This window comes from Danio aesculapii, chromosome 22 (assembly GCF_903798145.1).
Source record: "Danio aesculapii chromosome 22, fDanAes4.1, whole genome shotgun sequence".
Taxonomy (NCBI): domain Eukaryota; kingdom Metazoa; phylum Chordata; class Actinopteri; order Cypriniformes; family Danionidae; genus Danio; species Danio aesculapii.
The window spans coordinates 36,647,418-36,711,865 of NC_079456.1; the positions used below are offsets into that span (position 1 = coordinate 36,647,418).

Consider the following 64,448-nt stretch of genomic DNA (forward strand, 5'->3'; position numbering starts at 1 on the left):
ATATATACACACACACACACACACACACACACACAGTTGAAGTCAGAATTATTAGCTCCCCTTTGAATTTTTTCCCAAATGATGTTTAACAGAGCAGGGAAATGTTCACAGTATGTCTGATAATATTTTTTCTTCTGGAGAAAGTCTTATTTGTTTTATTTCGGCTACAATAAAAGCAGTTTTTATTTTTTTGAAGCCATTTTAAGATCCATATTATTAGCCCCTTAAGCAATATTCGTTTTAGATTGTCTACAGAACAAACCACTGTTATACAATGACTTGCCTAATTACCCTAACTTTACCCTGATTACCCTAGTTAAGCCTGTAAATGTCACTTTAAGCTGTATAGAAGTGTCTTGAAGAATATCTAGTCTAATATTATTTACTGTCATCATGACAAAGAGAAAATAAATCAGTTATTAGAGATGAGTTATTAAAACTATTATGATTAGAAATGTGCTGAAGAAATCTTCTCTCCGCTAAGCAGAAATTGGGGGGGCTATTAATTCTGACTTCAACTGTAATTGTTCAATAACTTCAATTGCAATATGTTTTTTTTAAAGTGATCTGTGTTTTTCTGCAGGTGCTGGAGGTGGTACGGTCCAACTACGATACACTAACCTTAAAGCTGCAGGACGGTCTGGATCAGTTCGAGCGTTACTCTGAGCAGCCCAGAGAGGCCGGCTTTTTCAAAGAGCTGGTAAGATCTTCAGGAACGCTTTACTTCAAGGGACTGTTCATAAGACATTAAACCTTTACAATCATGACATATGAAGTTGAATTAGATTTGAATTCTTGTTGCCTTGCATGTTGTTGTGAAATCTACATTTTTTTCGTCATCTCAACTTACATTAATCAAACTGACAAAAAATATTGAGTTAAACTTTGTACACTGTTAAAAAAATCCATAATTTTACGGTTTATTTCCAGCTTCTGGGGTGCCGCAAAAAACGTAAAATAACGGCTGTTAAATTACAGACATTTACCGTAAAATAATGGACATTAAATTACAGAAATTTCCTTAAATTTAAATTTCTGGTAAATTTCTGTATTTTAATGTCCATTATTTTACAGTAAATGTCTGTAATTTAACAGCCGTTATTTTACGTTTTTTCTCCGGCACCGCAGCAGCTGGAAATAAACCGCAAAATTATTGATTTTTTAACAGTGTACTTTGTACAACTTTAAAAATTGTTGACACCTGACTAACTTATTAAAGTAAGTCAAAGTAACATAGAAATATTTGTTATCTTAACTTTTTGTCATTAATTTTTTTACAGTGCATCATTCGCTCAGTTGAGTCATTTTAATTGCACAAATGACATTGAGATAAACAACTTGACATAAGGACAAAGACAGGTCATAATGTATTTGTTATGACAACTTGACGTTACAGAGACAACATAACTTAATCTGTCATAAACATGATTGTCACAAGGCCATTATAATTTATTTTTTAAACAGCATCATTATTATTTTTCTTGACCTCAACTACAGTGGTCCAGACTGAACTTTAATGTCATTAACTGTCCTTAAATATTAATGACACTGTTATAAAGTTATTTCACAAAGTAATCTGAGACAGGGTAAACTCTTACTGAGAAATTTTAATTATGAAAGAAAAAAAGATCAGGAAAATATTGATTGACGCAATTATAATGGCCTCATTATAGTCATGTTTATTACAGATTTATGACAAGCTATGTTGTCTTAGTAATGTCATATAGTCATGACAAATACATGTTATGATGTATTTGTATATGTCAAGTGGTCATGGCAAAGACCTTTGCATTTAAAGTGACATAACTAAGCAAATGACACTTAAAGACAGTTGTCATAAGAACAAAATCTCCATGACGTGTTCTGTCGTGATTATAAAGGTATCATGGCAAGTAAATTGTTACCTCAAGGACATTTGTTTGACTTTTGTAAAGATCTATTATGACAAGATTTTGTGAATATTTACACGTTATAATTAGGTTTTAACAGGTTTTTATGAGAGTAATATTAAAAGTATAGACCTTTTTCTTGGAACGCAAAATTACCCATAATGCTTTGCGTGTATGCGCAAGGAGAATGCTAAGAACTTCCGGTCGGTAGCTGATGCATGTAAACAGTCATATTTGGACGGCTTTAAAACGATAGTTTCACACACACACACACACGCACGCACACACACACACACTGTATTTCTGAAGGCAGATATGTGAACTAGGAGAACGTTTTTCTTGCGCGCTTGACCCACATCTGACAGATTAAAATGGCTTTAACACACACCTTTTAAAGTTGTGTGTCACAAAAACACTCCGTAATCCACTCAAAACGCTATTGAAACCCATTTTCGAAGCGCAAATTACCGGTTGTATACGCTGTAAACGGAAGTTCTTAGCATTCTACCGGAAGACGCTGGTCACTGTGGCGCCCTCCATGCAGCAGCCAAGAAAAAAGTCTATAGTTTACCCCAAACTGTAAATCCTGTCATCATTTACTTACCCTTTACTTACTTTATCCCATTCGTCGCTGCTTGCAGCTTTACTTTCAAATACATTTAATCTAATTATACAAACTGTGTTCAATGTCAATTTTCAGATATATTCCTGAAATGTACTTCTAAATATCCTGAACATGTGCTCTTGTGCAACACCCACATCTAAAACACAGACACTCCTACCTCAGTAATAAACACGGAAACGTTAATCCCGTCCTAACCCATACATTGCCTGACAAAAGTCTTGTGCGCTATCCACGTTTTAGGAGCAGCAACTTAATAATCATTTGGTATCAGAAGTGTCTTATATGAAAGGTAAAGGCCTCTAGATGACGCTTATTTGAGCACAATATAATCTGATCATGTCTTGATTGTGAATGATTTGATTAGGACAGTAAGGTCTGACTCTGTTTAGACTAAAGTCTGCTCACTGAACCTTCAATAATGTCCAGTATAGAATATGTGCTCATACTGCAGTGGAAACAGAATGAATATTGTGTCTGACTCCATCATGAGCTTGGAGGACTGCATCCATACATCTCTGCAATGACTCAAATCACTGATTAATAAAGTCATCTGGAATGGCAAAGAAAGCGTTCCTGCAGGACTCCCAGAGTTCATCAAGAGTCTTTGTGTTCATCTTCAACGCCTCCTCCTTCATCTTACCCCAGACGTGCTCAATAATGTTCATGTCTGGTGACTGGGCTGGCCAATCCTGGAGCACCTTGACCTTCTTTGCTTTCAGGAGCTTTGATGTGGAGGCTGAAGTATGAGGAGCGCTATCCTGCTGGAGAATTGTCCCTCTCCTGTGGTTTGTAATGTAATGGGCAGCACAGATGTCTTGATACCTCAGGCTGTTGATGCTGATCATCCACTCTGCAGATCTCTCGCACGCCCCCATACTGAATATAACCCCAAACCATGATGTTTCCTTCACCAAACTTGACTGATTTCTGTGAGAATCTTGGTTCATGCTGGTTCCAGTAGGTCTTCAGCAGTATTGGTGATGATTGGGATGCAGATCAACAGATGATTCGTCTGAAAAATCCACCTTCTGACACTTTTACAAATGATCGATGAGAAGTCGAGTTATTATTTGTTGCTCGTGGGATAAACGACAAGACTTTTGTCAGGTAGTGTACATTAAATGACATACATCAACTGAAAAGAGTTGTCCCGTCTGATTAGTGTTTAAGTGACAAACATTTTTATACAAGAAATGTAACTATATCAGAGTCTACAAAATGTCTGTTTTCCTTGATCATTTCAGAGCTGACGTTGTTTTTAGCTCTCCAGCTCTTCTTTCCTTACTTAACTGAGCACAAATCGCTCTGCCCTTAGGAGTTCGTTGTGGCGTAAAAATTTAATGTGAAGCAAATTTATGACCGTGCACACACACCTGCCTCTCCTGTAAATGGAGTTGTTTTGATGCTGGTTTTCTCTGCGGTTTAGGTGCGCTCCATCAGTCTGAACGTGAGGAAGAACGTGTCTCTAACCACCATGAGTCAGGACGTCCTGCTGAAGGAGTTCTCCTCCATTTCCTGAAACCACAGCACACCCTCGGCCTGATTTTAGGACCCTCCATACTGATACATCTATCGCTCCACACATCTCAATGTTACAGCAGACTTTTCCAGAGGACACAGCTGGATTACTGATGCGGTGTGTGAGGTTGGTTGCACTCAGAACAGACTCAGAAAAAACGAACACAAAAAAAACAGCAATCAGCCAGACTTTGCACAATGTGAATTTTGATTCTGGTATTTTTATTTCTTCTCTCTCTGGTGCAGTTTCTGTCGTGTATTCTTCATTGCCTTAGTACCAAACTGACGAAACCAATGTCTTCTGTTCTTTATATGCCGCTTTCATGTCCAGATGTGTGAACGGAAACGAAATAACGAAAAAAAAACTGAAAAAGAAATGTCTAGGTCATGCGTTCGTTACTATGCATGAGCGAAATAAAGCTGTTACATTTTAGGATTTGATTTCTGACCAGTTCTGATTACTATAATGCCAAATATAAGAATTCCCATTACAACAGTGTATGAAAAAATCTCTTGCTCATTACCGTAATGTGTAGTCATTTTTATTTTGCTGACCTTTAATAATACATTTTTAATTTAATAAATTCAGAATAGCATGTTCTACTATAATGCTTACATAGTGTAATAATTAATATTAAGTTTTTATGCATGTTGTGGTAATTATAATTTGGTGTGAAATTGTCGTATTTCACCATTCGTCATTACCGTAATTCACCAAAAAATCTCATTATCATCATTCAGCAATGACTAATTTCTTCCCTTTTAGTTTATTAAAAGCATAATATATGTATACTTCTTTGAATATCACATATTTGTTTGTATATTTGGTGTAATAAATGCCTAATTGTCCTCTCATTACCGTAACGCACCAAAATCTCGTTCTTATTTCCATAATAAAGTAATAATCAAACAAAACTCACTCAATATAACACTTTTTTTCTGTAATGCAGACCTACAATTTGAATTTGTTTTGTATATCACGGTAGTGAGCATTTGATGCGAAATTTACTGAATTTGAGAGAAATGCCAATGATTTAGCTATGCAAAGAATCTAAATGTTTCTTAAATGGGGTTTATTTTCATTACACATCATGTGAAATTAGTAAAATTGAAGTAAAACAAAGTAAAATTCTGATTACTAAAATAAAAGAATTCTCATTACAACAATGTACGAAAAAACTGTCATTACCGTAATATATAGTCATTTTTATTTGACCTTTCTTTTAAATAATATAAATAACAATAAATTCAGAATAGCATGTTCTACCATAATGCTCACATGATATTATAATTACTATAAAAGTTTTTATGTATGTTGTGGTAATTATAATTTGGTGTGAAATTGTCGTATTTCACCATTCGTCATTACCGTAATTCACCAAAATTCTCATTATCGTTATTCAGCAATGACTAATTTCTTCCCTTTTAGTTTATTAAAAGCATAATATATGTATACTTCTTTGAATATCACATATTTGTTTGTATATTTGGTGTAATAAATGCCTAATTGTCCTCTCATTACCGTAACGCACCAAAATCTCGTTCTTATTTCCATAATAAAGTAATAATAATCAAACAAAACTCACTCAATACAACACTTTTCTGTAATGCAGACCTACAATTTGAATTGAATTTGTTTTGTATATCACGGTAGTGAGCATCTGATGCGAAATGTACTGAATTTGAGAGAAATGTCAATGATTTAGCTATGCAAAGAATCGAAATGTTTCTTAAATGGGGTTTATTTTCATTACACATCATGTGAAATTAGTAAAATTGAAGTAAAACAAAGTAAAATTCTGATTACTAAAATAAAAGAATTCTCATTACAACAATGTACGAAAAAACTGTCATTACCGTAATACAGTGTTTCCCAACCCTGATCCTGAAGGCACACCAACAGTACACATTTTCAACCTCTCCCTAATCAAACACACCTGAATCAACTCATCAGAACATTAGAAAAGACCCCAAAACCTGACACGAATGGGTCAGATAAGGGAGACATACAAAATATGTACTGTTGGTGTGCCTCCAGGAACAGGGTTGGGAAACACTGCCGTAATATATAGTCATTTTTATTTGACCTTTCTTTTAAATAATATAAATAACAATATATTCAGAATAGCATGTTCTACCATAATGCTCACATGATATTATAATTACTATAAAAGTTTTTATGTATATTGTGGTAATTATAACTTGGTGTGAAGTTGTCGTATTTCACCATTCGTCATTACCGTAATTCACCAAAATTCTCATTATCATCATTCAGCAATGACTAATTTCTTCCCTTTTAGTTTATTAAAAACGTAAAAGAGGTATACTACTATGAATATTACATATTTGTATATTTGGTGTAATAATTGCTTCATTGTCCTCTCATTACCGTAATGCACCAAAATGTCATTCGTATTATATATATAATTTATTTATTTATTATTGTATATCACGGTAGTGAGCATTTAGTGCGAAGTTGACTGAATTTGGAAAAACGTTAATGATATAACTAAGCAAAGAATCTAAATGTTTCTAAAATGGGGTTTATTTTCATCACACATCCTGTGGATTTAGTCAAATTGAGTAAAATTTGCTAAATGCTTAATAACATAGTAATATCACAATGTAATAAAATAATAGTTGTCCAAAAATGGGTTTATTTTCACTTATTTGTAGTTTGTATAATAGTTTCATGTTTAAAAATGCACATCTTTATCAGTTAAGTACCCGGTGTTGATCATTTTTCTGCAGTAAATTCAGCACAACATACTAAATTAACACAAAGCTGTTTTATTTCTTATGTTTTTGGAAGGTTGTGGTAATGATGATTTGACCTTATCTGCCTTCGCATTACACTAATGCACCACAGTCTCTAATAATGGAAATCTTTCTGCTCCTTTCTATTAAAATGCATGCTTAATGTAAAATATGGTCATTGTTGTATATTATAGTAATGGGAATTTCATTAATAACTTACCTAAAATTGTCATCTTTCAAAAAATGATTGTGCTTAATTTTTTAAAAGTGAAATCTAAATGCTTTATAAAATGTGACCTGGACATTTCACGACAGTTTTCAAGAGATTCACCATCAAGAATGAATGCATACATTTTTATTATTATTTTAAAATCTGACAGTCTCTGAATCTTCAGTATTTCTCAGTATTGAAAGAGCTTCCAGTGTGCTATCATGACGAGAAATGAAGCTGCAGTGTAAATACGGCAGCATGTGGGCTCGTGTAACACTGGGTAGAGAAAGAAACCACTGTATTAACAAGCCAATGAAAGCTAGTTTGTATGAGACCAGTTTTGATTTTCGACCGTTATACCCAAACCAGTTCTGCCACTAATTCATCTCAAACCAACTTATATCTGAATAAAACGAACACATTTCAAGGAAGATCTCTGTTAATTCTTCTTGGCTGTGCTTCTAGATGAGTGTTTGACTTCTCTCGCCTTAGTATTCTTATTTATTTGTTTCCTAATTAAATCTTTGTACAACACACACGACGATGGCCAGTGTCTTGGTTTGTGTTGATTGACTTGACAATCTTAGGCAGGGGTGCCCAAACTCGGTCCTAATCAAGCAGCTAATCAAGCTCTTTCCAGGTATACTAGAAACCTCCTGGCAGGTGTGTTGAAGGAAGTTGAAGCTAAACTATGCAGGACACCAACCCTCCAGGGTTTGGACACCCCTGGTCTTAGGTTTTGCCAAATAGCATGATTTCTCTCGCAAAAAACAATGGATGAAGTTTGCTCATGTGAATTAGGTGCGTTTCCATCACGTTGTTAGAGTGGCTGACTGTAGTATTGGTAGCCTAGCAACCAACAGTAAACAAAGCAATCAAAATGGAGCTGATTGGTCACGTGTAATGTTTGCAATGTCAGAGTTCACTCAGCAAATGTGTTTCTATCTCCCATTATTCGCAGTAAACCTGTTCGCCACCACCTCAAGCGAATGTAACCATTTTTTTCGCAAATGAAGGGATATTTATTTACATTTATTTCAAATAACTAAGCGCACAGAAGTGGATATAAATATTGAAAAAGCTCTAAATATTGATCACAGACTGATCTCTTAATTCTCGATGTATGAGTCTGAAGAGATGAATGGGTGTGCTTCGGTTTCCCTGCGAGTGTGTGTTTGGATGGATTTTCTGAAAAGCAGCTTACAGATCTCCATTGTCAAAAAGAGTGCTCTGTAAATAAAGCAGAGGCTTATCATATTTGTCTTCAATATCTTTCCCAAACATGTTTCCACTTTCCTATCCTCCTGTCTTAATCTTTGTTTGGTTTATTATTCCTCCAACTTTATAACTTCCAAAACCTTTCAGCAGTTTTTATTTTTCCTTCGTCATCGTTTTTTTACTTTCATTTTCTCCAAACTCGACAGTAAGGTCAAGTGTGCACCACACTACTCAGGAAACACACATCTGTCCAACAATAGGACTAGGTGGACTAGAAAAGGACTAAAACCTCTTCGAAATCCTGAAACTCTACAGATCTCTTTGATTTTATTTTTGTCGAAGACATTTCCCACCATTAAATAATAATAATAATAATTCCTTACATTTATATAGCGCATTTTTGGACACTCAAAGCGCTTTACACATTTTTGGGGGGAATCTCCTAATCCACCAGCAGTGTGCAGCATCCATATGGATGGCGTAACGGCAGCCATATTGCACGAGACCACACACCAGCTGATTGGTGCAGAGGAGACAGAGCGATAAAGCCATTTTTATATGGGGATGGTTAGGAGGCCATGATGGACAGAGGCCATGGAGTCGGGACCTTGGTTTAACGTCTCATCCGAAAGACGGCGCTCACTGAGCAGTATAGAGTCTCCATCAATATACTGGGGCATTAGGACCCACACAGACCACAGGTTGAGAGCGCCCCCTGCTGGTCTCACTAACACCACTTCCAGCAGCAATATAGCTTTCCCATGTGGTCTCCCATCCAGATACTGACTATGCGCAGCACTGCTCAGCTTTAGTGGGCGATCATGTGAGATTTGCACAGAGCTAGCTGCCGGCATTTATCAGATTTTAACTACTGCTGGAGTATTTCTAGCGTAAACTTGAAACGGGCAAACAAATTTCAACGTAATATATGAAAAGGCTAACATTATGAAGCAGTCGATTTCGACAATATAAAAAATCGACAATAAAAATTTGTGCGTTCTGTGAAAATTTGGGTAATGTTTGCATGAAGTACTAAAAATGGACATTTTTCTTTGCACTTTTAAAAGGGTTTTACATATAAACGACAACATGATCCCAAATAACGCCTATCCACGAAAATTAATTCAATTGTTTTAATATGCATGCTGGGCTAGTAATTTGCGTGCATTAGTTTGTGTTGCTCACTATGTAATTTGCATGTGTATGATGTCAATAATGGTAACGTTTTCAAAAACGTGCATATTTTCACTTATCATTTCCAAAACTCTAAATGTTTTTACTGTTGTGTAAATAGTGCCTGAATATGTGTACAAATCCACCATAAGGTGGTGCTAAAATAAGCAACAGAACATTTTAGCTAACAACTCTCAGTCAGCCACAAGGTGCCGTTATGCTAATCAAGTCAACTGGTTTGCTAATAAGTGTGTATTCATATATGAAAACCACTTAGCGATTATGTTTTAGCTAATAAGTCTGCAGTTTGCTCTGGAAATCAACAAGTTATCACCATAAAACTTCACATTTTAGCTAACAATTATGCAATTATCTGTAAATACCATTTAGCGATTGCATTTTAGCTAATAAGTTTATAATTTGTTGAGAAAAAAAATCGACTACAAGTTAGTGCTATCATAAACGATGTTATTTTTTTAAGAACTCCATAACTGTGTGTGAAAATGGACTCAGTCAAGGTGTGAAAATCGTCAATAAAGTGGTGCTGTTACTCAATTCTACATTTTAGCTAATCACTTCTCAAGACGTTGTGAAAATCGACAATAAGGTGGTGCTGTATTACTCAATTCTACATTTTAGCTAATCACTTCTCAAGACGTTGTGAAAATCGACAATAACAATCCAGGCTCATTCTGAAAATGTAGTCCCGTGGACGTTTCTGGAGGCCGCGAAATACGTCCCGGGAGGTACGTATTTTTGCAGTTTTTGTTTTCGCGAGTCCACGAGAGGGTGCTGTGTGCGCTTTTTCCTGCGCCGTTCTCGCGTAAACCTGCTAGAGGCCGCTGTCGAACGACCTTCCGCCTGTCTGCCTGGATGACAGGATGATTGACCGTGCGACCGGCCAATCGGCTGACCCACCCTCCTCCGTCCCTAAACCCAACCAACGATGATTCAAAAAAAGCCGCCCAGAAAAAGAAAAGCCCTCGTCTAATTTTTACCACGTTTTCAGATTTTGACCACATTCTCACCCTGTGATGAACTTGTTCGCTTCATTTTTTGGATTTTGTTTTTGTTTTCTTACCTGATTTCAGGAACCGCTCTTCCCCAGTCTCGAACCCGGTTGTCGTCGTCAGCCCCTCTCTGCGCCTCGAGTCGGCCAAAGTACACGAAGAGCTAACCGGACAAACTGGTTGCAGCGGGAAAGCCCTCCACACGGAGGCGACCGGCCGGCTAGCGCCAAAAGGAACGGCGTCACACCGCCCCGTAGCGTTCACTTAAAAAAATGAAATGCAGCCGTACGTACCCCCGGCTACGCATTTCGCAGTCTCCAGAAACGTCCACGGGACTACGCTTTCAGAATGAGCCTGGGTTGAACAATAAAGTGGTGGTATAATACTCAATTCTACGTTTTAGCTAATCACTTTGCTAGATGTTGTGAAAATTGACAATAAGGTGGTGCTATAGTACTCAATTTTACGCTTTAGCTAATCACTTCGCAAGGCGTTGTGAAAATCGACAATAAGGTGGTGCTGTATTAATCAATTCTAGACTTTAGATAGTAACTTCAAATAAAATTGCGAAAATCAACCAGAAGATGGTGCTGTAATCCTCAATTCTACTTTTTAGCTAACAACTTTGCAAGAATGTATGACAATTGACCATAAGGGGGTGCTATAACACTTCAATTTGACCTTTTAACTAATAACTCGAGGTGTGAAAAACGCCCTTAATGTTGTGCTATAATACTAAGTTTAACATTATAGCTAATAACTTCGCAAGAAGGAGTGAGATTTGATCAGGAATTATTTATTTATGTGGTGGATTGATCTTATTATTAGAGCGATGTCAAATGCTCAGAGCTGGAATCTGCAGTGTTTTCATGTGGTTTCCTTTGCTCTCGTGTTTTCAGATCCTGGATAAATATAAACCCAATATTGTGCTTACAGATTCCTACAGTTGTCCTAATGGTTATATATACATCCACACTTGTGTTATGTCATTAGTACAGCTTTCAGAGGAGGAGAAGAGCTTTCTTTTTTTAGGAGGAGAGTGGTTTAAAAATAGTCAAAGACAAAAACTAAATATAAGTCTTTCATCCCTGCACTAGTGGCTCGGGTCTATAAAATATTAAATGTGTGCAAAAATTTTGAACCAAAGCAAGTGAATGTTTTATTCATGTTATTTAGACGTTTGACTCATTTAAGGGGAAAGGAGATTTGGGAGATTCAGAAAGCAGTGCTTTGTGTTGCTGACTACGGTCGAATGTCAATTATTAATCATTAATAATGCTGATTCATAAATCATCGTGTTACTTATTACTGACCGAAAAGTGGTCATGTTAGAAAAAAAGTAAACTCTGATGTCCCTAGTGTGTGTGTGTGTGTGTGTGTGTGTGTGTGTGTAGATAATGTTTTACAGCTCTTTGAAACGGCTCCTATTAGGTGTTGATTCATATTGTGCTGTTTTAGTGACTGCCGCTTTAAATTCAAATGAGATTGCACTCTTTTCAGAAGAGGGCGGAGCTATAAATACCTAAGTGGCAGCAATAAACTGAAACTGAAAGATAAAATGCAGACTACAGAGACTCCGGTGTTCATTGGTGCATCCTAAAACTCCACATTTATCATCCTCTCAGTCGCTGACATTATCTTCAGCAGGCACGGGGTGAAAACTGATGGCGCACGGCCGCTTCTCACTCAGGGCTGTCTATGCTAATGAGGGAGAGATGGTCACTGGTGGGCGGGGCTTTCCCACTCTGATGACACGTACAAAGAGAGAATGTCAATCAAAGTGTTTCTGCAGACTGTTTACATCAAGTCTGATTATAAATAAAATAAAATGAATTCATTTAACCGTTAGAGGCTGCTCATATACACACAACTGTGTTTAAACCACTTATAAACGTGATTTCTGCAAAATAGGTCAACTTTAAGGCAAATTAGCACTAATTTTCCAGTGAGATCAGGTTAGACAATAAAAATATTACAGCGAAAAATGTAAATTATAGAATTTCTATAAAATAAACATGCACTTTTGAGCCAGAATATATGAAATGGCAACGCTATCCCACAGCAATTTGTAACTTTTTGATTTAGTGGCTAATTCGTATGAATTTGTACTAATTCGTACAATTTAGTAGTCACCCAATAAAGGTTTGGTTTAGGGGGTGGGGTTTGGTGCCACACCTCCTTTTTAAAATCGTACATTTTCGTACGTCTGAACGTCTCTACAAATTAGCCACTAAACTGACCAAACATAAAATACTTGCGTTTTGCCGTGAGATCAGGCTGGAAATGCTTATCAAAACGATCTCATTGGTGTTTGTAACTATTTGACATTTAGGGAAGTATTGGCTATTTACTCTGGATTCCAATGACCTTGTTCATCTGTTTACTTTTTTATTGTGTATTTTTAAACAAATAAGATTGTAGGAATTCCTAATTATTATATATTTCCTCATTAAATGGGGCTGGGCTAAACAAATGATGCCAAATCTGCTAAAGATTCATTATAATTTTGACACCTGTTGGACTCTACAGGCTCACACACACACACACATACACAGCTACAGATAGACAATCACTACCTATCCCCTTATTCCAACGCCTTCATGTGCTTTCACCCACTGGAGGGTGTATTCGGGTCTGCGACCAGCGCGCCATGGCTGCAGGACCAGATGGCTGCCCACCCTCATCGGACTATATCCACACCCCCTGTTCCCATCCCCTGTGACTATGTTATGTCTTGTCTGTGTGTTTTTATGCTGATTGTTTATATGCACTTTGCCCTAATTCAAGAGCAAGGTGAGAGGGAGTTTTTTTTTCACCTCCCTCTCCTGAAATGTATCGTACTTCCTTTTTCTAAATGCTACCTCCTGTGACCTGTCTTCCCCTGAAAATTGTGATGTCTGTGTATGGTTCAATTTCACTATACGAAAGTGTATGTGACAAAAAAAAGGCCTGATTTGATTAAAACAAACAAACAACCAATGTTTGACCTGGAATGCATAGGAATGATTTTCTTTCTTACTGTGAGGTGACAGTGCTAACCATTGAGCGACCGTGTCACCTATAGTTTTAAGTGTTACAAATTACTATTGTAGAACGTTGTACAGCAAATTACTATTGCATAGTAATACCATGATTAATGTTTTGTAAGGAATAAGCTAGCTTATTTCCCGAAATTGGAATTATGTCATACTATTAGCTGGCTAATGTCCGTCTAATCTGCCTTACCGAATAGTTTTGCAAGGGTTAAGCGAGCTAGTTTACCGAAATTAGCATGTCATACTTTAATTTCTGTCTAATCTGCTTTTCCAAATACTAATAAACGATTCTAAAACTTGACTCTTAATAAACAAAGCATGACCACGACTGTGTATATATTTGGCCTGGTGCCTGGTGAAAGGGGTGCTTCTTTTTTCTTAAAATATAGACCTTTTTGCATCCATTCGCCTAATTTTTTATTTTCTTATGATGTTTAAATACTTTTGTTTTTTGCTGGATTATTGTCAGATGGTCATCAACCACACTTTTTTGATGTACCAAAAACATTTCCTCAAGATTTAGAAGAAAAAAAATATCCCTACTGAAAAAAACAGCTTAAACCCACCCGCCTAGGCTGGTTGGCTAATTTTAGCTGGTTGACCAGGCTGGTTTTAGAGGGGTTTTGGCCATTTCCAGGCTGGTTTCCAGCCATTTCCACCCTGGTCTTAGCTGGTCAGACTGGGAGATGACCAGCTAAAACCAGCTTGACCGGCCTAACCAGGCTGGGAGCCCAGCCAAAACCAGCTATGTCCAGCTTAAACCAAGACAAGGCAGGAAATGCCTGGAAGTGGCCAAAACCCCTCTAAAACCAGGCTGGTCAACCAGCTAAAACCAGCCAACCAGCCTAGGCGGGTTTAAGCTAGATTTTTCAGCAGGGATGAGAATACTTATTTTTCAAATACAAATGTATTACATCCTATATCATTAGAAAAGGGATGCTGTTCAAGTTTTACATTAAAAACTGCCCTGTTGTCATTTATTAGGCAAACACAAACTGGCCAGCACATTCAACTTTCCTTAGTCACGCTGAAGCAACAGCCAAAAGAGGATTCTTGGTCCTTAAGCCTTCTTTGATGGATATTTTCACAATGTATTATGACATAGCAGTCCAAATAAGACAAATAAGCTCGTGTATGGTATAAATTCTGAACTTTGTCAGTGAGAGGTGGGTCTTTCTAACCACCCGAACTCCCCCTGGCTATGGGCCTGAAGTTAGGTGATTACTATATTATTTCTGAGTGCTATTATTGTTTTGCCCGCTACACTCGACGTCTGGCTGACATAGTTTTGTTGTTGTTGTTGTTTACATTTCTAAATGTAAATGTAAACAATCCAAAAGAGTCACACGTTCCTTTGGAATGTTCTAAAAATGACGACATGATTACGAAATAACGTTTAAGTTGATTCGGAACGCCCTACAGCCTACAAAACGGTTGCGATTTGGGACGTTCCAATGATGATGCCACAGTGAGTGACTGAGGAGACTCACACTGCCCTGTTCCACCGTGCAGCTTCATTCACATTGCAGCAGGGCAGAGCAGATGGCAGTAAGGCGATTATATAGATATATAGGATGTATATTTAGGCTCTTATAATAGCAATCATTGGGGTTTGATAGTACACTCTAAACAGTGTACACACGCACCGCATCAATGAACCGGACACCGGAGCGAACTCATAACTCCTGCACGCAGATCGACGGGAACTTTCTAATGGAAGTGTAACAACATTATTCGCACTCCAAAGCCTCACACTTAACATTCGCTGGCTTTATAGACGGATAACTCAATATTATTTAACACTATAAAGGGATTAAATGTAGGCTGTTGTATCTGACTGGGGTTTTTTTTGTTTTGCGCGAAGACAAAATGAAGGTGAAATCCAGAGATGAGAGTTTCAATACTTCTGGAGAATGTGACGGATCCAATGACCTGCTCACTGGTAAGTGCACTTAATACGACGTACATTATAGTGACAACGTGTTATGTATTTTCATACGTTTGTGTGTAAAGTTAAGTGATCTTTTGGTGTAATTATTAATATTTTTTGATACCAAACGTGTCTGAATGGCGTTTCAGTGTGTTTTTTGTTGTATGCTGGTTAGGTTTTTACTTAAATTACCTGAACATGACACAATTTAGGCTATATGTAGAATATATTAGCAATAACCTATGGTAATATTCAAATATAGGCTGTTCTCGGTATCTAGTTTTGCACACGCCTAACATGTATGTTTACATTTGTATATTTAAACAATGTATATTTATTTCCTTTCTTCATCGATTATTGTCCGACTTGTGATTTTATTCACTGAATTATGATTATAACATTGTATTTTACTTGTTAATGAGGGAAATTATATTATATAGTATATTATATTTGAGTAAAATTGAATAAATAGCTGATTTGGGATCAGCTTATTCTTTTATATTTGCTTTGTATACTGTACATTGTATAAATGTACATAGTATACTGTTTTAAGCTTATTATATCGAGATTAAAGTTATTGGTTTGTAAATTTGAGGTGAAATCACAAGTAAACAGGGGCGACACGGTCACCTCAAGGCAAGAAGGTCGCTGGTTTGAGTCCCAGCTGGTTCAGTTGGCATTTCTGCATGTTCTCCTCGTGTTAGCGTGGGTTTCCTCCTGGTCCAAACAGTCCCCACAGTCCAAAGGACACGCGCTATAGGGGAATTGATTAAGCTAAATTGGCCGTACTGTGTGTGTGTGTGTGTGTGTGCGTGTGTGTGTGTGTGTGTGTGTGTGAATGAGTGTGTATGGATGTTTCCCAGTACTGGGTTGCAGCTGGAATGGCATCCGCTGTGTATGAATGAATGAATGAATGAATCACAAGTAAACACCTAAAGTAACTAGTTAACCAACCATTTAACTAATCAAACTTTGAGCAGATGAGCTAAACACAAGTCTAAATAAACCACTCGACCCTTTTCATGCTTTACCTCATATCTTGTCATAACAAAGCTTTATAACGTTGCTTGAATAATTTATAACGTTTCATTTTATAGTCAGACTTTGTCTTTGTCAGTGTCGCAGCTGTGCCACAGCCAGCTAAAACATGTCAATGCAGCCATTACTGAGAAGTGGAACAACTGCCTTTTCCACTGTTGATAATAAAGTGCAATATAGTTAATCTAGTGCTTTAATTAAGTCTATATCTGATTATACTCTTTCTTTTAAAGGAATGCTTCACTTTATTTGAAAATAGCCTCATTTTACAACTCCCCTTGAGTTCAGTTTTACCACATTTGAGTCTATTCTGTTGATTTTCTTGTCTGGTGGGAGCACTTTAAGCTTAGCTTAGCATCAATCATTGAATCAGATTAGATATGGAGCTAATAATATGCCAAAACAATCTGAATTTTGAATTGTATTCGTTTAAATGACAGTTGTAATTTAATAAATCAGAATTTTTGTATTTTTTAAATTAGAATTTCTTATTTTGAATTTGAATTTCATAACTTGAATGTTGAACATCTGAAATGTAAGACTGCAGAAATTGGGTTTATAAAAATAGTTTCAGGTTTTCAAGATGAAGAAATTCAGAACATCAAATTCGATATTCTAAAACTCAAAACCAGAAATTCAGATCGGGAAATTCAGATTCAGCAGAAAGTAGGTCAGGGGTCATCAACAGGGAAGCGTAAATGATCACCGAAAAGTCAAACTAAACATTTTGGCCAATCACTGAGCTGCGTGAGTTTACTGGTGTATGTGAAGACACAATAGGGTATATGCCGAAGCATGCTAATAGGACTTGCCAGTAGCCTGGGTTAATCGTTTCCGGTGAACTGTATGCCAATGCAAAAATCGGCGCATTTAAGGTCTGTTTTCTTTAAAAATGAGCGATCTCCACTGTCTGAGTGATATCTGATATAAAGTGGGTCTCAGATTGTACAAGAAGCTCTGCATTCAATAACATTTCCCCCGTCATGTCTTTATAATATGAGCATTTATTTTACCCCAGTATATTCAATGGAGCTTCTGCGCTAGCCTGCTGATTCTGACGGGTGCGTGCGAGTAAACGGCTTTTTGTCTCGTTTTACGCTTGAACAGCTAAATGAATGCCAAAGTTTATTTAACTGATTGTATTTTAATTACATTACAACATCGATGCTGTAAAAGGAACCGTATAACATGGGAAAAAATACACAATAACAGGTCACCGGAAGTTTATCAGTATGTCAACAACACTAGCTAGGCATATACCCTATTCTTCAGCAAACTGACTATCGGGGTCAGCTATTTTCAGTAGTTTGTGTAATACATGCTCCAGTGATCCAGATTCATATATTTACATATGTTTACTCTTCCCTGTTGATGACCCCTGACCTACTTTCTGCTGAATCTGAATTTCTGGTTTTGAGTTTTAGAATATTGAATTTGATGTTCTGAATTTCTTCATCTTGAAAACCTGAAACTATTTTTATAAACCCAATATCTGCAGTCTAGGAGTTCAGAACAAGTTCAGAAGTTTGAAAATACGTTTATAAAAAAATCAACCTTGAAAAATTCAGTTGTCCTACATTTCAGATGTTCAATATTCAAGTTATGAAAGTTAATAAGAACTTCAAATTAAAAACTATTTTGACGGCATGTATGAATTCACATTTATTAAATTACAATTGTCAATAATTCAAATTAACACACTTCATATTCAGATTGTTTTGGCATATTATTAGCTCCATAATTAGACTATTAGCATCTCACTCAAAAATTGACCAAAGAGTTTCGAGAGTAAGGTGCTAGTGGTCTAATCTAATTCAATGATTGATGCTAAGCTACGCTAAAAATGCCCCCACCAGGAGAAGTGTCTGTCTGCAGACTGCAAGACAGGACGCAACATAAAGGGAGCGTAACTTGTAGTAGAGGCATAATTTGCACCTACCGCAACCCTAAACCCAACCATCATAGTTATTTACGTCTACACTCACTCCAAACCTTAACCATCAGTTATTAACATCTATACCTACCACAACCCTAATCACAATCATTACAGTTATTATTGTCTACACTTACTCCAAACCTTAACCATCAGTTATTAACATCTATACCTACCACAACCCTAAACCCAACCATCATAGTTATTGACGTCTACACTTACTCTAAACCGTAACCATCAGTTATTAACATCTATACCTACCACAACCCTAATCACAATCATTACAGTTATTAACATACAGCTGCGAGTTGCGGAGGCTTTCATACTTGACGCGCTTGCTGTTGTACTGTTATTTGTGACCACAGGGGGCGACCCCGAGTAGGCTAACTGGCATGACAAAATGGCTGAAGATTCAGCGAGTGGAGTTGCTGAAAATGTTCTCCATTAAGTATTTCCGCCATCTTGCCAACAACATCTCGTTTGGACATCTCGTATGGTTCAATGGGATCTCGATAACTGCAAGTTACACCTCTCTAACTTAGTACAAGTTACTCCCCCTTAATGTTATGCCTCTCTTTTGCAGTCCGCAGACAGATACACTCGCCCGCAACACTCAGAGATCGGCTGAATGGATAAAAAAATGGTAAAACTAAACTGTTTAACTCTATAGGAGTTGTAAAATGAGCAAAGTGTAGTGCTCCTTTAAGGATTTTGAATCACCTCTTCAGCCTTTTTAAGGATTCAGCTCAGCTAGCCAGTTTTGTTGTTGCCTCCGTCTTGTTTTCACCTTCAGGAGCTCCTTCATGTCTGTCAATACTCCTTCACACCAGGCCAAATGAGGCTGAGAAACGAATAACCTTAATGTTTTCAGTTAAGAGTCAATCTAGTCTCATTTGGCTGAGGCACTACTGGAAATCAACATTTAAAGGGGATCTTTAATGCCTCGTTTATAAGATGTAAGATAAGTTTCTGATGTCCCTAGAGTTTGTGTAGCGCCTGATGACATCAACTCTTCCTGGCCAGGGCTACATTCACCAACAGTGAATGAAGGAGAAGCATCTTTGGATGTAATTGTAATTGTGTATGTAAAGTTTCAGCTCATAATACCACTCAAGTAATGTTTTATAATTCTTTGAAACTGCCCCTATTAGGCTTTAATTGTAATTGTGGCGTTTCGGTGACTTTTCAAAAGAGGGCGGAGCTAAATGCCTACATTGAAGTATTGCAGCAATAAACTGAAAAACAAAACCAGAAGAAGAAGCAGGGTTCAATCCAAAAGGGTTTTTTCAGTCGGCCCAGTGGTTCAGATTTTTACTTGCCCTGCTAAAATTTTCACTGGTCCCACCAACCCCCAACCCCCCCCACCCCCTAAAAAACAAGTTAATAGCTAATTCTTAGCCACATATTTTAAATAATGTGTCAAAAATAACGTCTGTGAATTTAGAGTTTGAATATTTTAAGAGTGTTAATAAATGTATTTTAAAGGGTCACGAAACACCAAAACACATTTGTTTGAGATGTTGACTGTCATATATGTGTCCCACGCTGCTAAAAACACTATAAGGACACATATATTCAGGCACGGATTGGCTAATCGGGAGGATCGGGAGAATTCCCGGTGGGCCGGTCCGTTTTTTGGCCACGAGGGTCGGTGTCCCTAGCTGCTTGCACTCTCAGCAGTCTCACTTTTTCATTTAATAATTTATTTGACCATGGCCTCACTCTTTTTATTCGTTATTTTGCAGCAGCTCCGCTCTTTTTATTTATTTTCTCGCAGATATAAATCTCCAAACTCTGCATTTTTGTGTTCACAGCTTACAGTTCTGATCTTTTAGTCAAATTTGTATTTCTTTTATTAGATTTCCCAGTTTACATCTCGCAATTCTCTTTTTTCTTTGACATTCTCAGTTTCATTCAATCATTCATTTTATTTTCAGCTTAGTCCCTTTATTAATCTGAGGTCGCCACAGCGGAATGAACCGCCAACTTATCCAGCACATGTTTTACGCAGCAGATGCCCTTCCAGCTGCAACCCAGTACTGGGAAACACCCATACACACCCATTCACACTCATACACTACGGACAGTTTAGCTTACCCAATTCCTTTATAGCCCATGTGTTTCGACTGTGGGGGAAACGGGAGCACCCGGAGGAAACCCACGCGAACACAGAGAGAACATGCAGACTGCTCACAGAAACGCCAACTGACCCAGCCGAGGCTCGAACCAGGGACCTTCTTGCAGTGAGGCGACAGTGTTAAGCCACTGGGTCGCCCTCATTGCCAGTTTATACTTTACAATTCTCACTTTTTGTAGGAATGATTATCATATTTTCTGACTGAATTGTAAGTTTATATTTAAAGTTTGTCTTTTTTTTCCCAGAATTTCACCTTGACATCAAGTTTGTTCAGCTGTCAGCACGTAAACTTGCTGTTTACCACTATTAAGGTGCTTGGTTAAGCTTCTGAACAACACTCCATTGTAGCTGCACTTATTTTAGCATGTTTAACTAAAGTGATCTCTTATTTAAACTCACCAAAATAAAATATTCATGCATTTATTTGAGTCCGTTCTTCAAACTCGATGATCCCATTCATGTCTTGAATCGAAGCAGCAAACTGTGCCGACCGACTGTGACTGACCACCATTTGGCGAGACGTTTTGTGTCCTTGTAATACAATTTAAATGATTTACAAAGTGCTTTTGCATGGCTAAGCAGTTTCCCCATGTTCTTTGTGATGTGCGCAGGTAATCCTCCCTCCGGCCAGAGGAAGAAGAACATGAAACAGCGCTTTCTCAAACTCCTGCCCTGCTGTCATGTGGACTCCACTCCTGCGGTCAGACAAAGCAAGTCACCGTCTGTCTGTCGCTCTTCTTACTGCATGATTACACTTATTTACTTTTAAAGGGATAGTTCACCTAAAAATGAAACTATTGTCATTATTTACTTTATGACACAGATGTGGTTCCAAACCATAGATATTTACATTAGATATCGTCTATGCTATTGTTGTCTATTGGAAGGAATGCATCAATAGAGACGCCATTTTAGTATAGGGTAGCGCTCCTTTGAAATGAATGTGGGATCAAGGTGTTGTCCAGGGCCGTGCACAGGGGTTGGCCCGGTGGCCAGAGCCACTGCCCCTTTGCCTTCATTGGCTGAGGTGCCCCTCTTGCTCAATCGCGCCCGCAACCTCCCTTCACTTTGCGATCGCAAACATCCTCCCTTACTTTGCGATCTCCGCCTCCATTCACCCCCCCCCTCCCCGCCCCCACTCTTCACTTTAAGATCACAAACATGCACCTCTTCCGCCAACACCAACCCCCTTCCCTGAATCCCCCCCCCCCCACCCCACCCGCCTTTCATTTCATTAAGGGTCTGTGCACGGGCCTGGTGTAGTGGAGGACTGGCCATCGGGAGCCATAGAGGCATACACATATATGAGCAATATCACATGAGTAGCAGTGTGATGTGGCTGTATATCGGCACTGGTGGGAGGAGTGTGTTACATTAGTGTCCCATCTGTGCCGATATACAGCTATATCACACAGTGTGATATTGCGTTTATACAACAGTTCGACGACAAAATCGTGTATATAAAAAAAAAATTAAAGAGAGTCTCAAAACACTTCTGTAAGAGGAACTACTTTCTTCCGCCGTTCATTCACATCTGCAGCTGACATCAGGAACTGTTGCTACTTCACTTTAGAGCTCGTGTTTGAATGATTCTCTAGCGTAATGTCTAAAGTGATGACAAAACAGCTGATTTTGCTCATATTTTGAGATTATAAGGCTGAACAGCATGAAATGCCATCAGTCTACAGAGATATCTCCCAGTATTTCTCTGTTGCAATCAGGAGATCACAATAATTAACCCAGAACAAGCCAAAACAGAGCAAACACTAGCAGATTACTGTTGTGTTTGCGATAAGGAAAAACGATAAACACATGCGGGCATTTCTTCTTTCTTTCTGTTTACTGAACTAGTCTGCAGTAATGAAAACAGGAGACTCATCAGAAGCTGATGGCCATTTCCAGTTTTAAGACTTTAAGATGACTCCCATCTCACACTGAACACACTACAATTACTATGGTATAAATACAGCACTACAGCATACAAAAGAGAGAGATCGACTTAGTCACAGGCGTGTGTTTGGATATAACTCAGTTCTTTTTATATACAGTGGTTCTCGTGTTAAATGAATTCACTGCTGTTTTTTAAAGATCTGTATGCTTATTTATATCTTTTCATCTGTCATATAGATAGTATAGAGGAGGATTTTGAGCTCGCTACTGTGTGCTACAGGCCGGACAGTCTGGATAAACTGATGGAGCTGACCAAGTTCACCAAAACAGAGCTACAAGTCCTGTACAGAAGTTTCAAAAATGTAAGAAACTAATTTTTATAAGGTCAGATTGGGCTAAGAAGATCCAACAATGTGTTTATGATGAGATATATATATATTTATTTATTTATTTATTTATATATATTTATAATTTTTTTATTATTATTGAATTGAAATATATATATATCCACAGTCCAAATATAATGCAATGGAGAAACGAATGATAACATTAGAATCACTTTTACAGTGTTTTGTTGATGAACAATGAAAACATTGTCAGCCGATCAGAATCTACAAATATAGGGAACTACGACAGTCGACAAAAATGCAGTTATATAATTAGTGATGGTGTGGACGCTATTTATTGTGTGTTAGTGTTGATACTAATAAAGTTATCGCTATAGTTAAAGTCTGTTGTTGTGGATGCTAATATAGTAATCGTCTGTCGATGTGGATGCTAATATAGTTATAATTATAGTAATTGTCTGTTGGTGTGGATGCTAATATAGTTATCGCTAGAGTTATTGACACCTTTTGTGGATGCTAATATAGTTATCGTTATAGATATCGTCTGTCGATGTGGATGCTATATTATTATTGCTATAGTTATCATCTGTTGTTGTGAATGCTAATATAGTTATCGCTATAGTCCTCGTCTGTTGGTGTGGATACTAATATAGTTATCATTATAGTAATCGTCTGTTGGTGTGGATGCTAATATAGTTATCGTTATAGTTATCGTCTGTTGGTGTAGATGCTAATATAGTTATCATTATAGTTATCGTCTGTTGGTGTGGATGCTAATATAGTTATTGCCATAGTTATCGTCTGTTGGTGTGGATGCTAATATAGTTATCGTTATAGTTATCGTCTGTTGGTGTGGATGCTAATATAGTTATCGCTATAGTAATCGTCTGTTGGTGTGGATGCTAATATAGTTATCGTTATAGTAATCGTCTGTTGGTGTGGATGCTAATATAGTTATTGTTATAGTTATCGTCTGTTGGTGTAGATGCTAATATAGTTATCGCTATAGTAATCGTCTGTTGGTGTGGATGCTAATATAGTTATCGTTATAGTTATCGTCTGTTGGTGTGGATGCTAATATAGTTATTGTTATAGTTATTGACACCTTTTGTGGATGCTAATGTAGTTATTGTCTGTTCTTGTGGATGCTAATGGTTTTTGTCTGTAATTTATTACAATAATGTTGTTGCATTTTGATAAATTCATATTAATTTATTTGTTTCTGTACGAACAGCTCATGTCCCGTTGGTGAGGTGTGGGGCTTCTGGTCAATGCTTATTATAGTTCAGGTCATGCGTTTTCCATCATATGTACAAATTAAATAGTTTGCAAACCTTTACTTCTCCCCGTGTACAAATCCAAGGGCTCTGTGCCTTTAGATACTTTTCTCAAATCAGGTTATTGTTACTAAAGACATTGTAAATATGTTTCCAGTACTTCTTCAAACAGTATTTTGTTGTGCTGTAGGATTGTCCCACTGGGGTAGTCAATGAAGAAACCTTTAAATTAATCTACTCTCACTTTTTCCCTCATGGAGGTGAGTGCACGGAGCTTGAATATTTGTTAGTTAGTTCCCTTTAAATGATTTCAGTTCTTCATCAGAGTTTCTCAAGCTAAGTTTCATGCTTTGTTTTCTTCTTTTGAAGATTCTAGTGCGTATGCACATTTCCTGTTCGAGGCTTTCGACAGACGCAAGAATGGAGCAGTGAATTTTGAGGTCAGTTTGATTTTTATGCACTAGCCCTGTTTCTATCCAAAGATGCGAATACAATTTATGCTCAAAATGAACCATTGTTTCCATCCAAAAGAACAAAATCGTCACTTCCTGATTAACTGGCGCCAAATATCAACAGTAAAAATGGAATTTGCTGCAGTAGGAGAAGCTTTGTGAATCTTTTCCTTATTTAATAAATGACTTGCACCTCAGAGGACAATCCTGACACGCATTGAATGCGTGGTGGTGTTAGAAGGTGTGAGATGCAGAGCACAGATGCTCTTGACAGATCTGGAGGTAGTTAATAATATAATAACACTAATACTGAAATGGTTATGGCGTTTTAGAATGACCAAATCAACATTTCAGATGTTTTACAATGTGCTCAGCCACTTGATTTGTCCATTGTCTCACATTTTTATCATCACATGATCGCTTATAACAAAATCACATGACCTTTTTTTAATGCACATACTGGAATTTGTTCGGTAAAAGTGTTTCCATTGTAGTTTATTCGCATCTTTTTCTATTGAAAAAAAAGTTTATCCTACTGTAATGTGATTGGACGCTGGCAAAGAAGTGTGGATCCAAATGCAGGTTTATTAAACAGAATGGTCAGGCAATGCAACAGTCAACACAGGAGAAAACAGATGTATACGGGCAATCCAGAGTCATGGTCAATACACAGGTGAATGGTCAAAAGGCAGGAAGCAGACAACATAAACAAACAAACAAGGCAAGGGTCAAAATCGGCAAGGAAAACGTGTCATAATGTTCACAAACAGTGTAACAAGATGTGTGTGTGTGTGTGTGTGTGTGTGTGTGTGTGCTGTGGATCCTCTGACAGTGAGTGTGTGCAATCAGCGGAATCTGGAACAAGTGCGTGTGAGCAGTGCATAACTGGAAATTGTAGTCCATGTAATGACGGATTGGTAGTCCATTAGCTACCAGCGATCTGCCAGGATTAGATTGCTGGTGATTGTGACACCTACTCAGTTATGCGCATACATTTTTTTTAATGCACATTTTTTAAAATTGATGCGCATCTTGGCGTTTCCACCAAGTGAGCATAAAAATAGGTGGATGGAAACATAACTAGTGACACACATTCTAATCAGAGGTGGAAAGAGATCATACTCAAATAAATATACTGTTACTTGCCAAATAATATAGTGAAACTGTGCAGGTAGAGTAAAAGTATGAGTAAAGTCGCTCGTCTAAAAGTACTGGAGGTAATAATAATGTAATAATAATACTGAACCACTTTGATGACAGACTTTGAGATGAACAACATTTTAGATGTTTAAAAATGTGTTGCTCCCCTGGTTTGTCCATTAATGCCATCCCATCATAGATCAATGATCCGTTTAAAAAAAAATCACGTTTTTTGATGCACACTGAAATATATTCAGTAAATGTGTTTCCATTGAAGTTTATGCTTATTTTTTTCCTAATGTAAAGTAAAGTTTATCCTATTGAGTTCATTCATTCATTCATTTTCTTTTCGGCTTTATTAATCTGGGGTCGCCACTGCGGAATGAACCACCAACTTATCTAGCACATGTTTTATGTAGTGGATGCCCTTCCAGCTGCAACCCATCACTGGGAAACACCCATACTCTTTCACACACATACACTACGGACAGTTTAGTTCATCAATTCCCCTATAGCGCATGTGTTTGGACTGTGGGGGGAAACCAGAGCACCCGGAGGAAACCCACGCCAACATGTGGAGAACATGCAAACTCCACACAGAAATGCCAACTGACCCAGCCGAGGCTTGAACCAGCAACCTTCTTGCTGTGAGGCAAGATTGTGCTACCCATTGCACCGCCGTGACGCCTTCTATTATCTTGGTGTTTTTATTAAGCATTTTTATGTGACGTTTCAAAATGTGCATAAAATTTGGTTGGATTGAAACACAGCTAGTGTTTTCAGCTGTTTTTGTTATTCCATGAAACTTGACTTAAAACACAAACAAAGTAGATATTAAGCACATCATTGTCATATAAACATATCCTACAAGATTTAAAACAAATATCTGATGCAAAAACAACCCAAAACAAACACCAGACAGCTTTAAATAAACTTTAACGCTATAAAATATCTGCTAATTAACAGTTTCCCTACTTTTCCATTTATTTACACTTGTGAATTGCATTAGGGCAGTGTTTCTCAACCACGTTGCTGGAGGACCACCAGCACTGCATGTTTTGGATGCCTCCTTTGTCTGTCACACCCATTGCAGGTCTTTCAGTGTCTGCTAATGAGCTGATGATCTGAATCAGGTGTGATTGGTTAAGGAGACATTGAAAAAGTGCAGAACTGGTGGTCCTTCAGGAACATGGTTGAGAAACACTGCAATATGGGATGTTGATCTCTGCTCTGTCAACTTTGGATGTTGAAAATTCAACTCTACAGTTTAACAAAGTGACTATTATTGATGTTTATGAAATAAAATAATGCTTAATAAATAATATATAGAGAAATAAGTCTGTAGAATAACAGAGAATGTGCTGCAGTTCGTTTCAAGGTTTTTGTAGCGTAATATGCAACACCAACACAGACAATATATCATTGCAAACTATTAAAAATGTTCATAAAAGGGACTTTTTCAAGGTTAACAGTTGTTGAAAAAGAGGTCAAGCTCCCATAATGCAACTTAAAAGCAGAAATAAAAATAAAACCATGAAACAATCTGCGGAGGTGGTTCATTCTACTGTGGCGACCCCCGATTAATAATGGGACTAAGCCGTAAAAATGAATGAATGAATATACGGACTACTGTGAAAACTTTTCACTACTTAATGTAGTTTCCGACATTTAAATACAACATCATAAGGGTCACTTAATGAATATGTTCACATCACACACTCACCGGTCTCTTATTTCTGATTGGCTCTAGGATTTTGTGGTGGGCCTGTCAATCATCTTGCGTGGCACAGTCACCGACAGACTGTCCTGGGCCTTCAGTTTGTACGATCTCAATAAAGACGGCTGCATTACTAAAGAGGTAACGAGTTTAACACCCACCCACACCCACACTAATGCCACTAGCTGCATTGTAAGAAATATTTGTAAATGAGCAGTTTTCCATATTTTGTGATTGTTTTTTCATTTTACCTTGTTTATTTCTGCTTTTGAGTTGCATTATGGGAGCTTGATCTTTCTTCCAGCTACTTTTAACCTTGAAAAGTTCAAAAAAGCGACTTTTATACACACTGTTAATAGTCTGCAGTGCTATATTATCTGTGTTGGTGTTGTATATTACGCTACAGGACATTTCTTCAGACTTATTTCTCTATATATTATTTATTATATGTTATATTACTTGTAAAACATCACTCAAAGTCACTTTGTTAAACTGCAGAGTTGAATTTACAACATCAAAAGTGGACAGAGCAGAGATCAACATCCCATAATGCAATTCACAACCATAAATAAACACTTGTCAATCACAAAATACAGAAGCTGTTCATTAACAGAGACTGTTTACAGTGTGTGTCTGCTCCACTGCGGATGTGCTCATGCTGTTATTCTGTCTGTTTTAGGAGATGAATGATATTATGCAGTCCATTTATGATATGATGGGGAAGAACACGTGTCCGTGCATGAACGACAGCGCGCCTAGAGAACACGTGGAGAGCTTCTTTCAGGTGTTTTGCCAATCATTTCTTTAACAAGAGAGATTTTTAGAGCTGGAAATGCTGGAAGATTTTAAAATGTAATGTTTTTGATTTTAACATATTCATAATTGTAGTAGATTATTGATTATTTCTATAATGATTGTTTTTTTTTGCTATATCACTTTATTCCAAAATAATATAATCACAAAATTATGTTTAGATTAACTGAATTTTCTCCTAAATTAAATAAATATGTAAATAGGTACACATATTAATAACAATAGTGGTAGAAGTAGTAGCAATAATAATAATTATAATAATAATAACAATAATAATAATAATAATAATTATAATAATAACAACAACAACAACAACAATAATAATAATAATAATAATAATAATAATAATAGAAATAATAATAATAACAATAATAATAATAATAATAGAAATAATAATAATAATAACAATAATAATAATAATAATAACAATAATAATAATAATAATAATAATAATAATAATAACAACAACAACATTAATAATAATAATAATAACAATTATAATAATAATAACAATAATAATAATAATAATAATGACAATAATAATAATAACAATAATAATAATAATAATAATAATAATAATAATAATGATAATAACAACAACAACAACAACATTAATAATAATAATAATAACAATAATAATAATAATAATAATAATAATAACAATAATAATAATAACAACAATAATAATAATAATAATAATAGAAATAATAATAATAATAATAATAACAATAATAATAATAATAATAACAATAATAATAATAATAACAACAACAACAACATTAATAATAATAATAACAATAATAATAATAATAACAACAATAATAATAATAATAACAATAATAATAATAGAAATAATAATAATAATAACAATAATAATAATAATAATAATAATAATAATAATAATAACAATAATAATAATAATAATAATAATAATAACAACAACAACTTTAATATAAATAATAACAACAATTATAATAATAGTAACAATAATAATAATAACAATAATAATAATAATAATAATAACAATAATAATAATAATAATAATAACAATAATAACAATAATAACAATAATAATAATAATAACAATAATAATAATAATAATAATAATAATAACAATAATAATAATAATAATAATAATAATAATATTTTTGTATTGATGTGAATTATTATTATTGTCATTATTTTTATTGTTGATATTATTATAAATAATATTTTAGTAATAGTAATGAGTTTTAATGTAACTACAAAATGTATATATTTCATTTTATTATTAATTGTATTATTATTATTATTATTATTATTATTAATAAATATTTTTATAACTATTGTTATTATTAGTATTATATTAAATTAAGCTTGACGTATTTTTGCAATAGCGAGTAATTCCTATTTTAATATTAACTGTATAATAATAATAATGATAATAATAATAATTATTATAAATAATTATATTAAATAATGTTAAATAATCACATTTCTAGAACATTGAGTCATAGATGAGAGCTAATGTATGACCACAAATTGTATATTCTCTTAATTTATTTATTATTTTTATTATTATTTTAATCATATTAAACTATATTAATATGATGATGATGATGATGATGATGATTATTAATGCTCAGCACATATCTTTCGTTGTGAGTTTCAAGTAAATGATTTACTGATTGTTGTTGTTTTTTTCGGTTTGCAGAAAATGGATCGCAACAATGACGGCGTGGTCACGATGGAGGAGTTTCTGGAGTCCTGTCAAAAGGTACAAGGACGACACCAAAAGCTAATTATGACTCCTACATATTTTATGCTTATTAAATAAAAATGCTGTGACCTCTTTTTAGACTGAAACATAAGACTTCAACATAAGATGATAAAGACGCTTAAGGCATAACTTACACAGTCCAAACAAAATTACCTATTTGAAATGAGCTGAAACAACACAATGGGGGGGGGGGGGGGGGGGGGGTTGTTTTATGTTAAATCCACTTAAATTTGTTAAAACAATTAAGTTAACTCAATTGATTTGTTTGGACAACAGAAAGGAATTGTGTGCAACCCAACATTTTGTACAGTGCAAATCCACAATTATCAGTCAATAAAGGCCCGTTTCCACTGAGTGGTGCGGTTCGGTTCAGTTCAGTACGCTTTTATGGCCGTTTCACTGTCAAAAGGTACCTAATAGCGAGCCGTACTATACCACTTTTTGGGCACCCTTTGCAAAGGGTACCTAGCATGACAAAAGGGTACCAAAAGGTGAAGCCAGAACACTATTGGTTTACAGAGAAACGTCACTCGTGCATACACAAGCGGAGAATGAAAACAAAGAATCCACCATTTTTAAATACACAGCCGAGACATTACACCGTAATAATATATACATATAATAATGGTCCATGGTCGACCCAAGCTCAGACAAACCTTGTCATCGTCTTGATGAACAGCCACAAAGCCAAGAACAAAATCTCGTTTTTGTTTTACAAGGCGGTTTCACTTTCTCCAGAGAGCTTGCATGCGCTCGCCGCGCACCTATATTTGAAATACCGAACTTCTTGAGATGATAATAATAACGTGCGCATGATTATTGAAGAGCTTCTGACATCCGATCCTTTCAGGAACGGACAAACGGGAGAGTGAAGCGCGAATGGAGCGAATGATTCTTTCACTAACCTAAAGCACGAACAAACTGAATGTTTACTGTTATCATGTTATTAACTATTATCATCACATTTTAGACTATTATGAACTCGCAATGAAGGAATTACTTTCTAACAGAGGCTACATGTGCCCTTGGTACCCTTTAGGCAGTGGAAACGCAAGCCTGATAAAGGTGACCCGTACCGTACTGTATCATTCAGTGGAAATGGGCCATAATACATAATAAAAAGCCTCATGCTCACATGATCTGCAATAATATTTCAGGAGCAGGTCATATGGTATTATTTAAGAGTCCCAATATTGTACTGGACTCCTTTACACTGTAAAAAAATTAGTGGTGGGTCGTTATCGGCGTTAACGAGAGACTTTTATCATGTGATTAAAAAATATACCGGCAGTTTATTACAAGCTTTAAAACGCCAACTCAGACAACATACTACTATAAATATTAAAAATGTTCATAAAAGTCTTTGTTTGAAACTTTTCAAGGTTAAAAGTTGTTGGAAGAGAGATCAATCTCCCATAATGCAATGCAAAAGCAGAAATAAATGGGGAAAATATGAATACATGAAAATACAGAAAACATAATATTATTATATTTATTACAGTCAGAACGTATTAGAATATATAGAAGATGTAATATATAGGATAAATCTGATATTTTAGGAGCTGCTGTTTAATATCTGGTTTGTTTTGTGTTTTTTTGTTATTGTGCTCAGGACGAGGCCATCATGGAGTCCATGCAAATGCTGGATCATGTCATATAACTCTGAATAATGATCTATCGGCAAAAAACAGGATGAACAGCTTCGGTTTTGATTGACTTTGTCCATCTTATGCCTACAAAACAAACTGAAAATCAAAGTCAGTGAACTCTTGAACTGCAGAATTGTGAGCATGCCACGTCATTTCATATTCCCCAGGGTGAAGGTATTTCTGCTGTCAAATGACTCAGCAATTGTGTTTTTAAATATAATGCAACCATGAGATATTTTCAGCCATTTCTAGGGTTTATGATGTTTTTCATGAATCATACACTCACTAAAAACAAACTAAACATTGGATCACCTTGAAAACCTTGTTGCACCTAAATGAAGCAAGTTATTTCAACTTAATTAATGACTGAACACAGTGGTAAATTAAGTTGATTGAATATTGGTGTTTTTCTCATTGCAAAAACAGAATTTACTATTGGTAAGTCTAAATATAACTCTGTATCTGAAATAATGAACAGGATTGTTCACCCAAAGATGTTTTTTTTTTTAAGATATTTTGAAGAATGTTGGAAAAAAACAGAAAAATACACTATGGAAATCAATGGAGGTTTTTTTTATTTCCTCTAACATTCTTCAAAATATCTTCTTTTGTGTTCAACAGAAGAAAGAAACTCAGACCGGTTTGAAACAAGTGGAGGATGAGTGAATGGTGACAGAATTTTCATTTTTGGGTGAACTGTCTCTTTAAATGTTGATTATTAAACTGCAGATGATTTAAATATGAAGTCTGCGTGAACTGAGTGTCTGGGAATGAGTTTAGTTTTACTGCACACAGATTTAATGTCTCTCTGAGAGTCACTTCACCTGATTTTACCATTTCATTATGACAAACTATCAACATATCAGGAAAACACGGAAACTCAAGTGTCTTCACAGATACCTGTCAAAATAAAAGTCTGGTTTGATTACTAAATATTTAACTACTCAATGCTATTGTACAGTAGAGAGGGCTGGTCAATGATTAAATGTGTAAATTACCCAGTCATTCTTCCATGTATTAGTTTCAACAGACATTCAACTGAACTGTTGAAAACATCAATTATTTATTTCATTACATTTATAAATAATATTTTTGTAATAGTTAAATAATAAATCAATTATAGTAAGTAATAATTAAAAAAAAATGTATTGACTCAGTTTCATGTTTTTTTAAGTAATTGGACGTGTTATATGATCACTTACATTGATTTTAACCAATAAATGGACATTTAAACATATAAAATTGGAATTTGGAAAATTAGTAAAACATTAGAAAAATATTTCATTCAGATGGCCTTACATAAATGGGAACCTTTCAGTTTTTGTCAGTGAATTTTATATATGTTATGTTATGTTGTATTATGTTATGTTATATATTATATACAATATTATGTTGCTTACTATAAACTATATACTTCACAGAATGTGAACCAGAAGTTGCTTTTATTTTGGTATGAAATGTTTCTCCAACTGAAACGGAATATTGAGTAGGGGGCGGGGCTTTCTTTTTGTGCTCCTCCTTTTATTTTTCAACCACAACAAACTGTTGGAGGGGCGTGGCTAAGGATAATTCGCCCAATCCGTCACACTGACGTCATCGATGAAGGACTGCCGTTCCAGAGTGGAATAAAATGAACAGATTTTGATGAAAGATTAAGTAAACTGATTTTTACAGTGCCCAGCAGACACACAATGTCATTAATATTAGGTTAGATTTAGGTCGTCAGCATTTAAGGACAATGTAATTTTGACGTCCAACTACAATGTGAAATGACGTTGATATTTGGTCGTTTTTAGGTTGCGTTGGAAAGTGACCGAAATCCAACGTTGAGCTAACATCTTGTTACAACATCTTGATGTCATATTGACATCAAAAACTGACATTTATTCATCCGGTATGGCAATCAAAATCCAACGTCTGATAGACGTCATAGTGGTAACGTCCACACAACGTCAAGCTGTAACATCATTAGACGTTGATATGTGGTTGATTTTAGGTTATGTTGGAAAATGACCAAAATCCAACGTCTGATAGATGTCATAGTTGTAACGTCCACACAACGTTAAGCTGTAACATCAATAGACGTTGATATTTGGTTGATTTTAGGTTGTGTTGGAAAATGACCAAAATCCAACGTCTGATAGATGTCATAGTTGTAACATCCACACAACGTTAAGCTGTAACATCATTAGACGTTGATATTTGGTTGATTTTAGGTTGTGTTGGAAAATGACCAAAATCCAACGTCTGATAGACGTCATAGTTGTAACGTCCACACAACGTTAGGCTGTAACATCAATAGACGTTGATATTTGGTTGATTTTAGGTTGTGTTGGAAAATGACCAAAATCCAACGTCTGATAGACATCATAGTTGTAACGTCCACACAACGTTAAGCTGTAACATCATTAGACGTTGATATTTGGTTGATTTTAGGTTGTGTTGGAAAATGACCAAAATCCAACGTCTGATAGATGTCATAGTTGTAACGTCCACACAACGTTAAGCTGTAACATCATTAGACGTTGATATTTGGTTGATTTTAGGTTGTGTTGAAAAATGACCAAAATCCAACGTCCGATAGACATCATAGTTGTAACGTCCACACAACGTTAAGCTGTAACATCATTAGATGCTGATATTTGGTTGTTTTTCGGTTGCATTGGAAAGTGACCAAAATGCAACACCTGTCCGATGTTGGACATTGACATTGGCCTGACGTTGGATTTTGACATCAACCCGATTTTCATTTTCAAACAATGCATTGTCCCATGACGTTGGGGTACATCATCAATCTGACGTCATGTTGATGTCCTGTGCCTGCTGGGTGGATTCATTTGCACTGATAAATTGTTCACCTTAAGACTAGCAATGTGCGCTAAGCTAAATACAGTGTACGTTTTGACTTCATGCAGACTTTAACCTTCAAAAAGGATGTTAATATTTCCATTATGTTGTATTAATACGTTACTTGACATTAATGTACATTCATACACAGCATTTTACAAATAATATCACAACAGGAATGATTATTGTGGATTTGACTCAGTTTAAACTATGCAATAATTGAACACTGATTTAAATGTTTCGCATATTTCCATTTTTGCATTAACAGTTATGTTTAACAATTACACCTTTTTAAATACGTTTTATTGCATTTTTGACCATGCAATCAGCATTCGTAGCTACAGTTTTGAATAAATTATGCATATTTCTTGTGAATTGTTCATATATGTTTACTTTTGGGATCGAATGATGTTCAATATTATGTTTTTTTTTATTTTATTTAATGTTAACAATTAAATTATTGATTGCTATGCACAATGTTGTCGACTGCATTTTTATAGACCATATTGAGGAATGTAAACAATAACAACGGTCCTAATGTAGTTCCTGTTTTACATTTTTAATTTTCACAGCTTCTGAGAATCCAAAAAGGTGATAGCTGTGTGATGATAGCTGTGTTAATGTGAAGATATGATTAAATTGCTTCTTGTTACAGTTATGAAATAGTTTGATAACAAGCAGGAAATGTTTATGGGTCAATGGTCTATAAATAAATCATTAAATCCCAATTGCAAAGGTAAAGTCTAGGGGTACAGCTGCGGCTATGCACGTACAATATAATAGCAGCATTTTTGTGACACTGCACAACAATAATTAGTATTTTTACTTTGCTGTGAGGGTTGGGGCAGACATTAATAAAATACAATTTAAAGGGTATTTTAATAAATAATATGAATAATACTCTGCATAATTACTGTTTTTACATTACTGTGAGGACTGGGGTAGAGGTAGACATTAATAAAATGCAACTTAATGGGTAATTTAATAAATAATATGAATAATACTCTGTATAATTACTGTTTTTACATTACCGTGAGGGTTGGGGTGGGGTAGATGTTAATAAAATACAACTTAATGAGTAATTTAATAAATAATATGAATAATACTCTGTATATTAACTGTTTTTACATTACTGTGAGGGCTGGGGTAGAGGTAGACGTTAGTAAAATGCAATTTAATGGGTTATTTAATGAATAATATGTATAATACTCTGTATAATTACTGTTTTTACATTACTGTGAGGGTTGGGGTAGGAGTAGATGTTAATAAATTACAATTTAATGGGTTATTTAATCAATAATATGAATAATACTCTGTATAATTACTGTTTTTACATTACTGTGAGGGTTGAGGTAGGGGTAGATGTTAATAAATTACAATTTAATGGATTATTTAATCAATAATATGAATAATACTCTGTATAATTACTGTTTTACACTACTGTGAGGGTTGGGGTAGGAGTAGATGTTAATAAATTACAATTTAATGGGTCATTTAATAAATAATATGAATAATACTCTGTATAATTACTGTTTTTACATTACCGTAAGGGTTGGGGTAGGAGTAGATGTTAATAAATTACAATTTCATGGGTTATTTAATCAATAATATGAATAATTAACTGTATAATTACTGTTTTTACATTACTGTGAGGGTTGGGGTAGGAGTAGATGTTAATAAATTACAATTTAATGGGTTATTTAATCAATAATATGAATAATACTCTGTATAATTACTGTTTTTACATTACTGTGAGGGTTGGGGTAGGGGTAGGTGTTAATAAATTACAATTTAATGGGTTATTTAATCAATAATATGAATAATACTCTGTATAATTACTGTTTTACACTACTGTGAGGGTTGGGGTAGGAGTAGATGTTAATAAATTACAATTTAATGGGTCATTTAATAAATAATATGAATAATACTCTGTATAATTACTGTTTTTACATTACCGTAAGGGTTGGGGTAGGAGTAGATGTTAATAAATTACAATTTCATGGGTTATTTAATCAATAATATGAATACCCTGCTGAAAAAAACAGCATATGCTGGTAAGGTATGTTTTGATGCTGGTATGCTGGTCTTGCTGGTCTCAATGCTGGTTTTGCTGGTTTCAATGCTGGTCCTGCTGGTCTCAATGCTGGTCTTGCTGGTCTCAATGCTGGTTTTGCTGGTCTCAGTGCTGCTCCTGACCAGCATTGAGACCAGCAAGACCAACATTGAGACCAGCAAAACCAGCATTGAAACCAGCAAAACCAGCATTGGGACCAGCAAGACCAGCATACCAGCATCAAAACATACCTTCCCAGCATATGCTGTTTTTTTCAGCAGGGTAATTAACTGTATAATTACTGTTTTTACATTACTGTAATGGTTGGCGTAAATACAACTACTTGTATTTAATTAAATACAATTAATGCACAATTAAAGACATTTTTAGCCTCTTCTTATCTAAATCTCTTCTAACAACAACATTAATGCTTACTTCACTGATGCGTACATTAACATTTTGGAATAATAAAAACGTAAAGATAAATATAAACGTACTTTAATGCTACTGCTACAGCAGCCCTGTGTCCAGCAGCAGTAAATAAATGCACGGCTGATCCCAGAACTGCATCGTCTGCGCTGAAACATTTGAATAGACCAATCAGCGCTCAGGAAAACCGCCTGGCTCCGGAGTCCCGCCCATTTTTTTCTCTTTGTCCAATCATAATTAAGCAACGGTTAACACCTCAGCAGCGGTGGATTCAAACGGAAGATGAAAGATGGCCACGGAGAAAGACACCGATGTAAATAAACGAGACCGAAGGTAACGAATATTTATTTGCTAAATCCATAGATAAATATATATAGTCTAAAAACATATTATCTAATATAACTAATTCGATTATATGGAAATAAATGAACGAACGTTGGCCGAAATGCTTCGTTGAATGGCGCTGTGGTGTTTAGTACAAAGTGTTCCCTGCATATTTTAGCATTAAACACAATAAAATAACCGGTCTCTGTCAAATAACGACTGTTTTACGGTAGTTTTGTTATATAGTCGTAACTTTAAATGTACATGTACACAATGCAGCTTAACTTCACCGTAGTGATACTGGTATTTGTGTTTTGAAGAGACAGTAATAATGTAAATTCTGTGGTAAAATGAATGTGACTCTTTATAGGTTATAATATATAATAATAAACAGTGTTTCATTTGAGTTATCAGTGTACGTTTAAGTGCCATCAGAACAATGAGTTGATAGTTAATTATTGAAGTGAAGTTGGTTTTATATTCACACATTCGTTCTGTGACAACTTGTGACGTGCTCTCTATATTGTTTACCATGATACATTAAATAATTAGTCTGAAATCACATGCAAGTATCGCTCTAAAATAACTTTAGCACTATTTATTTGACTAAAACTTCTTGTATTTTGATAGTCATTTGCTGCTAATATGATTTCACCATTTAATATTTGCTAAGAATATATATAAAAAAACTATATTAATAAGGAGAAAGTCAGAATGTGTGAATATAAAACTGACTGCCTTAATAATTTAATTATACTACTAACAATTTACACTACCGTCGTGGTGACTTTGATAACTTTTTTAATGTTATCTCAAATTTAGTTTTCTGTTTTGATTCTGTTTTATCAAAACTATAAGCTCTTATGTTTTTGTTGAAAGGCTTTAGTCGTTGGCTTTGCTGGATACAATAATCTGTATGTTCATTATACAGTTTTATGTATTTAAAAGGTTTATAATCAAGAATGTCATGTTATTATGCATTTAGCGTTTGTGCCATGTGATGGATATTTTAAAGAAAGATTTATATGGCATGTCCTTTTGTTTTTGCATAGCTGAGATACTAGTTATTAAAATACATATAGTATTAATTGTCAGTTTAGTATTTTCTGTTATCATTTTTAGTTTTTTAATTACCCTGCTTTATATTTTTATTAGTTATTTCCTTTTTAATGTCTTTAAAACGGCTAAAACATTTCTGTATATTTTTATTTCAGTTTGACTTTTAGGTTGAACTAAATAAAGATGAAAAATGTTTAAGTAGTTTTTAAATTTGTTTACTTTTAAATTACTAACCTTGCAATGTATTGTTTAGTTCACAAATGTTAGTAATAATATACATAAATATCATTATGATTAGTTTTTATAGTTGCTTCAAAGCACAATTTCTAAGTTATTTTGGCTATTTTTATTTCAATTGCTTAGTATTTTAAAAGACTTCTTTAACTTGACCCCAATTTCCACTTCTTTCAAATTTCTGAAATATGATGTATGCATTATTAGTCAGCATGACCGTTGTACTAAAACTATTGAACAACCACCGTTCTTGTCTTAAGACAATTTTGAAACACTTTTTGATCAAATGTTGACTAACAAATATGTATGGAATGGAATTTCTGTTAGGGGAAGAAGAAAAAAAACTGCTGAAACAACAAAACAATATAAAAATCAATAAATAGTACTAAAACTAAACTGAAATTTAAAGCAGTAATTAACACCTAAATGAATACGGATTAAAAAAATTAAATGGCTTTTTTTAAGGTATTATTTATTAGATTTTTAAAAAATATTATTTTTACTTATTTTTTATATATTGTTTACTTTATTTAGATAATGAAGTAAATTTAGTACTTTATTATTATAGAAATGACTGAATGGCAATCCGCTAATGAATAGACTGATCTTCACGGCTTTATAACGTTCCAGTGTCCCTGTATCTGTGGTTACACTCAGTAAACAGTGGTGAGTTCGGTGAACTGATGACCTTCACGGACAATCACAGTCATTTCTGTTGAGAACGTGAACACAATGGCAAATCATCGCTGTTTAAGAACGTGCTCAACAGCGCTCAAATGTTAGCAGGAAATGGACTAAAATTTCAGTACCGATTGATATCGGAATTCCAGTATCGTATCAACACTACCCCCAATGATATCAAAAATTATATTAATTTAGAAATTAATAATGCTAATAAATATTAATTGAAGTTATGTATTCAAGTTATACGTTTAAATGACTTTATTTATTTATTTAAATATGTGTGAGATTTTAAATGTAATTATCACTTTTTTGCCAGTGTGTGAATAGCTTGCTCATCTCACAAGGAAATGAAGCTATTTTACGTTTTGTCAGTTTAATTCGTATGAGTTCAGTTGTACGAAAATGTACCATTTTTAAAAGAAGCCGTGGCACCAAACCCCACCCCTAAACCCAGTCGTCATTGGGGGATGAGCAAATTGTATGAATGAAATTGGACTATTTCATACAAATTAGCCACTAAATTAAAAAGTTACGAATTGGCGTGAGATAGCATTGGAACAGCTTGTAATCGTATTGTGAGCATAAACAATAAATTTCTAGCTGCAGTTTTCTAAACGGCCACCGGTGTCACTATAAGGTAGCTTTCTCAATTCTTAATACGAACAAAATACCTGTAAATTGTCTGTATCTGAATATTAATGGTGGTGTTGTTTTTTTTTTTTGATAGAGGCACCGTGTGCAATGTTGTGATCAATCAGGAGTCCGAATCAGGCAGCAGTGGCGACGGTCGACCGCCCATCATCTTCAACCCTGACTTCTTTGTGGAGAAGCTGCGTCATGAGCGTCCCGAAGCCTTCACCGAGCTGGTGCTGAGTAACATCACGCGGCTCATCGACCTCCCGGGGGCCGAATTCTCACAGCTACTGGGCGACGAGGAACCCAAAACTCCCAACGCTGGCTTTTTCCGCTCCTTCAACTTCCTGAAACGCAAAGGTCAGAAGAATTTTAAAGATGGCTTTTATTAGCTATGTTTCAACTTGAGTGAGCGAAAAACATCCTGTGAGTAAACGAGAGAGAGTGAGATCTAGGTTTGGTTTGAACCGAACATTAGATATATGGAGCTGTAATGTGTTCAAATCCAGTCTGGAGCTCCTCTTAGCTGTGTGTTTATCTGAAAAGAACTGCACCAACTGCAAATAAACTATTGAATTTTGCTGCATGGTCTTTTATACTACACTACCTGACAAAAGTCTTGTCGTCGATCCCAGTTGTAAGAGCAACAAATAATAACTTGACTTGTAGTTGATCATTTGTAAAAGTCTCAGAAGTTGGATTTTTCCCATGAATAATCTGTTGAGCTGCATCCCAATCATCACCAATACTGCTGAAGACCTACTGGAACCGGCATGGAGCCAAGATTCTCCCAGAAACCAGTCAAGTTTGGTGAAGGAAACATCATGGTTTGGGGTTCCGTTCAGTATGGGGGCGTGCGAGAGATCTGCAGAGTGGATGATCAACATCAACAGCCTGAGGTATCAAGACATTTGAGCTGCCCATTACATTACAAACCACAGGAGAGGGACAATTCTCCAGCAGGATAGCGCTCCTTCTCATACTTCAGCCTCCACATCAAAGCTCCTGAAAGCAAAGAAGGTCAAGGTGCTCCAAGATTGGCCAGCCCAGTCACCGGACATGAACATTATTGAGCATGTCTGGGGTAAGATGGAGGAGGAGGCGTTGAAAATGAACACAAAGACTCTTGATGAACTCTGGGAGTCCTGCAAGAAGGCTTTCTTCACCATTCCAGACGACTTTATTAATCAGTGATTTGAGTCATGTCAGAGATGTATGGATGCAGTCCTCCAAGCTCATGATGGAGTCAGACACAATATTCATTCTGTTTCCACTGCAGCATGACCACATATTCTATACTGGACATTATTGAAGGTTCAGTGAGCAGACTTTAGTCTAAGCAGAGTCAGACCTTACTGTCCTAATGAAATCATTAATAATCAAGACATGATCATATTTTATTGTGCTCAAATAAGCCTCATCTAGAGGCCTTTACCTTTCATATAAGCCACTTCTGATACCAAATGATCCACTAGAAGTCAAAAAAGATCAAAATCAGGCTGATATTTTGTAGTCTGAAAAAGACAGCCTTGGATAGAAAACATAACTATCGACTGTAGTCCCTTTTGGTGGTCTTTATTCAGTCTCAGCCTCAAGTGACCATAAATTCTGCTAAGCTCTACATATTTACCACCGCTCCACTGTCTGTGTGCCTTTGAGCTTATTATAAAGGCAGCAGTGATCATCCTGTGGGGAGATTTCAGACTCCATTGATAGAAACTATTGAATAAGCTTCATCGTGAGAATTACGTCATCTGTGTTTGGGAAGGTCTGTGAAGTTACTGATTGCTTTTCAAGTTAGTTTTCCGCCGTAGGCTCCTGCTATTGACCGCTCGGCTCTCGATTTATTGAGGTTATTAGTAATGGGCCAAACAAAAGCCAAGAGCGGACTGGTTACTTAATGTGATCGACAGTGTTTGGTTTCTAAATCGAATGAAAACACAATCTAAATTAGAGTTAATTCAAGTTGGGAAATACATTCATTAATTCCTAATGTCCCTTCTGATATGCAGATGATTCAGTAGTGCATTTAATTATTTAATAAATTCATCAAAAATGTAGTTTTTGAAAATGCTAATTTGTTATTTAATATTATTTAAGAATATGGGTTCTTTTATTTATTTATTTATTTATTTATTTATTTATTTATTTATTTATTTATATGTGTATAAAGAAGATAATCTCTCTCTCTCTCTCTCTCTCTATCTATCTATCTATCTATCTATCTATCTATCTATCTATTATATATATATATATATATATATATATATATATATATATATATATATATATATATATATAGAGATATATATATATATATATATATATATATATATATATATATATATATATATATATATAGATATATATATACTCTTTTATTCAGCAAGAAATGATGATTTCAATTTTTTTATATTGATTTTAAATTGGTTATCGTCACCACCTGGGAATAATTTTTCTAAAGGAGCTGTTGACATGGAATTGAACCAGATTTTGGTAAAAACCTAAACAATAGAAACATTAAAAAAAAAAAAAACAAATCTGAAAAATTAGCAATGTGTATTTACGTTCTTGTATCATTCCATAGTTCTGAACTACTGAAATGTATTTAATACTTTATATAAAGTATTTTTTAATGATGCCTCTCATGTGGAGAATGAAGTCAGATTTATTTATTTTTTCCCCTGCAGACTTTAACAGAGTGTAAAAATCTTGATGGTTCTGTGAGTTTCGTCTATCAAATCTTATCTTAATTTGTATTCTCTATTGGATTCGAGTCAGGTGATTGGCTGGGCCAATTTTTTTCTTTCTCTGAAAGCATCTGAGAGTCTCCTTGGCTGTGTTGTGGATCATTGTCTTGCTGAAATGTCCACCCTGGGTTCATCTGCTAATGTAGATGTTGGACTGAAGCAGCTGATATTTATTTACACTGAGGAAGGGCAGAAGGGTTGCTGAAGAACTACTGAGAGATTTAATAAAAAAAAATAATTTTATGTATTCGAGAAGGGTTACATTCTTTTGGAAGAGGTGTTGACTGGTTCTCGTATTTATTTTCAGACAAAGGTGTTGTGTTTGGCATGCCCCTCACAGAAGAAGGAATAGCCCAGATATATCAGCTCATCGCTTACCTCAGCAAAAGTAAGTGCATGTCATTTAAGTTAATGACTCAATGGGACAATTCACCTAAAAATAAAAATTCTGTCCTCATTTACTCCACTTCACTCCACTTGTTCAAAACTTGTTTTTTTCTTCTTCTGTTGAACACAAAAGAAGATATCGTGAAAAATGCTGGTTAATTTTTTGTCCTCCTATTATAGAAGTCGATGGGTAAACCAGCATTTTTAAAGATTATCTTCTTTTTCTGTTCAACAGAAGAAAAAAACTCAAACAGGATTTAAAACTAGTGAATTTTTTATTTTTATTAATTTATTATTTTTTGTTATATCGTGCAGCCCTAGTACAAGGTTACAAACAATTACATGATACAGAAGTACTGGGAGAACAGTTTATAGTTCAGATATAAACACTGATGTTTATGATAAAGATGAAAATCACTGTTTATTGCAACTTCACTCAGTTGTTCAATCCGTGACTCAAACCGTGGCGTTATCTGAGCCGTGAGATTTGTGGTCCGTTACACCACTAATAAGAGATGCTTGGCTGATTGTTTTCCTGCAGATCTCCATGTGCAGGGTCTGTTTCGTGTTCCTGGGAACAGTCTGAGGCAGCAGACGCTGAGAGAGCAGCTCAACAGCGGAGCCGATATCGACTTCGCCGCCGGTGACTTTCATCCCAATGACGTGGCCACGCTCCTCAAGAGCTTCCTGGGGGAACTGCCGGAGCCCCTGCTGACCCACCGCCACCTGCACGCTCACCTGAAGATCACAGGTTCATCAGCCACACTTTATGCTGTCTTCTACATCATCAGCTGCGTTTCTGTTCCTCTTGCACTGAATGAAATTTAACACTAAATGTCCATAGTGTATATGTGTGAATGAGTGTGTATGGATGTTTCCTGGTACTGGGTTGCAGCTGAAAGGGCATCCACTGTGTAAAACATATGCTGGATGAGTTGGCGGTTCATTCCGCTGTGGTGACCCTTGATGAATAAAGGGACTAAGCCGAAAGTTTTGAAAATGACACATTGGAAACACTATCATCACTCTGATCTCAGTAAACAGTTGGTCTAGTATAGGTTTCCAAGTTTCATCAACAGATTAATATCGTTATTTATTATAAATCGTAATCTCTCTATTTGGATATTTACCAGCTCTTTAAGCTATTCATCAAATATTGGTATAGTATCCTGATTCCATCTCTGTAAAATCAATTTCTTTGCAAGAACTATGTACTGTTGTTCAAACCAATAGACCATTTCAGTCTGCTGATGATGTCGTTGGCCCATGAACATTTCCTGCTTGTTGACAAACTATTTCATAACTCATAACATTATCAATATGTGGACTAGGGCTGCAGCTGCACAGTATATTGCAAAATTATCGTAAATAGTATGCAATATAGCTATTGCAGATGTGTGATAAACAACCATGAATAAAGTAAATGTAATTTATCTAAATTTGACCAATCAGATGGGGGCTTACTAACTTTATCCCTGCCTCCCGAGTAGTTGCAGTTCTGGGTTAGGGTTGGGGGTTGGACTAGAGTTCTAGGTTAGGTTAGGAGCGGGCCAAAGATGAACCCAGAGCTGAAAAATAAACACTAATAGCCGAGTCGAGATAAGAGAAAAAATAACAACAGCCAATCAGAGTTCATTGTGTTTTAAACACTAAATGTTTACAACTTGACTCTTAGTCTAAATTTGAATGAATCATAGTTATTAATTAATGTTTCTAATAAAATGTTATATAGTAAGAAATAATGTTATTGCGATACTCAAACGATATCGCCTATTTTTTCCAGCTCTAATGTGGACCTTTTTGAATTCTTTAAAGCTATGGAAATTACAAATTTAAAACCGGAGCTGCGTTAGAACCATTGTTGTTATTTACATCCCTCAAAAAGGTGTAAAATCCCTTACAAAGTGTAACCCCCAATAACACCACCTTTGATCTCGGAAACGGGTCTTTATTAACTCTCGACAGAAATGACCACGTTTGACGATGAAGGCAACAAGACGAGTTTTCCGGATAAGGAGCGTCAGATCGAGGCCCTGCAGCTCCTCCTTCTGCTTCTTCCCACCGCCAATCGAACACTCCTCAAGCTGCTGCTGGACTTGCTCTACCACACCGCCAAACAGCAGGACAAAAATAAGATGTCTGCGCACAACCTGGCACTCATGTTCGGCCCACACGTCATCTGGCCCAAGAATGTACGTCACCGGCTTTCTTTTAAATCATTCAATGTTCAAGCATGTGTTTTACATGTTGTTCTTTGTGTCTGTCTTCAGATGAATGCCAGTGACCTTCAGGAGAACCTGAAGAAGCTCAACAGCGGGATGGCGTTTCTAATCAAACACTCACAGAAGATCTTTAGGGTGCTTTTTCAGATCAAACCTTTTCTCAATGCAGCCTATTTATGTGCATATAATGATTAGACGGAAAGTAAATAGTTATTAGCCCCGCTGTTTATTTTTTCCCCCAATTTCTGTATAACGTAGAGCAGATTTCTTCAACACATTTCTAATCATAATAGTTTTAATAACTCATCTCTAATAACTGATTTATTTCATCTTTGTCATGATGACAGTAAATAATATTAGACTAGATATTCTTCAAGACACTTCTATACAGCTTAAAGTGACATTTAAAGGCTTCACTAGGTTAATTAGGGTAACTAGGCAGGTTAGGGTAATTAGGCAAGTTATTGTATAATGATGGTTTGTTCTGTAGACTATCGAAAACAAATATAGCTGAAAGGGGCTAATAATATTGACCTTAAAATGGTTAATAAAAAATGAAAAACTGCTTTTATTCAAGCTGAAATAAAACAAATAAGACTTTCTCCAGAAGAATAAATATTATCAGACATACTGTGAACATTTCCCTGCTCTGTTAAACATCATTTGGGAAATATTTGAAAAAGAAACACAAATTCAAAGAGGGGCTAATAATTCTGACTTCAACTGCACATTTATTTGCACCTTGCCGCTCTGCGAAGCAAAAACTCTTTTCTGCTGCTTCTATCTGAGATCCTGTCTTTTCAGTCATGGCCTAAAGTTCACAAGCATAGGTGAGAGTAGGAATGTAGATTAACCAGTAAATCGAGAGCTTTGCCTTTTAGCTTCGCTCCTTTACCACAATGAACCGGTACATTGACCCCATTACTTCTGCCGCTGCAATGATCCACCAATCAATCTCACGCTGCATCCTTCCCTCACTCGTGAACAAAACCCCAAGATACTTGAACTCCTCCACCTGGGGTAAGGACTTTCCTCCAATAGGAAATTGAAATGGGCTTGGAGGTGCTGATTCTCATCCTGGCTGCAACACACTCGGCCGCAAAACCGCCCTAGTGCATGCTGAAGGTCCACGTCCGATGAAGCCAACAGAACAGCATCATCTGCTAATAACAGAGATGAAATCCTGGGGTCCCAAACCCTCCAGCCTAAGACTGTGCCGAGAAATTCTGTCCATAAAAATTATGAACCGAACAGGTGACAAAGTGCAGCCCTGCCGGAGTCCAACATCCACTGGAAACAAGTCTGACTTATTGCCAGCAATGTGAACCAGACTCCTGCTCTGTTCATACAGGGACCGGACAGCCCTAAACAGAGCGCCTCTGCCCCTATACTCCCAGAGCATCCTCCACAGAATGCCACAAGGGACATGGTCTAATGCCTTCTCCAAGTCCACAAAACACATGTGGACTGTTTAGGCATACTCCGTCAAGCACCCTAGTGAGGGTATAGAGCTGGTTCAGTGTACCGCGCCCGGGACAAAATCCGCATTATTCCTCCTGGATCTGAGGTTCAACCATCAGCCAGATCCTCCTCTCCAGTACCCTGATGTAGAATTTTCCAGGGAGGCTGAGGACTGTTCAACCTTCTGCACAAGCTCAGCCTCCTTCCTTCCCAGTGAGGTGACATTACATGTCCCAAGAACCAATTTCTGTGCCTCACAATTGAGTTGTCGTGGTACTGACCTTCAACCACCACCCATTCCACAATGCACCGGCCCCTTACGGCTCCCCCTGCTGGTGGTGGGCCTGCAGGAGGATGGTCTTACGTTGCTCCTTCAGGTTGAGTCTGGTTGGATTCATGGATTAAACCCAGCCACCAGGTGCTCTCATATGAGCCCCAACCCCAGGCCTGGCTCCAGGGTAGGAACCCTGTCTGCGCCATACTGGGTGACTTCATGGTCCTCCGTTTTATACTCATAATGGGGTTTTGAACCGTACTTGGTCTGACCTGTCACCGAAGACCTTTTTTCCTTGAGAGACCCCTACCAAGGGGCATTAACCCCCGACAACACTGCTCTTATGCTGTTCACACCAGATGCGGCACACACAGATAAAACACGCTATTCGCACGTAAATAGACAAATGAACATTTTTAATTTACTTGCTTTATTTACTCGTAAAATCCGCTAAATCCACTCATCAAATTCACATCACAGTAGATGCGGATTTGTGTCATGGGCAGAGCTTCTCTCTGCCCGGTGGCTCTAGCTTCTTTGCTAAATGGCGAACATGGATTTTATTGAGAGAATAGCTGTGTTTATGTGCTTTATGAAGGCTGAAAAACAGCATCGATTCGTTTGCAAATGTCTGCTGAAGTTCAGATTTTCCAACTCGAGTGTTTTGTGCGAAATTAACAGAACTTCATTCTCACGAATTGCATCATTCGCGCCGCCTCATTCACGTGTATCGCACGCAGGATGTCTATACGCATCTTTGCATTGACTTAACATAATCACTCGCGTTTGACGCTACTTCCGTGTCTGGTGTGAACACAGCATTAAAATCACTCAGGCACTCAAGACGCCCTCCACCACAATAAGGTGGCAGTTCATGGAGGATTTTTAAATGATTATTATTGTTGTTATTATTATTCCAGCCTTGGTTTAAAAAAAAAAGTATTTATATTTTGGTTGATTTTGAACTTAATATTAATTACATTTATTTTTTTTGTTTTATTTTTATTTATATTATTTTGCCATTAAAAAACATATATATTTTCTTTAGTTTTAATTTATCTTTAGATTTAGGTTTGGTGCGAGTTTAGTTATGTTGTTCAACGTAAATGTATTTGTTGCTTTTGCAAAGACAATTGTAGCTTTAATCGTATTTGTGATGTTTTGATAATCGCTCTGCCCTAATTTGATATAAATATATATATATATTAAATAGTTATATAATAGTTCTATATTTATTAGATTTTTTTTTCTTTAGTTATTTTATTATTTATACATAAACTCATTGATTTAAATGAAAAGAAACATGATTTATTTTATGCAATCATTGTAATTTGTATGAAATTTCAATTTATTATTATATTATAATTCCATGAAAGTATATAATATTCTGTTAAAATTTGACTTTTTAATATTTATTTAGCTTTTTTTTACCTTATTGAAACATATTGAAGAATTGAAATACCCTAGACTTAAAGAATTATTGAAGAATTAAAATAAGCTACCCAGGATAAAATTTCTAAAGATGCTTTGTTGATCTATGTTTAATGGTCTGATATGTATATGAGTTTATATGATTTTACTTTTTGTGTCAGCTAACAGGAGCAACACTGCTGTCATTCATTTATTCATTGTTTAAAGGAAATTTTAAACCCTGTAATTAAAGTCAAATCATTTTGTTGTTGTCTTGTTATAAAGGCTCCAGCATATCTGAGAGAACATGCCAGACTCCAGTTCGCAAACACCAAAATCCTTCAATCCAAGGTTTGTGCTGTTTATGCTTGTTCTGCACTCAACTCAGACTCCTAAATCAGCACACGTCAATGCTCTGCTGTCGTTGTAGGATGATCTGGAGCTGTTGTCTGTCAGTGGCTCTCCGTTCATCAGCGCGTGTAAGAGGAGCGGAGAGAGAGTTCGCTTAGACTCGGATAACCACACAGAAGAGGCGCTGAAAGAGCTATGCAGACACGTCTCGGATAACATGCCTAACTCCGCCAAGAAGAAGAAGCTCATCAGACAGGTCTGCTCATTTTTTCTTATTCTGTAGTTCCTTTTATTATGACGTCTGCTAGAGCCATGTCAAAATGAACCCCAATTTTGATGAAAATAATACTCTGTAGTGTGTGCAAATCATATTAGCACTTGGTCTGTGATTTACTCTGACTCTTAAACAAGTCAATAACTCTGAATTCAGAATTTTCATAAGCCCCCTATTTTAAAATGTTGTCTTTGTCATATAGAAACCCTGTTCAACAATTAAACGAATAGCAGCAATGACTGCTGCATGAGATGAAAACCTACATTTCTGATAGTTACAATAGTTGACCCTTGTGTGCTGTTCAAATTGACTACCCTTTCATTATGTTGGGGGCTGTTTTTGCCCCATTGACTTCCATTATAATCACATTTTTTAGTGGCAAAGCCATGACACCATATAATTGTGCATTGATTGTTGGTGGTTTTCCCTTTTGGGAAGAGGTAAAATGAGTAATTTTACTGTTGATCATCAGTGTGCAGCATTAACCCTTTAGATAGACCTGTGCGAAAATGTTTCTGGTTTTTATATGGAGTTCTGTGGAGTAAAACAGCAGATTATAGTGTGTGAGCATAAATACACTTACTATGTTCTGAGAGCTGAGCTTCTTGATTTGATTTCCTCAGACATATCAAGATAAGTGCGCAAAGGTCTCTTTAGCACCCCGTTTACACTAATACATTTTAGTTTTAAAATGCATAAGTTTTGCTACGGTTACGCCATCCGTCCACACTACCCCGGAGTTTTTGAGCGCCGGAAATGGAGCGTTTTGAAAACGCTGAAGAGGCTGTTTTCATTTTAAAACGTTTCTGCTCCATGTCAGTGTGGATGTGGGAAAACTGAGACATCTGAAAATGGAGGCATGGCTGCAGACATTCGCCTATCTGATTGGGTTTTTTTTCTCAATGTTAAGTAGCCTAAACAAAGTTCAGTCTTGCATTCTCTCCTTGTAAGTTCAGACTTCGCAAAATATGGCAAACAAACTCCCGAGGACACGTCAGGTAAATCTTCAAAGGGGACGGTGTACTGTATAACCTCATTCACATCACCCTGGCTATGTTGTTTCACTTTCTTAACAATAAAATGAAGACATGATATAAGGAACTGCCTATTTTCATTTTGATATTAGCAACTTAACTGACACCAGAAATGTTGAGGCCCCTTACAGTCTCCGATATGTTACCAATTACAGATAAACTACACACAGCAGACATTAAGTCCTTATTTGGGTTCAAAAACAACACACAACATATAACCTACAGTCAGAGCAAACCTGTCATCTGCATCTTTAATTCTTCACCAGCACATGTGACCTCTGTTAGAGGGTAATTCTGTCATTCCGAGTTCATAATAGTCCAAAAGGCGATGATAAACATGGCAGTTTGTTCATGATTTATGTTGCTGAAAGAATCATTCGCTTCTTTGTATTTTCGCGTTTGTACGTTTCTGAAAGGATTGGATGTCAGAAGCGCTTCAATAATCACTCGCACTTTATTATCATCAGCCGAAAAAGTTTGTTAATTCAAATATAAATGAGCGGCGAGCTCACGCGAGTAAGTCAAACCGCTCACACTTTAGACGGCCTTGTGAACGACTACGGGGAACAGGGCAGTTCTGCTCTTCTTGGCTTTGTGGCTGTTCATCAAGACAACGACAAGGTTGGTTTGAGTTTGGGTTGATTATAACTCGTTATTATATGTAAATAGAGCTGCTTGTTTATGCGCTGGTGACATTTCTCTGTAAACCAATAGCCTTCGACTGTGCGTCTAGCTCCGCCTTTTGGTACCCTTTTGTTGTGCTAGTTACCCTTTGCAAAGAGTACCCAAAAAGTGGTATGGTAAGGTTCACTTTTAGGTATCTTTTGACAATGGAAACGGCCATAAAAGCGTACTGAACCGGACCGTACTGTAGCACTCAATAATAGCACGCCAAAAAAAAAGATTTGACTCCAAAAAACTTTCCATTTTCTGAAACACAGAAAATTGTGTCCAAATTAATCCTCAAAATTATCTCAGAGTTGGATGAAAACATCCTCATCAGCACACAAGGGTTAAAAATAAGTATGAAGAGTTTTAAACTATTGCTTTTTTTAGGGGAAACTCAAATAAGACTAAGCACTGACTTTAGGAAGTGTATCTAATTTTAATACCCATACATATTGCTAATTAAAATATTTTCACCAGCTGCTCGTTCTGTTAGTCTTTATTTGCCCTGTAATTAAAGATTTTGATCTAGATAGATAAAGATTTTGAAGTCTTTTTTTAATTCTGTGTGATTTGACTTGTAATCCTGCTGTTTGTGTTGCTGATTCCAGCTTGGCAAGCCGTCGACCCCTGGGACACCTGTCAATGAGAACCTGACGCTTAGCAGTAAGAAACACGCGCGCTCGCGCTCCTTCGGCGGTCTCATCAAGGTTAGAGCTCTTTCTCTCTCTGCTTTAATTAAACCACAGATGAGCTTCACACATCAGTTATTAAATGACGGTGGCGTCTTTGCAAAGTCCAGTCGGCTCAATCCTTGATTTTCACTGTAATCAGGGCGTTCGCGGTTTCTTAAAAAATATTAAAAGTTAATAAGTCAAATCAAAGAAATTTAAGGCCCTTAAAGTACTGAAAACTCTTAAATGCTATTTTACAAGGTATTAAGTTTTGTATGATTTTTGATTATACATTATAGATGCATGCTAAAGCTTGTTTGAATTTAATCCGCAAATATTGGGATGCTGTGTAGTTAATAAACCCGATAAAATCCTGCTAGATTTGACATACTGCAGTAACCAAGGAAACACTGTTATTCCTGCTGTTCTATTGGCGCCACCTGCTGGATTGGCATGTTTATTCAGTATATGAATAGCGATTTCATCCACTCTGGGGTGATTTTGAGTCTTAATTTGACTCTTGGTGTTTCAGCTAGCAGAATGATTTTTGGTGATTAATCTTATTTTGACACACATTTTGAGAAAAGGCTTTGAACGATACACTCAGGGCAAATTTACTACCCCTTAATTTTGTTCAGGATGAAAACATCCTCTGAATTAACAATCCATCTCAATAAAACTTACATTTTTTTAATATTATTTTTTTTTTGCAAAGAGATCTAATTTACTATAGCTGTTTGACTTTTTTTACAGCAATTACTCTTAATTAAATTCCCTTATCGGAAAAGAAAATTAAGAAATAATTGCACAAATCCTCATGATAATAACAAATCAACTTCTCTTTAAAAGGTTTATACATTAAACTCAATCAATTTGGACCAAAAGTCAACAAATGTATATTTTGGATTATTTATGTCATTGTCTCCATAATAAATAAACTTTTAACAATGTTAAACTTGTCATAAGAAAAGGAAAGGAAATATTATGTTGAAAAAAGTGTATATGACCAGAGTTTTCTTGTTTTGGCACATTAAAATATGTCGCTAAGAAATAATTACATTAGATTTTTTTTTTTCTAATGTCCCCGACTAAACCCTTAGAAATAATCATTAGTGTTTAGCCCAGTATAAGTCAAAAATGTCATTTATAATGGTCTTAAATTTGACTTGATTAAACCTGCAGAAACCCTGATCTAGCTACCCAATCTGGCCATTAACATACAATCATACAGCAATGTATTAAATTCTAATCATTTTTTTGATAGGGCAAGTGAAAATCTTTTCCAGCTGGAATATTCGAAAAACTCCTTGTACAAGTCTAAAATTTCATCCATAATTGTCTTTTAAAAGGTTTATTTAACTTAGTGAGACCTGCAGAAACCCTGATTTATCTATGCTGTAGTTTGTTTATTAAATGTCATGCATGATTCTCTCCCCTACACAATCTCCCCAATCAATCTAAAATTAAAAAGGTATTTCCAAACAGAGCTGTTTGAATTATCTGGTGAAATTGTGTGTGTGTATATATGTACATATATGTATATGTGTTGTCAAAAATATTGAAATATGGATGTTGAAGTATTTAAAGTGGTAATTATATTAGCTAGGCGAGTTAGTTCATCGGACTAAAAAAAACCTTACAGGAGTTAATGTTGATCTTTTTTATTCTGCCAAAAAGTCTTTTTTAAGAATAAAATATAGTAGTAAAGCCTGGGAAAAAAGGTTGTCATTCGGTTAAACATCACTTGGGAAATATCTGAAAAAGAGCTTCACATTCACAGCAAGGCTAATAATTTTCTCTGTGTGAAAAGCGTCAGATGGTGTTGCATGTAGTAATGACGGGTGCCATTCATTAATGCTTGTTTGCAAGTCAGTAATCAGGTGATTTGTGTGTTTTTACTGTCAGAGGAAGGTTTTGGGAGGTCAGCCGGCAGACAGGAGAGGGCGACACGTGTCTCCTCAGAGCGCTGCAGGTTTGGGGAAAGAGAACGTCAGCTCTGAGACAGCCATCTGAACTCCACACTGCCATCAGGTGAGCAGAGGCTGCAATACACACACACACACACACACACACACACCTTTCATTTCTTAGATTTTTATTTTTTTGTGTTGGCTTTATTGTGCTAATTGGTTTGATTTTTGTTGTGCTTTTTATTATTTGCTTTTGGTGTGTTGTTGTTTTTTATGATGTATTTATTATAGTTATTATTATTCTATATTTATACTTTTTTATGCTACTTGGTTGTGGTTTTGTTTTGCTTTCTATTTGGTTTGCTTGTGTTGTTTTTTTAGTTAAGCTTTTGTATGAATTTGTAATGTTATTGTTATTATTATTGTTGTTGTTGTTGTTATTATTGTTATTATAATTATAATAGATTTTTTTTTAAATATACATATATATATATATATATATATATATATATATATATATATATATATATATATATATTTATCTATTTATCTATTTATTTATTTATTTATCTATTTATTTATTTATCTATTTATTTATTTATCTATTTATTTTTTCCAATTTTATTCATTAATTTTTTCTTTTCAAAAGTGTATTAATGTCATTATTATTAGTTTAAATCTGTATATGTATATTATGATTTTAACCCAGTTACAAACTCACTGACTAACTCCTCAAACTCTGCTTCTTTTCCAGTTTCTTTGACACTATTGTGAGTTCTGCCCGGATACAGCAGCCCATCACAGACAACCAGAGGAGATAGGACGCATCATTTTAATATTTAACTTATTGCTCTAAATTCTGCATAGTCTTAAAAGGTTCAAGCTAATTTCCATTTAATGTGTAAATATTCTTTTTTTCCCATTTTTAATATTGACTGTATAGTTTTAAACTGTTACATCAGGTGCTTGTGGGTGATAAACCACTAGTCAGCTACACTGGGTATTAAAACTGACCCATGAAAACATAACCACAGTGTGTAAATGTGTAAATATATAAATATATATTTGTGTGTGTGTGTGTGCTAATGTCTGGGCCATGTGTTAACTCCAATTAATCACTCACTTTATGTTGTAGTACAATTTAAAGCAGTGTTTCTCAACCACGTTCCCTGGAGGACCACCAGCACTGCATGTTTTAGGTGTCTCTTTTGTTGGTGACACCCATTACAGGTCTTTCAGCCTCTGCTAATGAGCTGATGATCTCTTTGGTTAAGGAAACATGGAAAATCTGCAGAGCTTGTGGTCCTCCAGGAACGTGGTTGAGAAACACTGCTTTAAAGATAGCATTTGTACAGTTTAAAGCAGTGTTTCTCAACCACGTTCCCTGAGGACCACCAGCACTGCATGTTTTAGATGTTGCCTTTGTCTGTCACACCCATTACAGGTCTTTCAGTCTCTGCTAATGAGCTGATGATCTGAATCAGGCGTATTTGGTTAAGGAGACATGGAAAATGTGCAGTGCTGGGAGCGTGGTTGAGAAACACTGCTTTAAAGAAAGCATTTACTCCAGAAAGTGTGTGTTACTGTTATTTACAGCATGTGAATTTAGAAAGCGCCGTTTGTTTACATTTATATAGATATTGTCTAAATAACACTGTGAACTTGAGGAATACGGCGTTTGGGATTAAACAGGACGTTAATTTGATGTCTATTTTGTTTTTGGTCGAGTTTTTCATGCTGATCATCCACAAATTCAGGATCGTTGCTGTATTTTGTGTGAAAAAGCATGACACTTGTTTTTTTTTCATATCTCACACGTTTAGAAGGGCTAAAATCTGCCATGTGTGTTTGTTAAACGCTGTTACGTTTTATTTCCAGGGTTTGGCATGTGTGTCGAGGGTCTCTTGGAAGTGTTTTGAAGGTCTTGTGTATGTTACAGATGTGCCGGAGGGGAATTATGGGAAGGATTTTGGTGTGTTTGTGGATAAATGAATGGGAATTAAAGCATGTGGAACAAGGAAAGATCAAATGTTTTATTATTTTTGTCATCAAAACGTTGAGATTTTTGGTTTTAAATGTTATTTTCTGCATTGTTTATTAATATTTGTTTGATGAGTTGGTTTTAATTGTCATTTTGTAATGAATATGGCTGACTTTAGTCCATGTTGTAAGGCTAAAATGTGGGAAATGACTGTTAATGTGTGTTTACAGCAGCAGATAAACACAGCAGGAGCCTGTTTCTGTATGGCAGAAGCTAGTTTCATTAGTGGGACACATCTGAGAATGACCCACCGCTCTTCTGTTATTAGGAGAAGACCAAGAGAAGAGCTGAGAGTCTTACTTTTAGATGTGGGCCTGTGTTGTGTAATTGTAATCAAGTGTTGTAATTATTGTGTGTGTGCTGTGGATGTTTTGAGGTGTGTGTGTGTGTGTCCGTGTATGTGAAAGCAAGAGTCTGTCTCTCTTAGCTTGTGTGTGTGTGTGTGTGTGTGTGAGTGTGTGTGTGTGAGAATACATAGTGCTTGTGTTTTTATGAGTGTGTGTCTGTATATGAGTGTTTGTGTGCATGTGATTGTGTGTGTATATGTGAGAATCTATAGTGTTTGACTGTGTATGTGTGAGAATGTGAAGTGTGTGTGAGATTGTTTTTATGGTGTGTGTGTCTGTCTGTGTTCGAGAGAGAGAGAGTGTGTGTGTATTGTTTTTGTTCGTGTTAGGGAGTGTGTGTGTGTGTGTGTGTGTGTGTGTGTGTGTGTGTGTAGTGTTGGTGTGTGAGCGAGATAACGTAGTGTGTATGTGTGAGAATGTATAATGCTTGTGTGTTTCTGAGTGTGTGTCTGTGTGAGATTGTTTTTGTAGCGAGTGTGTATATCTTTGTGTATGAGTGAGAGAGAGAGACCATGTGCAGTGTTTGTGTGTATCTGTGTTCGAGAGTGTGTGTTTGTGAGAATATAGTGTGTGTATATCTGTTTGTGTTAGATAAAGTGTGTGTGTGTGTGTGTGTGAGAGAGAGAATGTGGTTTGTGTCTGTATAAGAGAAAGAATGTGTGTGTGTGTGTATAGTGTTTGTGTGTATTTGTGAGAATGTATAATGCTTGTGAGTGAAAGAAAGACCATGTATAGTGTTTGTGTGTATCTATTTGTGCTAGAGTGTGTGTAGTGTCTGTTTGTGTTTGAGGAAGTGTGTGGTGTGAGAGAGTTGTGTGAGCGTTTATCCATATCTGAGTGTATAGTGTGTGTGTGAGTGTGTATAGTGTTTGAGAGGTTTTTTTTGTAGTGAGTGTGTGTGTGTGTGTGTGTGTGAGAGAGATACAGTTACAGTGTATAGTGTTTGTGTGTATCTGTGTTAGTGAAAGAGTGTCTGTGTATGTAAGAATATATATCGTTTGTGTGCGTGCTTGAGAGAGTGTATGGTGTAAGTGGCCTGTATGTGTGAGAATGAATTGTGTGTGTGCGTGCGCAGAGAGTACAGTGTAGAATTGGCTTACTTTAGCATCTGCTGTAAACTCTTCGGCATGTATTTGTACATGTTTCAGTTATAAAGGTCAGATTACCTAATTACAATCTGGAGGGTTTGTGAAATTAATTTCCTCTTGATCCGTGAAGCGTTTGTACGTGTGTGTGTGATCTGCTGTAGTACTTCAGGCACTTCTTCTAATGTCATTTTATATTAAAAACCTTTACCAGCGGCGTTGTGTCTCACTTATTCACCTGTAGCAACATTTTGATTTCTGATAGGTATTTTTGTGTGTATATCCATTTCATTCGCCTCTAAATGTGGATATCTTCACTAATAATGAGGTTAAGTGTACATTAGGTTACAAGCAACATAAAGCACTACTTGTGCAGGTATAAACTACTGAAACTGGAAGTCTTGCACATTCCAGGTTAAAATGGCCTCCTCGTTAAAGTAAAATAGGTAAATGCCGTGTTATTTTGATATTTGTAGTGTAATATTTCAGTGTGTTCACTAGAGGTCACTGTACCACGTATAATGATCATAAAACTGCTCCAGAATTGACTTGGTTTGGATGTTTTGCTGTTGACTGGAGTTTGATTCAGGATAGCTGATTTGCCGCGCTTTTTTTAGTGTCTCAAAACACAAAGCCGTTTAACCGTCATTTGATCGCTTGATGAACGGTAAGTATTCGTCTGCAAACGTCATTGGGAAGTTTTCAGTTTGTGGTGAAATAATAATACCCATTTGAGTTATTTCGATATTAATTACGTATGATCATTTTTATGTTTCGTTTTCGATGTGGTATATTAATGAATGTCTCTTTTTATTTAAGTACCAGCTCTCGCTCGAACCATTCGTCTAAACGTAAGCTTCACAAATTTGCTAGTTCAGAAATTTACCGTTAGTTTAACGTTGGTAGCCTAATTTACTAAATTTGAATTGCAATTGAATACATTCAAGGTTTATTTTTATTTTCGTCAAACCATACAAAACTACACATGGTGATAAAGCTAGTTAAATACCTTCCTCTGGCTTTTTATTCAAATTTTAACGTAAAATTGCCTCATTTATACTCTTGGTCGTTCATTCATTTTCTTCCCATACATTACTCCCTTTATTAATCCAGTGTCGCCACGGCGGAATGAACTGCCAACTTATCCAGCACATGTTTTGCAAAGCGGATGCCCTTCCAGCCACAACCCATCTCTGGGAAACATCCATCCACACTCACTTACACTCATACACTACAGACAATTTAGCCTTCCCAATTCACCTGTACCGCATGTCTTTGGACTGTGGGGGAAACCGGAGGAAACCCACACGAACGCAGGGAGAACATTCAAACTCCACACAGAAATGCCAACTGACCCAGCCGAGGTTCGAACCAGCGACCTTCTTGTTGTGAGGCGACAGCCCTACCTACTGCGCCCCTGCATCGCCACTCCTGGTCGTGTATAAGAATAATAATTTTTATTATTGATTGAATTTTACTGCATTAAATATTACTATAATATGCAAATTGAATCGAGTATGAAGTAAGAGTTTATTTGAACTTTATAAATGTAGCTCTGTTATTTATATTTTTATAACATTACGCATTTGTGTAATGTTTATACAGTAGCTATAATGTAATGTAGCGTACACAATATTTGTCCATCTATCTATCTATGATTTAATAATGTTTTATATTATTAAATTTATAATTGAATACATGGTTTGTTTTTATTTTCGTCAAGCCGTGGAAAACTTCACATGGTCAGATATCTTCCTCTGCCTTTTTATTTAATTTTTGCCGTAAAACTGCTTCATTTATAATCTTGGTCATTTATGGCAATAATAATTTTACATTAATTAAATTTACTGCGTTAAACATTAAAATGACTTTTAGTAGTTCACTTTTAGTGAATTGAACATAAACTTTGTAGGTCTATTACTTATTATATATTGAAAACATTATGCATTTAAGTAATGTTTATAAAGTAGCTATGTAGCTATATTTCGCATAGGGCACCCTTTTGGCCAGCAGCGGCCCTGGTTTTTAGTCACGCTCATGTAAGTCATATTCAACTCGTTTAGTTTTGCCTTCAATCATCTTTGATTTCCATCTTCAACACATGATTTATTTATAGCACATTTTTAAACAATAGTTTAACTCATTTCTAATATCTACTTTTTATCTTCCCCATGGTGACAGTCAGTGCATAACATTTTACTAGTTATATATAACATTTTACCCCTCCATAATTTCATAATGCAAATCTTAAATTCATGCTAACCAACAAACGATCAAAGGAAATATATTAATGTATTCAAATATATAAAATATGACTTGATGTTTACTTTAAACTTAAATTATATTGTTTTATTAAACTTATTTTTTAAAAGATTTTCTCAAGTAAAAGATTTTTCTAGAGTCGTCCACCATAATTTTGTGGCTCAAACGTATCGGTTCAGGCACCGTTTTGGCAACGGTACCATTTTAAAGGTATCGATTTAGCACCGGTATCGAAATAACCCCAAACGATACCCAACCCTAGTCTCTTCTAGCCTCATTTGATTTCAAACGGATTACCACCAAAGCAATCTGGAGCTAATTTATACACTCGGTCAAACTGTTCCTAAGAAAACATTAATTTTACATAAAATATTTGTATAAGCATATAACCAAATCCTCTACCAACTTCATTTAGACGTAATCTACGCTTCATTTCAACCACTCTGTAAAGTACTTGTTACCAGAGAGAATAGCGAATATCTGCTTCAGAATGTGCGCCCTATACTGACACTGGTGGTGGGCAGAGCGAGGCTTCGCGAAACACAAATAGTCGAAGCTTCGAAACATTTTGAAACTGGACTCTACAGTGCCACCTAGTGGTCAATTTTTATGTATTGCACTGAAACAGCTTCAGCAAAGAAACTATTACGCAAATTGAGGAGTTATAGCTCATGTGGTATAAGTGAGGTATAAATTGATTTAGTGTAATAAAGTGGTAAGTGTTCCTGACCAGCATGCAGAAATAATGAGTTTGAATCTATGCAACTATAGCAAATTTTTTTTTTAAACTGCTCTGTTCTTGTAAGATGTTTTGTTTGAACACTGGTCTGACATCCGAATATTGATCAAACTCATTATTTTTTATGTGCACAGACATATTCTTATAGCTTGATGACATTTTGATTGAACCACTGAGGTCACATGGTCTGTTTTGAGGATGGACTTCGAACATCACAGAACCGTTTCTGTCTATGGAGGATGACGGAGCTCTCGGATTTCACCTAAAATATGCTAATTAGTGTTCAGAGGATAATTGAAGGTCTCAGGTGTTTGGAACGAAATGAAGGTGAGTAATCAACATTCATAATTCATTCATTTTTGGGTGAACTCTCTAAGAAGGCTGTATCATGGTAGTAGACAAGCTGCAGACGTTCCTCTTGTTGTAAAACATCTGTCAGAGTATTTATACTCTACGTAGGTTAGATGAACTGTGTGTGAAGAGAGATGAGTAGAAAAAGCTTGAGGCTAACAGTCTCATATGTCTTAATAGTTGTACAAGACCCAACAATTGGAAAAGCACTGTACAAAAGGAAATATACTGTCTTTGAAATGTTCATTCATTCATTTTCTTTTCAGATTAGTCCCTTTATTAATCAAGGGTCGCCACAGTGGAATGAACCACCAACTTATCCAGCATATGTTTTACACAGCGGATGCCCTTCAAGCTGCAACCAAGCACTGGGAAACATCCACACACACTCATCCACACTCATACATTCATTCATTCATTTTTTCAGCTTAGTCCCTTTATTAATCTGGGGTGCATGTTATAAATGGAGATGAAAGAAAGACAGCATTGAACACCCACTTAGGTCACTTCGAGTATCAGGATTTACCGTTCGGGTTGTTCAACGCCCCTGCTGTTTACCAGGCTCTCATTAACGAGATCTTGCGAGACATGCTTAATTTACCTTAATTAATCTTCGTTTACCTGGATGACATCCTTATTTTCTCTTACTTTCTCTAGGTTGCACATTCAACGTGTGTGCCGCTACTTCAGTGTCTATTGGAGAATCCTCTTTTTGACAGAATGAGAAGTGTCTTTAATGCCAAGTCTGTAACTATTCATGGATTGATTTTGTTGGCAGAGGGATATAGAAGTATGGACCCTGCCAAGGTACAGGTGGTTTAGGACTTGACTTTTCCATTCTCAACACACGGCTCTCCAGACCTTTTTAAGGTTTGTCACCATTTTATTAGTAACTTTAATCAGATTGCCACACCTCTGTCTTTAATTCTGTAGCTGTGAAATTTGATTGTTATTGACCACAGACTTTTCCCCTATTGCCGGTTGGGTTTGGGGCGATCACCCAATACGTTCTCTCAATACTAAGATCAGTATTTGGAGGGATTTCCATCACATCCTGTAGAAACTTTCCAACTTTGTCATTGACGCTCCCTCGGAACATTGTAGATCCTTATATTCTGCCTCCATGATCTCCCTTCTTGGCCGAGAAATTTCATTTCTTGTTGATTCATCTCTTTCAGCTGTTCTAGATTTTAAACATGGTCTTCCACTTTTCCAATTCAAGTTTCCACCTCCACTACGTTTTGATTAACACTGGTAAGCTCAGTGATAATCTCAATTAGTTGTTGTTTTGTGCTTTTGCGAATCTCCTCCAGAAATTTGCCGCGTAATTCAGGTGAAAAACATTATTAGCATTAGCTTTGCCATCTTGTGTTTGCATGTGGGAGCTTTTGTTTTGTTCATTTATAGTTTCCCCAGCAGTGTATTTTTTGTTTGTCTCTTCCTCCCATTCTTGCCCCACTTTTCAAGCCAGACATTCAATCATTCATTTTCTTTTTCGGCTTAGTCCCTTTATTAATCTGGGATCACCAGAGCGGAATGAACTGCCAACTATTTCAGCATATGTTTTAAGCAGCGGATGCCCTTCCAGCTACAACCAATCACTGGGAAACATTCAATCACACTCATTCACACACTCACGGTCATTTTTGGCATACCCAATTCACCTGTACCGCATGTCTTTGGACTTGTGGGGGAAACCGGAGCACCTGGAGGAAACCCACGCCAACACTGGGAGAACATGCAAACTCCACACAGAAATGCCAACTGACCCAGCCAAGGCTTGAACTAGAGACCTTCTTGCTGTGAGGGGAACATGCTACCCACTGTGCCACCGCGTAGCCTCAAGCTAAACAAGTCAGGAAAAGTAATATATTTGATATTTCAATGTGGCATATAAGCCGTTTTCTCAAGAAGAGCCACTGTTTAAGCTGCCATTCAGAGAGATGACATCACCGAACCTCCCGCTCTCACCTCTGTTCAAGTCTCGCTTTGTTTAGTCTGAATCTGCCCAAGCCATTTTTGTTCGACTGAAGGATTTATTTTCTTTTGCTTCCATTCTGATCTCACCAGACCCTAAGACACAGTTTATTGTGGAGGTCTATGTGTGTGGCATTGGGGTGGGCGCAATTTTGTTGCTCCTTATGGATAATAAGGTTCATCCTTTCGTTTGGCCTTCAGCAAGTGGCCCAAGTGGCAAAAATGGACGACCGCTGATTTATTGTTTGGTATGGGCACAGAAATCTCAGATATGTCCTTTCTGCCATAAAATTAAATTCTAGAAAGGCATGTTAGGCTTTTTTCTTCAGTAGAGTTGAGTTTCCTAATTCTTATAGGCCCGGTGTACAGTCAGTTTGTCCTACTATGTCAAATTTTCAGAGAAGGGTATAAACGGAGCGGGTGGGACTTGATCTCCAAGTGGAGTGTACAAACCTCCTGGAGTTTCATTTATTTAATTTCTTGTAAGTGACACGGAGTCCAACCTATTGTATTTTATGACTGTCTACACCGACACCCACCCTAACCCTAAACCCAACCTCATAGTAACCTGTTGTGTTTTAAGGTCTACACCTTCCCCAATCCTAAACACAACCTCATAGTAACCTGTTGTGTTTTAAGGTCTACACCTTCCCCAATCCTAAACACAACCTCATAGTAACCTGTTGTGCTTTAAGGTCTACACCTTCCCCAATCCTAAACACAACCTCATAGTAACCTGTTGTGCTTTAAGGTCTACACCTTCCCCAATCCTAAACACAACCTCATAGTAACCTGTTGTGCTTTAAGGTCTACACCTTCCCCAATCCTAAACACAACCTCATAGTAACCTGTTGTGCTTTAAGGTCTACACCTTCCCCAATCCTAAACACAACCTCATAGTGTTCTGTTGTGTTTTAAGGCCTACACCTTCCCCAATCCTAAACACAACCTCATAGTAACCTGTTGTGCTTTAAGGTCTACACCTACCCCAATCCTAAACCCAACCTCATAGTAACCTGTTCTGTTTTAAGGTCTACACCTTCCCCAATCCTAAACACAACCTCATAGTAACCTGTTGTGCTTTAAGGTCTACACCTTCCCCAATCCTAAACACAACCTCATAGTAACCTGTTGTGTTTTAAGGTCTACACCTTCCCCAATCCTAAACACAACCTCATAGTAACCTGTTGTGCTTTAAGGTCTACACCTACCCCAATCCTAAACCCAACCTCATAGTAACCTGTTGTGTTTTAAGGTCTACACCTTCCCCAATCCTAAACACAACCTCATAGTGTTCTGTTGTGTTTTAAGGCCTACACCTTCCCCAATCCTAAACACAACCTCATAGTAACCTGTTGTGCTTTAAGGTCTACACCTACCCCAATCCTAAACCCAACCTCATAGTAACCTGTTGTGTTTTAAGGTCTACACCTACCCCAACCCTAAACCTAACCTCATAGTAACCTGTTGTGTTTTAAGGTCTACACCTACATCAATCCTAATCCCAACCTCATAGTAACCTGTTGTGCTTTAACGACTACACCTTCCCCAATCCTAAACACAACCTCATAGTAACCTGTTGTGTTTAAAGGTCTACACCTTCTCCAATCCTAAACCCAACCACATAGTAACCTGTTGTGTTTTAAGGTCTACACCTTCCCCAATCCTAAACACAACCTCATAGTGTTCTGTTGTGTTTTAAGGTCTACACCTACCACAATCCTAAACCCAACCTCATAGTAACCTGTGTTTTATTCATGTCTACTACACCTTCTCCAATCCTAAACCCAACCTCATAGTAACCTGTGTTTTATTCATGTCTACTACACCTTCTCCAATCCTAAACCCAACCTTATAGTGTTCTGTTGTGTTTTATTTATGTCTACTACACCTACACCAACCCTAAACCCAACCTCACAACAACCTGTTGTGTTTTAAGGTCTACACCTACTACACCAACCCTAAACCCAACCTTCTTGGGGTGTAATCCCTCCCACTTGGAGGTCAGCGATACCTTCTTGGAATTTCCTACCAGTGTAAATGTTGATGTAGAGTGGTGTGACATGAGGTTGTAATATTGCCCTAATTTATTCCCAATCCCTAAACCTTTTAAAAATGAGCGATCTCCACTGTCTGAGTGATATCTGATATAAAGTGGGTCTCAGATTGTACAAGAAGCTCTGCATTCAATAACATTTCCCCCGCCATGTCTTTATAATATGAGTATTTATTTTACCCCAGTATATTCAATGAAGCTTCTGCGCTAGCCTGCCGATTCTGACGGGCGCGTGCGAGTAAACGGCTTTTTGTCTCGTTTTACGCTTGAGCAACTAAATGAATGCCAAAGTTTATTTAACTGATTGTATTTTAATTACATTACAACATCAATGCTGTAAAAGAAACCGTATAACATGGGAAAAAACCCACAATAACAGGTCACCGGAAGTTTATA

General features: G+C 36.2%; 3 protein-coding genes across 3 annotated transcripts in view; all 3 read left to right on the plus strand.

The window, feature by feature from the left end:
- armh3 (armadillo like helical domain containing 3) overlaps positions 1 to 7,427 on the plus strand; it is a 46,398-nt gene extending 38,971 nt beyond the window's left edge. Inside the window, exons 25-26 of the mRNA XM_056447756.1 lie at positions 584 to 700; positions 3,941 to 7,427. Coding sequence (XP_056303731.1) covers positions 584 to 700; positions 3,941 to 4,033 — 210 coding nt within the window. The 3' untranslated portion in view covers positions 4,034 to 7,427. The remainder of the gene's footprint in view (positions 1 to 583; positions 701 to 3,940) is intronic.
- A 7,872-nt stretch (positions 7,428 to 15,299) lies between these two features.
- Positions 15,300 to 32,000, plus strand: kcnip2 (Kv channel interacting protein 2). Its single transcript, XM_056447901.1, has 9 exons — positions 15,300 to 15,378; positions 21,086 to 21,202; positions 22,602 to 22,726; positions 24,179 to 24,248; positions 24,358 to 24,428; positions 27,331 to 27,438; positions 27,977 to 28,081; positions 29,804 to 29,866; positions 31,482 to 32,000. The coding sequence occupies exons 1-9, from the start codon at positions 15,306 to 15,308 to the stop codon at positions 31,527 to 31,529; spliced, it is 780 nt and encodes a 259-aa protein (XP_056303876.1). The 5' UTR covers positions 15,300 to 15,305; the 3' UTR covers positions 31,530 to 32,000.
- Positions 32,001 to 37,112: 5,112 nt separating this feature from the next.
- arhgap19 (Rho GTPase activating protein 19) lies at positions 37,113 to 54,266 on the plus strand. The gene is made up of 11 exons (XM_056448382.1): positions 37,113 to 37,180; positions 39,876 to 40,141; positions 42,839 to 42,919; positions 43,460 to 43,669; positions 44,884 to 45,110; positions 45,189 to 45,275; positions 48,571 to 48,636; positions 48,716 to 48,892; positions 51,222 to 51,320; positions 53,190 to 53,315; positions 53,949 to 54,266. The coding sequence occupies exons 1-10, from the start codon at positions 37,137 to 37,139 to the stop codon at positions 53,295 to 53,297; spliced, it is 1,365 nt and encodes a 454-aa protein (XP_056304357.1). The 5' UTR covers positions 37,113 to 37,136; the 3' UTR covers positions 53,298 to 53,315; positions 53,949 to 54,266.
- The last annotated feature ends 10,182 nt before the right edge of the window (positions 54,267 to 64,448 follow it).

What these genes read in the sequence shown, in the direction of transcription:
- kcnip2 (XM_056447901.1), top strand. Translation starts at nt 15,306, where the DNA reads ATGAAGGTGAAATCCAGAGATGAGAGTTTCAATACTTCTGGAGAATGT. An exon ending in TGTACAGAAGTTTCAAAAAT is followed by an intron (nt 22,727 to 24,178) that starts GTAAGAAACTAA and finishes GTTGTGCTGTAG; the next exon opens with GATTGTCCCACTGGGGTAGT. An exon ending in ATGGAGCAGTGAATTTTGAG is followed by an intron (nt 24,429 to 27,330) that starts GTCAGTTTGATT and finishes GATTGGCTCTAG; the next exon opens with GATTTTGTGGTGGGCCTGTC.
- arhgap19 (XM_056448382.1), top strand. Translation starts at nt 37,137, where the DNA reads ATGGCCACGGAGAAAGACACCGATGTAAATAAACGAGACCGAAG. An exon ending in CAACTTCCTGAAACGCAAAG is followed by an intron (nt 40,142 to 42,838) that starts GTCAGAAGAATT and finishes ATTTATTTTCAG; the next exon opens with ACAAAGGTGTTGTGTTTGGC. An exon ending in AGAAGAAGCTCATCAGACAG is followed by an intron (nt 48,893 to 51,221) that starts GTCTGCTCATTT and finishes TGCTGATTCCAG; the next exon opens with CTTGGCAAGCCGTCGACCCC.